This window comes from Astatotilapia calliptera, chromosome 9 (assembly GCF_900246225.1).
Source record: "Astatotilapia calliptera chromosome 9, fAstCal1.2, whole genome shotgun sequence".
NCBI classification, from domain to species: Eukaryota; Metazoa; Chordata; class Actinopteri; order Cichliformes; family Cichlidae; genus Astatotilapia; species Astatotilapia calliptera.
Window position 1 is genome coordinate 11,510,177 of NC_039310.1, and position 71,207 is coordinate 11,581,383.

General features: G+C 40.9%; 4 protein-coding genes and 1 long non-coding RNA gene across 8 annotated transcripts; 3 read left to right on the top strand and 2 right to left on the bottom strand.

The window, feature by feature from the left end:
• The first annotated feature begins 2,298 nt into the window (after positions 1 to 2,298).
• On the top strand, positions 2,299 to 19,858 carry tm9sf1 (transmembrane 9 superfamily member 1). Of its 2 annotated transcripts, none has more exons than XM_026179992.1 (9): positions 2,299 to 2,463; positions 13,244 to 13,452; positions 14,111 to 14,242; positions 15,343 to 15,465; positions 15,571 to 15,929; positions 16,801 to 16,955; positions 17,176 to 17,361; positions 18,061 to 18,334; positions 18,805 to 19,858. In XM_026179992.1, the coding sequence occupies exons 2-9, from the start codon at positions 13,249 to 13,251 to the stop codon at positions 19,196 to 19,198; spliced, it is 1,827 nt and encodes a 608-aa protein (XP_026035777.1). In that variant the 5' UTR covers positions 2,299 to 2,463; positions 13,244 to 13,248; the 3' UTR covers positions 19,199 to 19,858. The 2 variants fall into 2 exon arrangements, with proteins under 2 accessions (XP_026035777.1, XP_026035776.1); XM_026179991.1 differs by lacking the exon at positions 2,299 to 2,463 and adding an exon at positions 12,066 to 12,122.
• Positions 3,984 to 11,733, bottom strand: fen1 (flap structure-specific endonuclease 1). Of its 3 annotated transcripts, XM_026179994.1 has the most exons (13): positions 11,384 to 11,504; positions 11,113 to 11,244; positions 10,866 to 10,960; positions 10,611 to 10,713; positions 10,356 to 10,458; positions 10,134 to 10,197; positions 9,677 to 9,786; positions 9,208 to 9,344; positions 7,262 to 7,328; positions 6,882 to 7,013; positions 6,635 to 6,786; positions 4,471 to 4,585; positions 3,984 to 4,254 (listed from the first exon to the last, which is right to left on the bottom strand). In XM_026179994.1, the coding sequence occupies exons 3-13, from the start codon at positions 10,945 to 10,947 to the stop codon at positions 4,177 to 4,179; spliced, it is 1,143 nt and encodes a 380-aa protein (XP_026035779.1). In that variant the 5' UTR covers positions 10,948 to 10,960; positions 11,113 to 11,244; positions 11,384 to 11,504; the 3' UTR covers positions 3,984 to 4,176. The 3 variants fall into 3 exon arrangements, with proteins under 3 accessions (XP_026035779.1, XP_026035780.1, XP_026035778.1); XM_026179995.1 differs by lacking the exons at positions 11,113 to 11,244; positions 11,384 to 11,504 and adding an exon at positions 11,674 to 11,733; XM_026179993.1 differs by lacking the exon at positions 11,113 to 11,244.
• Positions 19,859 to 23,576: 3,718 nt separating the features above from the next.
• Positions 23,577 to 25,931, top strand: LOC113029259 (uncharacterized). Its single transcript, XR_003273375.1, has 2 exons — positions 23,577 to 23,933; positions 24,401 to 25,931. It is a non-coding gene; the product is annotated as an uncharacterized LOC113029259 (long non-coding RNA).
• An 11,033-nt stretch (positions 25,932 to 36,964) lies between these two features.
• LOC113029889 (homeobox protein NANOG-like) lies at positions 36,965 to 37,826 on the bottom strand (the record flags this gene model as incomplete). Its single annotated transcript, XM_026180910.1, has 3 exons — positions 36,965 to 37,288; positions 37,428 to 37,511; positions 37,602 to 37,826. Coding segments are annotated over 3 exons (633 nt in total), but the record flags the coding sequence as incomplete, so codon positions are not given.
• An 8,948-nt stretch (positions 37,827 to 46,774) lies between these two features.
• LOC113029890 (homeobox protein NANOG-like) lies at positions 46,775 to 49,035 on the top strand. The gene is made up of 5 exons (XM_026180911.1): positions 46,775 to 46,805; positions 47,296 to 47,654; positions 47,745 to 47,828; positions 48,227 to 48,440; positions 48,962 to 49,035. Exons 1-5 carry the CDS (start codon positions 46,775 to 46,777, stop codon positions 49,033 to 49,035), a joined length of 762 nt encoding a protein of 253 aa, XP_026036696.1.
• Positions 49,036 to 71,207: the final 22,172 nt, after the last annotated feature.

Sequence of the window (71,207 nt, forward strand, 5' to 3'; positions counted from 1 at the left end):
TCTAGGATACTAATACACACATGCCCTTTCTCTGTGGGCTGGAGAATAAAGGTGGATTTCTGTGCCTAGACTTCAAAATCAACTTGCAGCTGATCCCACAAATGTGGAGCAGTGACTGCATAAGCTCTGATATCTTTTAGTTTGAGGCGTGACCCCAGGACATGTAAAGAATGCAAATGAATGAGACTGGTGCTATGCAGATGGGTCCTGACCATCAAGAGCCTTAGAAACACTAAATACAATCTTAAACTGACTTCTAAAATGGAGAGCAGTGAGGCCAGGGCTGGAATGGTATTTATATTTTTTTGGAGTCAATTGACAGTGTTGCTGCTGAATTTCAAACTATCTCCAACGATGTCAAAAGAGATTGGAGGAGACTTGGGAGTTACAGTTATCCAGATGCAATAAAGTTTTGGACTTTTCCCTATCTTTAGCTATCTTCAACAACAGAACAGATTTGTCTGTCAAAGGAAAGTTTAGAGTCAAGAATAACACATGTGTGTCTTGAACAGCAGCTGTGGGTGCAAATTGTGTTGTTGCTGTAGTTATGCTGCTCAGGCAGTGTGCAGGCTGCAGCCTTGAACTTAACTTTGAGTTCACAATCAGTTCCTGTGTAAGACGGTAGTTATAAATTTAAGGAAGCTGATGTCAAAGACTGTTGGGAACTTGTGCAACACTTATTACTGCTAAGGAAATGAGAGCTTCTGACATCATGGGTACACTTTTCTTCACAGCATTGCAGCTTTTTATAGATTTATTGAATAAATGTTTTTGAAATCATATTTTCTTTTAAGCATTTTTCTATGTGTACCACCTTATTAATTAGTATTGTTTTGAAGATGATCAAATGTTTACTTGTCTGTGTGTCAAAAAAGTCAGTCGTGTTTGCAGAGTTTTCTTTTTTCATCGCAATAGCAAGCCATGAAATTTTGTCCATAATATTTAAGATGATAAAACTTCATTAACTGTAAAATTGAATCTGCTGCATGAAACGACATATTGGCAGTGTAGTATACAAGCTTCATCTCACTGTGGCTCAGATGGCCACAAAATGAAATCTCACTTTTTCATATCTGCAATTTCATCAAGCTCAAACAAACCATTAAACCCTGCAGGGTTAAGCACAAAGGAAGTGGTACTGTTTGACACACATTTTAGTTGTCATGCCATGACTGTGGGATTCTCAGGACGAACTTGCAGCACACGCATTGTGTGTTTCTTGCTGTAATGTTGTTCTCCTTTTAACATTCTGTTTGTTTTATGTGAATTTAACCTAATATATAAATATATAAGATTTCCTGTCAACACATGTGTGTGCAAGTGCAATCAACCCTTTTCTATTTAGAGCAGGAACCCAAATGCCCTGCAGAGAAATTGCACTCAGCATGGTGTGGATGCCCTGATATATAGTTTTTACACATGATAAGTATTTCAGCTGTAGGCATGAAGCAAGGCTTTATGCATATATGCATAGAAATAGAGTATATAAGGCAAAAACAGACTTTGTACAATTCTAAGGAGCTTGAAAGTCAATATTTGTTATGATCACTGTTAATCCTGAACTTAGGACTGTGTAATACTGCAAATTTCAATATTGATCTGATACCAAGCAGAGGTCCAGTATTGCCAATACCATTACTTTTAACTTATAAAGACATCTTATGTGTGCCATGATTTCTGAAATAAATCGTCATCAATTTTCAAAATTCTGGACACATTTTAATCACCACTAAATCACTGAGAACTCCATAATATTTCACAATAAAACTAACCTTTCTTGCTTTTTTAAGAGTCCTGGAATGTAAATATGCACTTTGGGCCAGCTGCAGTGGTTTTAAAGTGTTATATAACATAAATTGACCAGCCAAGCAACACAAAAAGCAGGGATGGCGCAGTAGGGTAGAGTGGTCGCCCCATAATCGGAAGGTCGGGGATTAGAAGCCACTGAACGGCTACCCTTGTTAGGGTGTCTGGGCCGTTGACCCAGTGTTTTGTCTTTTATTGGTTTTTTGATTTTGTTCATTTCATTATTCTAGCTTTGCCTTATGGGTTATAGGTTTAATCTTAGTTTAGGTTTTGTTAGTGTTCTGGTGTTCTGTTCTGTTCTATAGTCGCTGTATCCCTGTGTCAAGTCTGCGCCTCTGTGTTGTGTTTCCTGTTTTACTTTGAAGGGCCATGTTAATGTATCTGGTTTTGCTGATTTGCCCCAGCTGTGTTTCCCTCCTGTTACCCATTCCCTGATTGCTCCCTCTGTGTATTTAAGCCCTGTGTTTCTCTGTGTCTGTGCTGTGTGTTCTGTCTGTCTGCCTGAGTTTATTTTTGGATTCTCAGTTTTGTAACTTTTAGTTTAGCATTAAAGCTGTTTCGAGTTCACGTTTTGCCTCCGAGTGTCTGCACTTTGGGTCCACCATTCCTGCCTGCACACAGCCCTCACATGACAACCCTGAGGTATCCCTGAGCAAGGTACCGTCCCTACACATTGCTCCCTGGTGCGCCTGCTTAGTGGCTGCCCACTGCTTCACTGAGTGAATGGGTCAAATGCAGAGGACTAATGTCCCCATGGGGATCAGTATTATTATTAAGAAGTTCAGAAATTGTTCATGTTTGAGGAATGTTTTTTCATTTCCAATAAAACAAAGCTTTACAGCTCTTCTCAGTGCCTCCGAGTCACATAACTGCAGCACAACTAAACATAGCAGTGCAATATTGATATTTGGATCAATCGGCCCATCAGTACAGCAGCTTTCCTGACATTTCTTTAAGTAGTCTTTAGGAATAGTTCTCCAGGCTTCTTCAAGCACATTTGAAGCTCTTCTTTGGATGTTGGCTGCCTTTTGATTTTGTTCTCTGGCCAATTGATCCCACAGTTATGTTGAACTTCAGAGAGGCCAATTGAAGCAATTTGAGTTAAAAAAAGAAATCATGGAATATATTTCTCCATGACAACAACATCTTCCACTCCATGCAGGAGACTCTGAAGGCACTGAGCAGCTCCTTCAGGGGCAGGCTGCAGCACCCACGATGTGGGACAGAGCGATGCCACAGGACTTTCCTTCTAACTGCTGTCAGACTCCACAACAAAGACTTTGCAGATGACCACACACACGGACAAACACAATTCCAATACACTATGCCTTTGCTTAGTCTCTCTTATGTGCAATATTACTGAGTGCAATTTTCCTGATGCCATGCAATTTTTGGGTGAAGCTATTACTGCTTGGTCAGAATGTGCAAGTGTGTGTGTGTGTGTGTGTGTGTGTGTGTGTCTCTACAATGTTCTCGTTTTATTTACACATCCACTCTGTGTATATATACACACACATACGCTCGCTGTGTACATGTATACAACTTGGCCAAGTCTACATTTAGTCTTACTTTAAGTTTCCATACATACATTTATATTCTTAAAATACAGATGTCCATATTTATATTCCATTTTACATGGTACATTCTTTAGACTGTACATTTGAACATTTTATTTTCCACTGCCTGTGACAAAGTTTTTTTTTTTTTTTTTAATTTCATTTAAATTGATTTGATTTTTTGTTTTTTAATTTTTGCTGCTCTTAACTTTATACTGTCCACTTTCTGCCATGACCAAGTAAATTTCCTACTTTTGGAACTAATAAAGGTTTATCTTATGTTATCTATAAACCAAAATGTATTCTAAATATTAGACTCATCAAAGTAGATTTTCACCTAATAGCTTTTTGTATCATGGCCATAGAATAACAGTTTTTTGAAAATCACCTTGTTGAAAAGTTTGAAATTAGTTGTTTGTCATGTTGCCTGATGGTTGGATGCAAGTAGACTGAAAGTGAGAGGACCCAAAAAAAAAAAAAAAAAAAACTTTGCAAGACATTAGGGAAGTCTGGAGAACTATTGGCTAGCTCATTGGTAGCAAAATATAAAGATAAGAGGGGAAGTTTCAGACTTTTGCACAGTACTGTTAAAGGGCAACAAATGAGGATCTTTACAAAAAAAACTTTTATTTTTTTTTTATTTCCAACACTTGAAATAAAAATGTCCAACACTCATTAAAATACAGCTAGCTCAGGTTTCGTTAGGTGATCCAACAGAAAGTTACAAAAAAGTAACAGTAGCAGTTTCCTTTTGTCTTAACTCCAAACATCACTCATCACAATAACATCTCATTAATTTATGGATACATTCAGTCTATTTGGCTTTCTTAAATTTGCCTGGTGTGGCTCCAGTTTTCTGCTTTTTCTTTGCTGATCCTTTAATCTCAGGTTCCTGACAAAGAAAAAGAAAGCAGTATAGAAAGTGTCAGGACTAAGAAAAGAAATGAGTCTACACCAGCAGTTTCCTGTTTTTATAACGAGATCTAAATTAAATATGTCAGTCAAACACTTCTGCCTGCTTTTTATAGTTACAAGAGGAATAGAAAGACAAACAAACAAAACAAAAAAAAGGAACACACACTCAGTACCATAGTTTTCTGACATGTACCTTTCGCTTGGACGACAGAGACCCAGTGACAGTGAAGAAAGAGTCCAAACGTCCCTGCGTGCTGCCCTGTCTGCTCTTCACAATCTTCTTACAGCCGTTACGGATCCTGTCCTCACTGCACACACATACACAAAATAAATAAAAGCTACTTATCCTATGAGCATGTTCGTTCACATATTTAACAGGCAAAAAAAAAAAAAAAAAAAAAGTATAAACCTGCAAGATGAACACACTGTACATCAAATATCTTTTTCTAAAGAAGTGGAGGCGTCAGGCAGGAGGAAAAGAGAAGCACAGAGGAGGTTCATAGATGTACAAACCGGATTCCAAAAAGGTTGGGACACTAAACAAATTGTGAATAAGAACTGAATGCAATGATGTGGAGACGGCAAATGTCAATATTTTATTCAGAATAGGACATAAATAGGACATAAATAGGACATAAAGAACAAAAGTTTAAACTGAGAAAATTTATCATTTTAAAAGGAAAAAAATGTTGATTCAAAATTCCACGGTGTCAACAAATCCCAAAAAAAGTTGGGACAAGTAGCAATAAGAGGCTGGAAAAAGTAAATTTGAGCATAATGAAGAGCTGGAAGACCAATTAACACTAATTAGGTTAATTGGCAACATGATTGGTTATAAAAAGAGCTTCTCAGAGTGGCAGTGTCTCTCAGAAGCCAAGATGGGTAGAGGATCACCAATTCGCACAATGCTGCGCTGAAAGATAGTGGAGCAATATCAGAAAGGTGTTACCCAGCGAAAAATTGCAAAGACTTTGCAGTTATCGTCATCAACTGCATAACATCATCCGAAGATTCAGAGAATCTAGAACAATCTCTGTGCGTAAGGGTCAAGGGCGTAAACCCATACTGGATGCCCGTGATCTCCGGGCCCTTAAACGACACTGCACCACAAACAGCAATGCTACTGTAAAGGAAATCACAGAATGGGCTCAGGAATAGTTCCAGAAACCATTGTCAATGAACACAATCCACCGTGCCATCTGCCGTTGCCAGCTGAAACTCTACAGTGCAAAGAAGCCATTTCTAAGCAAGATCCACAAGCTCAGGCGTTTTCACTGGGCCAGGGATCATTTAAAATGGAGTGTGGCAAAATGGAAGACTGTTCTGTGGTCAGACGAGTCACAATTTGAAGTTCTTTTTGGAAATGTGGGACGCCATGTCATCCGGACCAAAGAGGACAAGGACAACCCAAGTTGTTATCAACGCTCAGTTCAGAAGCCTGCATCTCTGATGGTATGGGGTTGCATGGGTGCGTGTGGCATGGGCAGCTTGCATGTCTGGAAAGGCACCATCAATGCAGAAAAATATATTCAGGTTCTGGAACAACATGCTCCCATCCAGACGTCATCTCTTCCAGGGAAGACCCTGCATTTTTCAACAAGATAATGAGAGGCCACATTCTGCATCAGTCACAACATCATGGCTGCGTAGGAGAAGGATCCGGGTACTGAAATGGCCAGTCTGCAGTCCAGATCTTTCACCTATAGAGAACATTTGGCGCATCATAAAGAGGAAGGTGCGACAAAGAAGGCCCAAGACGATTGAACAGTTAGAGGCCTGTATTAGACAAGAATGGGAGAGCATTCCTATTTCTAAACTTGAGAAACTGGTGTCCTCGGTCCCCAGACGTCTGTTGAGTGTTGTAAGAAGAAGGGGAGATGCCACACAGTGGTGAGAATGGCCTTGTCCCAACTTTTTTGGGATTTGTTGACACCCTGACATTTTGAATCAGCATATTTTTCCCTTAAAATGATAAATTTTCTCAGTTTAAACTTTTGTTCCGTGGTTTATGTTCTATTCTGAATAAAATATTGACAGTTGCCATCTCCACATCATTGCATTCAGTTTTTATTCACAATTTGTTTGGTGTCCCAACTTTTTTGGAATCCGGTTTGTAGTAAAGGAGGACATACAGAAGGTTTGTGTGACAGGAGGACGATAGGATTGGATGGAGGCAGATGATCAACCATTGAACGCAAAAGATGCCAGAAACACTTCATGTACAGAGACAACAGTGCCACCTAGTGGTCAAACATTAAACAAAAAGTGTGTGTAGTCAAAGTCACAGCAACAACAGATCATCTCAGTCAAACTAAGTAAATAGGTAAAGCAGAAGAATGAGTCAATATTTAGTTCACCTGAACTGTTTCTCTTCGCACATGAATTGGATCAGTCCTTCTTCATCCGGCTCGTTCCACTTCAGCTCCACTGTAGAACAATCCACCACTTCTGGCTTCAAAAACAAACCCCTGGCTTCTTTGTACAGCCAGTCTTCTGGAGCAGGGTGCTTCTGCATAAAGACAAGCATTGCGCACAAACACAGAATCAGAACCAGCACCTCGCTCAGCTGACCCGCACTACAGACTACAGCAACCTTTAACTTACATTGGAATCAATGTTCTCTAGAATCTCTTCGATGCTGCCGTGCTGTTTGATGAGGTCGATTGCTCTCTTTGGGCCGATCCCCTTGATAGTTCCGCAGTAGTCACAGCCCAACAGAATACACAGGTCAATGAACTGGGATGGAGCACGGAAAGGAGGAAATGTCAAGAAAGACTGAGATTAATGTTGTGTTTAAAGCTCCACAGCACAAACATCTGATAGCCAGGAGAGTACCACCACATATCTTTGAACAAACAGCACAGGATGCTGACACGCACCAGGTGATAGTTGTGTCATCATGAGAGAAGCACGGGAAGTGCTTCAGATTTAAAGAGAAACTTATTTATATAAACCTTTGTAAAAGTCAGGAAAAAAAAATGTACCTGTTCATTGGTCAGGCCGATGTCCTGCAGGATGCGATTGAAGTGGAACTCTTGAATAGGAAGTTTCCTGAAACAATAATGAACAGCTTATAGTTAATGACTACTATTTATGCTGCTATAGTGGGTATCAAACTACCAAATCCTAAAACCTCGAAACTTGGTTCAAATTTATGAATTTTAAGCGTGAACTTATTCATTTAAACCATCTCATATACACATATACAGGGCTCTAGAGTGCGACCAATTTGGTTGCAAATGCGACCAAATTTTTCAGTGGTGCGACTAAAAATAAATATTTGGTCGCACAGGTGCGACCAACTGTTCCGGTAACAAAAAAAAAATCTCTGTAACTCTCCGTGTGGTCAACAACAGACACACATTATGCCCCTATCGTGGACTAAACCAATCAGAGATAGTCAGGGGCGGGACCTCTCTGATTGGCCGTGGTCCAGTTGAAAGTGCAGGTGGAAGAGAGAGGTGAGTAGCTTGAATAAAGCGATATCAATTCATTAACGGATTCCACACAAAGACCTAAACACGGAGCGGACCCAACACATCAGAATCAGCTTCGTCTTTCTCGGCTTTCTCACCCGACGGCCTGAACACGGACACGCTGTCGGAGCTTAGCGATTCTTCGGGTCCGCGCTGTGTTTACGTCTTTTTGCGCTGATTCTGAGCTGCAGGTTTTGCCTCTCTCCAACCAAAATTCACCGAGCCTGCAGCAAAAGAAGCAGCAAACTGCGCTTCACATTTGATCAATGTCGTCATGAATTCCCTCTGACTTTTGCTGTTTTGCTTCCACCACGATAAAAAAAAAAAAATCACACTTCCTGCACAGCTCTCTCTCTCTCTCTCTCTGTACTTCAGGAACAGTTTCCCGTCTCAAATCTGTTTTCTGCATTATTCATTCGCTTATTACCCACCAGTCTACCGTTGTTTACAGCGCTTTTTCTTTTTTCACTTAAATGACCTCGGACAAGAAAGCCTAATTTCTGCTGTTCAATACTGAAGAAATTTAAATTTCTTAAAATTATGCAAAATTGCAGAATATTTTTAAGGTTATCTGCTATAAAAAGCCAGACCAGGAAAATCTCCTTCATGTTTTCCCGTGTTTTATTCTCAGTTACTTTCACACAAAGGCATCTGCTGTGATTTTCACAATTCTGATGAAGTCTCATGTGTATCAGTACTGATAAATGATCAGAATTATAATATTTCTGACTGTCTGAGGCTAAATTGAATCAAATCAGGACTTTGAGAACCGGAATTGAATGGATTATAGAAATCAGTGATGATACTCAGCCCTAGTGAGCAGCGTAGGCCCGACAGAAGTGGATGTACTGTAGCTGTGGGTAATAAGAAAAGATGAAAAGAACTATTGATAACTTTTTTGTTAAGTTAAGGCCTGATCTGTCTGAAATTCAAAGCCAGTGCTCTGACACGGTGCCATCAATATTTGAATGCTGAAAAAGCACAGTGTATCCAGAAAACACATTATATGCTGCAGTAAATGCACTGCCCAAGTGTCCCCTCTCCCCACGGCCTTTCAGCAGCAGACAGCAGCAAACAGGTCGTCAGAGGAGGCCAAGATGATGATTAAGTTTTTAACATTTTCTACAATATTGACAAAGCACTTTAAGCACAAGTTTGTTAGTTAATAATTTAGAAATTAATATTGTCTGTATGGACTTCCCCCCCCAAAGAAAGTGCACATGTAAAACTGCGGTGTTAAGCGATGCGGTTGAAAAATTTGAGTGCGCCTAACTTTTGTGCCGGTACGCCTAAATTTTTAAAGTTAGGCGTACCGGTGCGCCCATGTCAAAAAGTTAGTCTAGAGCCCTGATATATTCATATGGTAAACATAAATCTGATGTAGAATTAAGGCAACAGCTTTAAGTCATTTCCACTCTGCTAATATCTCTGTCAAAGGCGATGCCGGTTCATACTTTGCTTCGCTGGCTGTGAGATGTCTGAGAAGGATGTTTGTCCCAAAGGTCAGCCCGTCCATATCCTCTGTTGCCGTGGCAAACACCTTCCCTCCTTTAACCAGAGCAGCACAGCTGGCCTCAGCTTCACATGGAGCCTTTAAGGAAATGAAAAATAAATAAAATTACATCTAACAGAATGATACACACAATCTGTCTTAATGCAACTACCTCAAACTGCACTGCAGAATCCCAATTCATGTATATTTTTAAGCTTTAGGCATAATTTCATTACATTTCTGTCTTTCTCTGTGATTGACCCCAGCTGGACTGTGTAACTGTAACTTAGTAAGGGTAAGAGGATAAGAAGCCTATTATATTGTAAAAACACTAAAACACAAATCATTCATGGGAGTGATGTCTCCAAACTGTGTAAGAAGTGTGGAAATATTCTCGATGCCACAAAAATGTGTAGAAATAGAAATCTCACCTCAATGTAAGGCACTCCCATCAGGGTCAGGAGCTTCTTACACTCATCATTATGCTGCTTGGTGACTTTAACCAGACGCTTAGTGAACTTGTCAATGTTCTCTTGCTCCCCTGGTTTGAGAGAGAATAAAATCCAATTACCGTATTTTCCGGACTACAAAGCGCACCTGAATATTAGCCGCACGAGCTAAAATCGGGGGAAAATCCTGTTTTGTACATACATTAGTAGCACCTGACTAAAAGCCGCAGGGTTCAAAGCTCGTGCAAAAAGTAGCGGCTTATAGTCCGACAATTACGGTAGACTTTCATGCCTAAAGGAAAACATGTTCACAGACTTTCCCACAATACTTGTGATATAGTCTGAGTTCAAGTTTGGTTTAAAAACTAGCAACTTCCAACAAACCATGCTGACTTTAAACTCTTTGACCAACAACCGCCCCCCCCCCAAAAGTCTTTACCAATTTCTTGGGCCTGGGCAAGCATCTTCTCAGCTTCGGCTCTCCTCTCCCCTCTTTTCTCAAGCTAGAAGATGAAGACACGATCAGAATGAGAGAGAGCTGTCAGTATGAAACAGAGCATGTAAGGAGTTGCTGACATAAATGAGTGACAGAAATCCACTGCACTGAAAACAAATGTTTCCATTTGCAGATGGGTGAGGACCAGAGGAAATCCTTACTCACCTCTGCTGACTTGAGCTGTGGGGGCTTGCCGTCAAACACATACACAGGTTTGATTCCATGTTCCAACATGCGGATGGTGCGGTAGAACATTCCCATTAGGTGGCTTGAAGAAAGGAGTAAAGGCAAAAATCATTCTTGTGTACTCAGACCTGAGCTACAAATCACTAAGTTTCAACAGAGGAACTACTGCATCTGCAAATGATCTACAATTAGGTCTTCTTATTCAATTTTAAATGTTTATTGTTGCAGCAGTACCTTGTTGTCTCTCCATCTTCATTCTGTAGAACGTTACCATCCTGTCGCACAGCAATCAGAAACTGGTAGATGCACATAGAGGCATCAATAGCAATTTTCCTGCCTACAGAAGGTGAAAAGAGGTGCTTGTTCAACAATGACATAAAGAGTTAGCATTCCATCATGCATCATACAGACTGTATGTTGCAACAAACTGAGGGTAGACCGACACTCATGCATCACTTATGTATAAGGAGTGTATTCTGGAACAGTTACCAAAGAAGTTCTTTATGTCTTGCTCTTTAATGGCACCAGGGGCCTGGTCAGCAATTAGCTTGGCAAGTCCGTGTATTCCCATTGTGTCAGAATATCTGAGAACAAGAGAGAGAGTGAAGCTCTTGGATTAACATGCTGTGTCATTTCCATCCCAACTGCATTTCACAAAGGCCCCATCACTGGTGCAGGTCTGCAGAAGCTTGAGAAAACAATGAGGTCACAGTACAAGTTATTTACAAATACGAACCTTTTTTTTTTTAACGGAGGCTTCGTATCAATTAAAAGACGAGCTCCACGTCATTTGTTATCTCTCAGCAATGTGTGTGCCAGGTTTGTGAATTTACAATGATCTTTAAATCGACGGGTTCATGTAAGCAAACTGGAGAGCAGAAATGTGTCCTGGCTTTGATCTACTAGTGTGTACCAGCTGACCTCAATGAAAATGCCACAGGATGTAGCCATCTATTATCAAAGCTAGCTTTCAGGTTATATAATGTTAACATTTACAACGGACTCACCAATTTAGTAAAACGCCTCAGCTCGTGCAGCTACTCCACGTCCTAGAGCGCGAGGAATTGTGACTGTTTCGCGGGAAATCAAATAGCAGGCATTTTCTATCGATCTATCGAGCGCCGCACTTCCAGGTACTCCTAAAACCCGTGCATCGATAGTGCAGGGTTTATTAATCAGGCCTGAGTTCCGACACGGAAGACCCGCGAAGGCACTGATTGGTTATTTACCGTTGAAGGAAATCCGGTTTATTGGAAAAAGGGGGAAAATAACACCGTCGAAAGCTGCGAACTCCTACCTTTTAGTTCATAATTTCCCGAGGCGTTAAAGACCGTAAATACTCCACGTTTATTTTACATTGCTTGTGAGTGAAATTTGTCACCGGCTGGGATTAACCGGTAACATTTCAGGTGTATTCTTGTTTCCCCGCCCAATCCGGAAAACTCAGCCGAGTCGTCGTTATTTTTATTTTGTAAGGTGACGTGGAGTCGGAGCTCTTCTTCTTCTTCCACACTGGCCCATGTGCGAATAAAAGTACTCAGTGTACCCGGATATGAAGGTAGTGATATTACGTTTACACAAAGTATCAAGAATTTCCAAGATGCTCGGCTGTAAGGCTGAATCTTCACACTGAGCTCCAGTGTAGCGGAGAAGAGAGCAGCCTACTGGGGCCTGAAGTCCAAGGAAGCCGGCGGACAGACAGATTTTGTTGGATCTGGAGCATCGGGACTGACGACGGAGAGAACGGTAGATCGACTGTGTTGATTTCGTTGTTGTAGTCTTTTTTTAGCGAGCATGTGCTTATTTGGAGTAAAACAGTGTTGATGTGGATGAATCGCTTGCTTTACTTAATTTAAGGAGGCCCCCTTTGATTATAAGCATACTGCTGTCCACAGAAACAGGACAGAGCTTGTAGTGTTGCGACCTTGCTCTTACTGCTTATTACAGTTCTTGTATATACTATTACTTATCTCGCTGTGTGAGGCATTTCTGCCTGTTTCTGCCTGTTTACTGCTATTATTCATTCAACTGATTTAACTCTTTTGGCTTGAGTCTTTCTAAATACTTTATGGGCTTCTTATGTAGTCCTGTAATTAGTAAAAAGTTCAGATGTGCATAGAGCTGTGACGCTACTCTTTAGTTCGTCACAGGGGACGATCAAAGTTGCAATGCCTTATGTCAAAGGCATTGCAACTTTACCACTCAGACCAAATTTGCATTGCTGTGAAATTCAACACTAATGCCACATCAGCAATAACTTTAGGTCGCCCTTCTGAAGTTCTCCTTCTATCATTTGCAAAAAAAATGTGAGGATTGTGGTTTTTCAGGAAATGTGGTTGATAGGGAACACATTTGTGTGCTTTGTAGAGTATGCAAATGAAAGGGGAGGTGTGGCATTGTATATAATGCGTCACCATTCCAACACAAACTTAATACATGTTCATATGAAAGTTAAGCATAACATGAACACTAATGTTTGTCTAATATACTTTGAAATTGAAAGCAACTCTGAAACTCTGCACCTGGATGAAAACTTAAGCTCTGAGCAATGTTACTTATTTTTTGCTCTTGTAAACTCCAACATACAGAAATTGACGGTGCTTATTTGATTCCAAACCCTCTTTTGGGCTGATGAAACTGATGAAATGCATTGCAATTCACTGTGGTTACACAGCATCTGTATTTGAGCCAGTTTCATCATTTTCTGCTGTGTTTGTTGAAGCATCGCAGGAATGACGTTGCATAAAATTGTGCAGTTCTACCTCTCTGCGTTAAGATAATTACGTGCCACATTTGAAGTGCACAAAAGTGAGAGACAGGCTAGCTTAAAATGAACCTGAACTGATAAGCTGTCGTGTTTTCAACAGGGGCCATGTGTCGTGGAACAGGACGCACGTCAGGTGGCTGTCAGAGGATGATGCTGCACTCTGTCTTGATCCTGTTCTTGTTCTTAGGCTGGGCCCTTGGTTACAAGATTGGAGACAATGTGACTCTTTATGTCAACAAAGTGGGCCCTTATCATAACCCCCAGGAGACATATCACTATTACACATTGCCTGTTTGCAGGCCGGAGAAGGTCAGTGTTAGTTCTGTGTCACTGCGTGGTGTTGGTCTGTTGTAACAAAACAGAGGAACTGGAGACATGTCGATGAGTAATGATAATATCTAAATCTCAGGGCTTACATCTCCAGTTCCTGTGAACATATTTTTATCTCAGAGTCCAAAGAAAAGACTTTACTATGTTATATTTTATCCCTTATCTGTTTGTTTCTACGTGAGGATGTGATATTGAGGTGAAGTGTTACTCCCAACCAAAAAATCTGAAAACACGTATTAATTCATGTTGAGTAAAGAAGTGTCTTTTTATAGAAAGATCATGGCATTTTCTTGTAAAAATGTGATTAAAAAATGACATCTTGAAACATAAGAGTAATAATAATAATAATTTTGTGTAACTGATTTGCTGTTAGGAATTCACACATTCCACCAAAACACAAGCTTTTCCTTTAAGTTGATAGTTTATTTAATGGCTCACAGGTTTAAGGGAAAAGTCATTATTGGAAGTTTGATTGTGTTGGTAGCAGTTTAGCCTGCATTTTCAAAGGCCGGAGTAACATTGTATTGATTTTTATTTAGCTGGCAGTTTTAAAATAACTGCTCTCATAATTATGATCAACTAATCTGGCACTTTTTTAAACATCCTGTATATTAAATGCTAATACTTCTTTCATCAGGTACATCATAAATCTCTGAGCCTGGGAGAAGTGCTGGATGGTGACAGAATGGCTGAGTCTTTATATAACATCCGCTTCAAAAAGAATGTGGAGAAAACAATTCTCTGCCAGCTCACTCTTTCAGAAAAACAGGTATTTACACGAGTAAATTTGTAATAGTTAACATGCTTAACATCAGAAAACTGGTTGGTTATAAACTGCAAACACTGAAAGCTTTGACCAGCACCGCTTACAAATGAAACAAAAATGCTATTCTACTCCTCAACTGGAGTTTCCCATACAGAAAACTGAAAAAGGTGACCTCTAGCGGCAACATGGGGTATTAACCCAAAAATGGCTCCTACAACCAAGGTATGCAAAAGAGCATCTTTGGACATATAAAATGACAGTAGAGTGGATGGGCTACAGCACCTGTCAGGACAGCAGAGGCTACAGTTCACACAGGCTCACCAAAGACTGGAGAAATGTTTCCTGGTCTGATGAGTCAGAACTGGCTGACCACCTCCGTATACCATCTTCTGCTTCAAGGAGGTTAACAAACCATGTCACAAAGCTTAAATAAACATCGCATTGACTGTGCTCAAAATCTCTGAGGAATGTTTCCTGGACCTTGTTTAATGGAAATCAAGGCCATTCTCAAAGTGGCCAGAAATTATGTGCAAACGGATTTCCTTTTTAGATCTGCTGTTCTGTAGCAGTTATTTTTTCTTTTCCTGGATAAGATAATAAAACTAAAACTTTTGGGGTTTTTTGCATTTTATGGAAGTCTTTCATCCTGTGTTACCTTGGATACATGTATCCGTATCAGGATCGAATCCCTCTTGATATTTGCTGTTACACCTGTACTTTGTTGTATGCTGAACCTTGGAGTCTGTAAAATAGCAGTTTCACATAATAAACATCTGTACAACTTTAGCACAGCTGTTTCATTATGTGAGGCCACAACCTTGTTCTAATAAAAAAAAAAAGAGGGACAATACATATTAATGAATATTTTAACAAATGTAAATGTGCCAGATTATAGCCCTTGGCTAATTTTCATCTGTAGACTCTAAGCCAGGTTGATGTTACATACAAGTTAATAGCAACATACAGAGACACTATTTCTAGACCATGTATATCGACAAGGACAAAAAACAGTGATCCCATCATATTAGAACAAATAATGACAACAACTACTGCTTAAAATATGTCATCTGTTAACTGTTGGTGCTTGTTTTTTTCCTTGGTAGGTGGACGAGCTTCGTGAGGCCATTGAGGAGCTGTACTACTTTGAATTTGTCCTGGACGATATTCCAATTTGGGGTTTTGTAGGATACATAGAGGAGAGTGGTTTCCTGCCTCACAGCCACAAGGTAGAAACTATAGAAATGTTTTATTGAAATGCTAAGCTTTTGGTAAACCAAACTAAGCTTCATTCCTCTTACTTCTAAACTCCTGCCTCTTTTCTGTTCTATTAGGTGGGTTTGTGGACTCACCTGGATTTCAACATTGAGTACAACGGCGACTATGTGATCTTTGCCAATGTCTCAGTAAAAGACGTTAAGCCTGTTCCATTAGAGGAGGGGGCAGGTGCAGCAGTGGGGGGTGTCGGAGTAGGAGGAGGCAGCCTGACGGTGACCCATACCTACAGCGTGCACTGGTTTGAATCATCTCTGCCCTATTCCCGGAGAGCCGAGCGTCTCAGAGACTACTCGTTCTTTCCCAAAACACTGGAGATCCACTGGCTGTCCATCATTAACTCACTGGTGCTGGTGGTGCTGCTTCTTGGCTTCGTCATCATCATTCTCATGAGAGTCCTTAAGAATGACTTTGCTAGGTGAGTAAGTGACGCAAAGACAGTGAATAATGCATTGCTTGAATATAAAAGACAAAACAAAATGTCAGGTCTCTTTGTGCCTTTAATGTGGTTTAATAATGGGTTGGCTGAGCACAGAAGGTTGGAGGTGCAATTCCCAGCTGCTTCAGTCTGCCTGCCAAAGAACCCTTGGGCACAATACTGTAGGAGGCCAAAGTGGACCAAGAAAGTCTCTCCCACAGCATCACACCACCACTACCAGCCTGATTTGTTGATATAAGGCATGCTTTCACGTTGTTAACACCAAAATCAAAAGGCCAGACAGTTTTTCTACTCATATCTGACTTTGGTAAGCTGATTGAGATTGTAGCCCCAGTTTCCTGTTCTTGGCTGACAGGAGTAGCACAAGTGAGTTCTGCTGCTTTACGCCCATCTGCTTCAAGGTTGGACATGTTTTTTATTCAGATGCTCTTCTACGTTGGTTGTGACGAGTGGTTATTTGAGATACTGTTGCCTTCCTGCCAGCTCAAAGCAAAGCAATGAGCAGCTTACTGGATATTCTCTTTTTCAGACCATTTTCTGTAAAACCAGGAGATGTGTGTGCAGGAAAATCTGAGATTTTCCTTTCCTTTATTTTATATCCTTTTATCTGTTGAACACTTTAAGGGCTTTTGTTGTTTTTTCTGTCTCCAAGCTCTCATTTTACTATGTTTAAATAAAAGCTTTAATTTGAAGTTTAGTCCTTAATGTAGTTTCTTTTTGGCCTAAATGTGCAAAATTGTATGCAATTCCTGGACCTGTATTACCTGCAAGACCTGTAAATATAGCAGAGACTTTTCTTGCTCTCATTTTGGTTCTCCCAGTCATAAAAATACTTTGCTTTCACCTTCAGGTACAATGTGGAAGAGGAGGGTGGCTGCGATGATCTGGACCAAGGAGACAATGGTTGGAAAATCATCCATACTGATGTATTTAGGTTTCCTCCTTTCAAAAGCTTGCTGTGTGCTGTGCTGGGAGTTGGGGCTCAGTTCCTTACCCTTGCCACAGGTGAGTATTGACTCTTATATTCACAAACACAATGAAACACTGGCCTGTTAAATCCCAGTGAGGTGTCTTGTTTTTTTATTCCCTTTGAAATGGAGCATTCTGGTTTTCTGAGCACCTCTATCCCATAACAACAGTCTTTGTCCCAAGCATTAGAGCAAAAGGGAAAACCTGAAACTTGTATATACATAAAGGGCCTAAATATGTCCTTTGTTTGCTTTAGCGATAATCCTCATGGCATTGCTGGGAATGTTCAATGTGCACCGCCATGGCGCCATCAATTCAGCATCCATCGTCCTGTATGCTCTGACCAGCTGTGTGTCAGGCTACGTCTCGTGCAGTTTCTACACACAGATCAACGGCCAGCGCTGGGTGTGGAACATCATCCTCACATCATCTCTCTTCTCCGGTAAGTGAAAATGGAAGCGACCCGGCATTTAAAAGCACATGTTCACGTGTCAGTTTCTCATCAAAGGCTGTGCGGTTGGTGTGCGTGTTTTTCGGCCTCCTAGCAACACTTTTGAAATGCGAAACAGTTATCTGCCGCACTCAAACCTCGTGTTGACCATTTACAAAGGAGCTGGCAGGTTAAAGATTAAAGACTTAATGTCTGATTTAGTTAGATAATGAGATATTTCCATTCTCATATCTGCACTTGGATGTGGTCAGTTTTCATGTGCTTTTTTTTTAAACTTTTTCAAAATTGTTTTGAACAATCAATATAATTGATTTTGATAGTATTTTGCGGGATGACTTGATGGTGAAGGTATACACCATGTGGGCACAGATGGTCTCTCCAGCTGATCTCTGGTTTGTTTCCCAGTTGGGCTTTGTGCTGAATGCCATTAACCTACTCTTTGTCACAGTTTTTCATAACTATGTTATTAAATATAAGCTTAAAAACCCTCAAAGTAAATGAAAGGAACTTAGTTGTAATATTTGAATGTACAATCCACCTAGTAAATTATTTACTCATGAATCTGTGTTCACTTTGCAGTATTTTGTTCACGTTCCTTATGACATAATGCTATCTAGCAACCCTCAAAGGAAACATTACATGGATTATTAGATGCTTCTCTTTTATTAACTTGATTATTCATCCCTCCAGCTCCACTGTTCTTCACGTGGAGTGTAGTGAACTCTGTCCACTGGTGGAGCGGCTCTACTCAGGCTCTGCCGGCCACCACCGTGCTCCTGCTGCTGGGCGCTTGGTTGCTGGTGGGCTTCCCGCTAACAATCATTGGTGGCATTGTGGGAAAGAACCGAGCTGGCAGCTTCCAGGCACCGTGCCGCACCCGTAATATCCCCAGACAGATCCCGACTCAGCCCTGGTACAAACATACGATTGTGCACATGGCCATCGGTGGCTTCCTTCCCTTCAGGTGAGCTGACCTCAGGTGTTTAGTCAAGGGGAGATTTGTAGAAGTGTACTCATAGATCAGAGATTAGTAAAGGTGACAATAAAACACTTTATGGTTTTAATCACAAGTAATTAACATTAGACTTGTGAACTATTAAAGGGAAACCCATCATCCAGAGCCCTAGGAAGATAATAGGCAGTTATTGCAAAAGTGATTTTTTTTTTTTTTTTGTCATCTCATTTGCATTCACATGTTTTATAGATCACTGCTCACTATTCACTAATGTTTCCTGTAATTAAAACTAAACAGGAAAATATCCAGGAACTGCTGCACTTCATTTCTTTTTCTTTCTTTTTTTTTAATGCACCATTTACATAAGTATACATCGAAGCTGAATTTAGATTGACTGACTTCCGTAAAATAAACTATTAGAATTACTCCCTCTCATTTTTGGATTTTTAACTCTGTTTTCCATCCAATCTTTCCCTAAGTGCCATCTCAGTGGAGCTGTACTACATCTTTGCCACTGTTTGGGGAAGAGAGCACTACACGCTGTATGGTATCCTGCTGTGTGTCTTCGCCATTCTCCTGTCTGTGGGCGCCTGCATCTCTGTGGCACTGACCTACTTCCTGCTGTCTGGCGAAGACTACCAATGGTGGTGGAGGAGTGTGCTGAGCACGGGATCCACCGGCATCTTCATCTTTGTCTACTCTGTTTTCTACTATAGGAACCGGTCCTCTATGAGCGGCCTGGTGCAAAGCACTGAGTTCTTTGGGTACTCCCTGCTCACAGCGATGGTCTTCTCCCTGATGCTGGGCAGCGTGTCCTTCTGGTCCTCATTGGCATTTATTCGCTACATCTATCGTAGCCTCAAGATGGACTAGAAATTCAATTTGAAACACGCAACTTAAAACAGACATTTCCACTTAGCACACAAAGACAATCTTCATTCTCCTCTTTTGCTTTTTCACTCATACACACCTGTTGCATTAAAGTGAGGAGAAACAGGGGCCTTTTCCTTGATTTAAAAGGGGTTAATAGTTAAACTTGGACAGCGTGCTGGATTGGTGAAAGCTCAGATGAGTATGGGGCTGGAATCGCATAGATTTATGATAAAAGGGGATATTTCAACACAAAGGGATGATTGCTTCCCATCAGGGATAAATGGGTAAATTGTTGGATTTGCTACGTGAGTGAATGGATTTTTTCAGACTGTGCAGCATCTGATTCCCGCTTCATGGTCCATCAGTTATGCTGGAGCTATATGTCCTAAATTTCCCACAATATACTTTACCTACTGAGACCAGCAGAATGGTACTGTAGTTTTGGCTTATTGTGCAAGAGCTATTAATAAACGCATTGTTTTGCACTGGCCTGTTTGAGCTCCACATGGCCTTGCAGCGGATAAAAAGAATGATGCCTTTTAGATTGAAGTTGGTGGGGAATGGGGCAATATTGTAACTGTATTCTGTGGTCTCCATTGACTGTGATTTTGGTTCTGATGTAAATATAGTCTTTACAGTAAAACTCTTTTTAATACAATACTGCCAGTGTTCTGGATTTTTCCCTCTTCAGTCTTGTTTTGTCACAACTGTTGAGTAGAACTTTCTTCATACTCACACCAGATCCTAAAGAAATGCTATATAACCTCAAAATCTATAGTGCTATGCAAAAGTCTCATGCAATCTAATTTCTTTTTAGAAAAATGTGAAATGGTTGCAGCAATGTTTTGAAAAGTGCAAACGTACATGGAACTGAGCCATCTTCTAATTTCTTTAAGAAGTCTTCAGGAATAGTTCTCCAGGCTTCTCGAACGACATTCAAAGCTCTTTCTTGGATTTTGGTTGCCTTGTGTTCAGTTTTCTGTCAAGATGATGCTACACTCCTTCATGTTGGGGTCTGTACTCTGGAGAGGCCAATCCATAACTCATAATTCCATTTTATCACAACTGTTTCCTCAAGACTTTTTGTACTGTAAGAGGCCTACATTAAAAGAGAAAAACCCAAATAATCAGACAAGCACCTATGAGCAAGTACTTGGTGACTGCAGGAAGAGCAAAACTATTCTTTAAGAGGTCGAAATGTTTGGCAGAACTAGATTCAGAGAGGGGTAACCATCTGCCGTAAGTGGTTTAGCTTAGAGGAGGATGACGGGACAGAAGACACATGGTGAGTGAAGAAGAAACACTCATCACAAGAAGCTAGGTTAATTGCAGGATCAATCCTACCTTAGGATTGAGGCCTGATTATCATTATCACCTGATTTAGCCCTAACTATATGCTTTATCAAAAAGGAACATGTTTAGCCCCATATTAAGAGTGGAGAGAGTGTCTGTCTCTCAAACACAACTGGGAGCTGGTTACAGAGAAGAGGGGTATGCAAGTCTGAAGACTGCCTCCCATTCTACTTTTAAATTTCCTAGTAAGTACACAAGTAAGCCAGGAGTCTGAGAGCGAAGTGCTCTAATAGGGTGAGATGGTACTAGTTTAAGATAAGACTGGGCCTGAATAATCAAGGTTTCTGTTTCTAAGCTTTCTAGGGCCAAGTACAAAAACCTAAGATTTATCTGAATTTAGAAGCAGGAAATTACAGGTAATCCAGGTCTTTAAGACTCAAAGGTTAACTAAGGGGAGTGTATCAGCTAGCTTTTTGCTTTGTCTAACTCAAAGCAAAAAGCTAGCTGAAAATAACACTGAAAATAAAGCATTTCTCTGCAGATGATAGCCGTTATACAACTGGGGCGGCTTTACTGTGACTGTGTCGTTTACTAAAATAAGCTAGCATTAATTATAGCCTTACTACAGTTAATGTATTTATATATAATATAAGTTTTAAAACTGAATATATTGCATACTCTTTACCCGCCAAAGACAAACACACAGAACATTGAAACCTCTTTTTTATAGAGTTAGAAGTATATTTTAATGGAGAACATTTGTACTTTTAGTTCAGTAAACATTTATTTTTACAGAAAGTACACACACTGTAGTGTTAATTCTTTTAAGATGAATTTTTTATTCATTGTCAGCACAAAGCAAAAACAAACAGAATGACAAACATTTAAAAATAATTACACACATTTGCAATCACAGATATGGGAAGGACAGAGAGAGAAAAAAGACAAATATTTACCATCTATTAAACCACAGATTTAAAAAAGAAGAGACAGAAGTGAACTCATTTGTGCTCAGGCATCATAAAGACAACCGGCCCCTCTCAGTTGGGACAAATCATCTGGCAAATAAATAAGCAAGGGAGATCAAACATTGAGGAACAAATTCTCATTTCCTGCTAAGATAGCAGCAACTCTGTCATGAGGAATAACTCTAAACAATTCACTGTACCACAAAGTAACAGTAGGTGGTTTATCCTTAACAGGTTTATCCTTAATAAGAATACATTTACAGCAACAATAGTTTATCACATAGTTTACGTTGTGGATAAGTTGATGTTGTTTCTTTTGAGGCTAAACCAAAAAGAAAATATCCAGGGTCCCATTGGATCTGATTCTTAAAAATATTGCTCAATTCTTGAGATATGGAACTCCAAAACCTTTTAATTAGTTTACATTCCCAGAAGTAATGAAAAAAGATAACATTTTCTTTTTGACATTTGATACATAAAGGGGAAACAAGAGGTGCAATCTTATGCAAAACATTAGGAGCTTTATATAGGCGGTGCAAAAGTTTGTATTGGGTTTCTCGCAAGCGGTAGAAGTAGACCTAACTATGCTAATGGCTCCTTTCCAATCATCCTTGATGTATTGATTATTAAGATCTCCCTCCTATTTTTGAATGGGATACAAATTAAAACAAGAACCCTGAGATAAGTACCTGCTAAAACGCCTTAAAACCCAAGCAGGATGGTGCAATGAATCCCAAGCCCGACTTATAGCACAAGTCTATATGATCCGCCTGGGTCAGCATGGTCACTAATATGTGTTTGCATGAGAGATTTTAGAACAGAAAATTAAACCAAAAATAGTAGCCTGACAAGCCTTAAACAGAACAGTTTCCTGCTCCTACAAACTGTTTGCATTTTAGGTTGACTGCATTCTTAATATTTGCTACCAGATGTCACCACCTTAAAATTGAATTTTACCAAAGTGGCAGGATATCTGGACCACCTTTTAAAACCCAAAGGAACCTGAAGTGGAGAGAGAAAATAACAGCTAACATCATGGCCTTACAACACAGGACTTTCGAGTTGTCTTAGAGGTTAGCTAACTCTATTAATATTAGCTCATAAGCAACAATGCAAGTACATACTTAGAGTGATTTGCATCCCCAAGCTCCCATCTTTGAAATCAGTTTCTCTGCTGAAACAGCTTAAAACAAAGCAGGATGGTGCTATATGTCCTAAGACTGACCTAGAGCAATGCTCCCAAGTGGGTTTTTTAAGGCAGGAATGTGGAGGGCTAAGCTTCTTTTGCGACCCAATTCATAAAGCAGTCAGCCTCTTCCATAATTTGGCATTATTATTATGTGTGTTTCAGTTAAATTTAACAAGCTTCCCAAATATTTAAGAAATTACAGGATTTCAGCAACAACAACAACAACAAAAAAAAAAACATGCATCAGCATTTGCAGTGCTTTTTTCAGGAAATGCATTCCATAGTTTTTTTTTTTTGTTTTTTTTTTATCCAAACAGTTTTGATACTGGGTCACAAATCTGTCCAGACAGAAAATATACGAGGTGGGTTTGGAGTGTGGTGTATTAGTAGACTAGACTAGAGTGCAATCAAATACACCTGCCTTCAATGAACCCAGCCCAATCACAGCAACTGGCTCACAGCAGTTGTGAAACAAACCCACTCACACATAAGTGGCCATTTCCCACAGTAAATGTGGAGGTGAGTTAATATGCAGGTGATACTAGTATATTATCTTACACAGCTGATTACAAATCTTGCAGCCAACATTTTGATATCACTGGTATAAAGAAACAGAAAATTATGACCCCAAATACTACAAACTGGTCATTATCTGTGAGATTACACTTCTGTCCTTGCTGTCCTTTCTTGACATAGAAATTCTACACATCCAGAGATTAACATCCAGAAAAGTTTAAGATGGAAAGATTTAATAAAGTCCATTTACATGTCTACTTTCTAAGTTCATTTTCTGGGTTGTTTTTTGTTGGAGGGGGGAGGGGGGTTCCCATCAAACCTGAAAAAAAATCTGCTTGATTGAAAGGAAGAATGAGGGACCAATTAGAAAACGATGTCTTTCCCCACGCCCTCTGAACGCCTCAAAAGCTACTCCTTAAGTCCAATTTAGCAGACAGAGCTTCCTGCAGCTTGATCACAAGCAGATAAATTGAAGCCAGTTTTCATACACGGCTGCAAAGCTGGTGGACTGGAAGACGCTGATGATGTCCAGCTTTTCCTTTTATCCTGCTTAATGCTACCTGCATCACATCTTTCCAGAGGAGAACCACGGGAGCTCAGGAGACAGGAACCCAAGTACTACAATGCTGCTGCTACTGCCAGAACCAAGGAAGAGCTCCCATCTCACAGCTCTGAGCAGCAAACCATGGACGGCCAGTTTCACTACCAGGACTCAGCCAGTGTATACAAAGGAAAGCCAGGCCAAGCTGTCTGCCAGTGGCTCATCATAGTATGTATGCATGTTCATTTTTTATTTATACAGCGCCAAATCACAATAACAGTCACTTCACGGTGCTTTATATTATAAGGAAGACTTTTCTTTTTCTTTGGTAATATGAACTAATATTAGCAGAGTTAGCTAACCTATTACCTGCTACAAAAATACCCTCTGTGTTGTAAGGCCATGTTTCAGTAGTTCTCCCAGAAGTACTTTCCAGACTAGAAACGGGGGTCTATCCCTCTTTCCAATTATACCACCACTGTTTTGGTTTTGTTTTGTTTTTTTTCCCCCAAATGGCGACACTTGGTGGCAAAGTCTTAAAGCGTGCCACCAGAATAAAACCTTAAAGCTCTGAGGTTTACTTTTGTATTTTCTGATCTAAAATCACTCATGCCAACACACATCAGTAACCATGCTGACCCATGTGGACCATATAGACTTGTGCTTACTTGGCCTGTGTCTTCCTATCCTCACAGACTTGTGGAGTTCTGGCAGCAGCCTTGAAGGTAGTCTCCCCCTGGCATACCTCACTATGTGGGCTGAGAGAGCTCTTGATTAGGAGATGAGGAACAACATCTTTGAGACTGCTGAAGTGTTTCCAGCTCTGTGCGAAGGAAGGAGGACCACAGCAAAAATGCCACTTTGCATGGTGTACAGAGGACTAGCGCTATGGAAAGCCATTGCAAAGGTTTTCCAGTTACAAAGGCACACAGACTCTGTACTGACAAGCCAGAGGTGTGGTAAATTAATATAAAATGCATTAAATTACCTGAGAATATCGAAATGTTAACCCTGCGACAGACTGGCGACCTGTCCAGGGTGTACCCCGCCTCTCGCCCTATGACAGCTGGGATAGGCTACATCACACATGGCACTAATGATCACAGATGGTATCGAAACTTGACTGTGCGCTGAGGTGGCAACCCCTAACCCTACGCAAGTAAATTAAAGTAAATCTATTTGGAAAAATGTACTTCTAAAAGTCGTTTTAATGCACCATGTTCATTTACTCATGAGCTGCTGTAACATGAATCAAACCTTAGTCAGATAATTTCAAATTCAAAGGTTGTGCGTTTGCTGATGTCTGAGCTGACAATGCTTTTGTGTCGTTTGTCACACAGTGTGTTGAAAGCGGAGGTCCAGCTGTTATGTTACAGATTTAAAGGTAGATTTGAAGTGCTCAGTGACGCTTGATAAACTGCAAATTTAAAGCTTAAATATGATGTCAGTTTTAATCACATATTGGGTCTACGTTCAGGAGTTGCACTTCAGTTCCATCCTGCAGTACATCGGCCTTCACTTGCTGGAGCTGAAGTGAAGGCCGATGGGATGACGCCCTGATCCAGTTCATGTGTGATGAGAAACAGCTCAAGTGAACTAAGTGAAGCATTGACTTTTTTTCCTGTTCTTTTCCTCATTTTATCTGCCCACTGAGTTTTCATGCCATGAGGACGAAGATGATCTGTTGTTGCTGTGACTTCAACTACACACACTTCTTGTTTAATGTTTGACCACTAGGCTGGACTGTTGAGTATGTACATGAAGTGTTTCTGGAACCTTTTGAATTCAATGGTTAATCATCTGTCACACAAAACCTCTGCATGTCCTCCTTCACTACATCCATGAACCTCCTCTCTGGTTTTCATTCTTTCTGTCCTGGCTGGCAGTCCCACTCTTTTAAAAAAAATAAAAAACATAAAATTTGTATAAACCTGCAAGAAGAACACACTGTACATCAAATATTTTTTTATTTTATTTTGCTTGTTAAATGTGAGAATGAGGATGCTAATTGTTCAAGTGTAGCTTTGATTTTGTGTGTGTGTATGTGTGTGTGTGCAGTGAGGACATTGCTGCAACTTTGACCACACACACTTGTTATATAATGTTGGACCAGTAGGTGTCACTGTTGTCCATGTACATGGAGTGTTTCTGGCGTCTGGAGAAAATCAGAAAGATTAATGAACTTTTTAACACTTTATTAAAAAATATTATTGATTTTCACATAGACACATGAAGTAGTATTTCATTCTACCAAAGTCCTCATTTTTTTGGAAGTAAAATCATTGGTGATTCATGCATGTCTGACTTCAAAACAGGCGTGCATGTGTGATTGTGTCATCTGGGGCAGGGATAGCTCAGTAGGTAAAGTGGTTGCCCCATAATTCACTTGGTGAGTAATTGGCCTACGGGGATCAATAAAGTATACATTATTGTTATTACTACACAATGCCTCTAATTAGTCCACCCTTTTTCCTCCTCAAGTTTGCCTCTATCATGCGCTGGTTGTAGAATTTCTTCGAGTGGGGGCTGGCTCTCACTTGTATTCTAGAAACATAAAAATAAAAACACTGTTTGGATAGTACTGCCATCTTTACCACCTCTTTCATTTTCGATGGGTCATGGTAAATCACCTTATCAAGAGCATTCTCAGCCCATGTAGTAAGGTCTACCAGGGGACAACTCCCTTTAAGGCTGCTGCCAGAATTCAAAGACTAAAAGGCAAAATTGGTTTAAGTATTTCTGCTGGAGCAGGTAGTTTGTTGCAGAGGCTGCAGAGATTCTGTTTAAACTATAATGTTTTGCAACATAACCAACCATGCTGATGTCAGCTCAGTGTGAGTGGAAGACATAGGCATGATAATCAGTGATGTATTCATAAACTGCAAAAGGATGTACCTGTTCCAATTCACTTCCTTGTAAACCTCCCTGTTACAGCCCTAGCTGGGCCTCCTGAAACTGCCCTTGTGTGGGCGTGGTGTCTTTCTCCACCTCCTCCTCTCTTGCCACTCCTACCCCCTCTGTTTCTCTCACTCTCCTCTCTCCCCAGGACACAGCTGCTCTTGGTTAGCCTTGTTTGCCACCTGAATCCAGTCAGCAATCACCTCTGAGGCTATTTAAGCTGGGGATGAGCTCTGAGCAAGGGAGTTTTCTCTGATGTCTCTGCTTTGTGTGCTAGTTGTGTGAAGTCCTGCCTATAGTGTGTAAGCAGTATGCCTGCTTTACGTGAGTAGTGTGGGCTTGTGGGCCTTGGTGGCAGTAAAGCTAGCTGCTGGCTAGTGACAGGGTGAGCTTGTGGGCCCCTGGAAGTGCCTCCTCGTGGTGTGGAGTTTTTGTTTGGTTGTTGTGTTCTGTGTTGTTGCAACCTTTTTCCCTTTTTCCAAGTGTTATTGGTAAAAAGGCCTTGCCAGCTCTTTATGTTAAGATTATCTATAATAAAGACTATTTTATTTACTAAAAACACCTGTCTGTTTTCCTTTCATTCTGTTCTGGACTCATGTTACTGGTCCCCTCACTCGTATGCCTAGACCTCTTCGGGGGGGACGTAACAATGTGGGGGCTCGTCCGGAATATGAATGGAAGGAACAGCAATTGAGTATTAGTGAGTTGTTTGCCGGTGCCCTGTTTAGTTGTATGGTATCTGCTACGCTCTCTCTCCAGTGAGCAAAGGGGAGTGTCTAGCTGAGCGTAAGCTCCTCCTTCAGGCACTCATTTTTTATTTTGCCTTTTTTATTTTCGGAGTAATCCCAGGTGGGGATTAGTTCCCTGTCGGGGGCAGGCTTGTCGGTGCTTTGTGCACTTGATGCTTATCCTTTAAAGTTGCCTCGAGCCTGGTACACTCCAGAAGCTAACTAGGCTAAGATTTTAGTAGGTAGGTCTGGGGAGAGGGTCAGTGGTATTTTTATTTATTGGTTAACCTGTGGCCAAACATTTCCCACCTGTTTTTCATTTGTGTATTGGAGGTGGTGCTTCTTTGTTGTTACTGTTAGCCTCAGGTAGTTTTAGTTTCAGTTTTAATGGCTACCTTTGAAATTGCTGTGTTTAAGGAAAACCCTTCGCTTGTCCAACTGGACGCCTGTAGGAAGATGGATTTGCATGAGGTCGCATCATTTTATGGCATTTCTGTCTCCACGGCTCTACGTAAGGCTGAGCTGAAAGCTGCTCTTGTGTCTGGCTTGGTGGAGAAAGGGATAGTGGCCCTGCCAGTGTCTGCCAGTCCACTTGAGCATGGTGTAGCGTCTCAGCCTGTTCCGCAGGTGCCAGCTCAAGCTGTAGCTCCATCAGTGTCTACACCTGTTGCTCAGTGGCTGCCTGAGGACAAGCCAATGACACTGCCTCACTTTGAACCACTCTCCATAGAGTCATCCGTAGGTTCAAAGCACGATGCTATGCTGCATGTCCGCCTGGCTCGTCTTCAGTTGGAAAAGGAGGCTCATGAGAGGCAGTTCCAGCTAAAGGAGTTGGAGCTTAAGCTTTTAGACGCAGAGCTTGCCAGAGCCAAGGAGGTTGAATTGAAAAAGGTGGACACAGCTGTTAAGTTGCAACAGTTGGAACTCCAGAAGGCTTCCCTTCCTCCGACTGCCTCCATTTGGCAGGCAGACACACCATTTGATGTGGGGGAAAAACATTTGTCTGGTTCCAGTGTTTCACGACATCGAGGTTGACAGTTATTTTGAGTCCTTTGAGCATATAGCTGCAGCCTTGCACTGGCCACGGGATTCTTGGGCTATTTTGCTACGATGTAAGCTGGTAGGTAAGGCTCAGGAAGTTTGTTCCTCATTGTCAGCTCAGGACAGTCTGAATTATGACAAGCTGAAAAGTGCCATCCTGCTATCTTATGAGCTAGTCTCAGAAGCTTATAGCCAGCATTTCCGGGGATTAAAAAGGGGACAGGATCAATCCTACCGAGATTTTGCAAGGAAGAAAAGTGTGCTTTTTGATCGGTGGTGTGTGTCCAGCAAAGCTACTGACCTGGCGTTGATGCGTGAATTAATGTTGGTGGAGGAATTTAAGAACCGTATCTCTAAGCAGATTGCAGTATACCTCAGTGAACAGGTTTCCTCATTACAGCAGGCTGCAACACTGGCTGATGAGTTTGCCCTCACCCATAAAAGTAGTGTTATTGAGCACGACCGACGCGATGCCTCAGTGAAGGTTAGCAATGTGCCAGCTGTGCAGTACCCAAGGAGCGAGGTACCTGTGTCCCGTCCCAAGGCAAAACCAAAGTGTTTTTCTGTTTCAAGTAGCAAATTGTAAGACCTACAAACAGAAACAGTCAGTCTAAAGGGCTAGGAGTGTACGAGCTAGCAAAGCTGATACAGGTGTGGTTTCAAGAGCCAAAACACAGCTCTGTTTCTTCTGCCACAAACCTGGCCACCTGGTTGCTAACTGTTTGAATGCCCACTCAAAGCAAAAAGGCTCTGCTTTGAAAGGAGTCAATCGTGGTTCACAAACGGACAAAGTTGCCAGTCCGAGACGACAATTGGAGCATAATTGCTCGGTGGTGTCATTTGGTCCCTGTCAGAAATCGACTAATTGTGATCCGCCACCTGTTGACCGTCTTTCAGGTCCGGATGACCTACAGTGTGACAAATTGGGTGTGACACAACCATTCCAACCTGCACCTCTGGCTAACCAGCATTCCTGTCGCCATGACCTAGCGAAGAAGCGTCTGAAAAGTGTTTCAGTAAGGCCTTCTAGCTATCCGCTGGGTTCTCCATATGTGATGGCTCAAAACATCTGGCTGTCACTTGGGACACTATGTTGAGGAGTTCTGGACTGTTCTGGACTAATTTGTTACTGGTCCCCTCACTCGCATGCCTAGACCCCTTTGGGGGGGACGTAACACTCCCTCACCCCAACTCTCTGCTCTGATCTAAATCCAGTGGTCATAGAGCACTTTTGGTGAGGTGAGGACATGCTTCTCCTTATGAGGTGCTAACAAACAGCATCAGCCGTGGAAGCAGTGTCTGGTGGGAAAGCCCACACCAGAAATGTATATGCTGGGTGGAATAGTGAAATGCCCGGCTAAGTCAGGACAGACAAAGCAGAGCCACAGGGGAAAATTTTTAACCATATCCATTTATTAATCCTGAGAAAACAGATCTAAAGAAAACTAGGTGCTAACTTTAACCAACATTGCAATCAAAGCAGATTAAAGGAAACAAAAAAAAAACATGTTGGGTTAAGCACAAACAGGCCCACCAGTCAGGCTGAGGTGCTGATTAACAATACATATCAGAGCAACAATCAGGATATCAAAATCTTGTTTCTGCTCTGAGACTGAGATGGAAACAGCCTCAGAGGTATCAGTAGTTTTGTTGGTCATCTCCATTTGTAGAGCACTCTCTGCCCATATAGCGAGTTCTTCCAAGGGAAGACTCCCTTCAACCCCGCTGTCATAACTCCACGAGTCTGTGAGGGTAAAGACACAAGAGAAGTAATCACAAGTCTATATGGTCCACATTGGTCAGTTGCTGATATGTTTTGGCACAACTGACTTTGTAACAGAAAAATTAACAAAGGTTATATTGATGAGTCTTAAACACAACAGTTTGACACAACCTTGGGGGGGAAAAAAGTGGTCGGATATTTGTAGATTCTTTAAAACCAAAAAGGATTTAAAGTGGACTCTGTTCAACTGTGGAGGGAGAAATGGTTATTTCTGCAATCAGGACTTACAACACAGAGTGAAAGAACATTTTTGCAAGTTGTCTTAGAGGTTAGTCAACTCTGTTCATATTAGCTCACCAGGCAACAATGCTCAGTACATACCTGGAGAAAAGTGCATCCCATAATCTTCCATGTTTGAAATCCCAGTGATTAAAACAGGAAAGCTGGAGAAAGTATCTCTGCTGAAAGAGCTCCAAACCAAGCAGGATAGGAACTTAAGACTGACGGAGTTAAGAGCAATTGTCCTGGGCTTTTAAGGAGGTTTGTGGGTGTGGGCAGGAATGTGGAGGTTTGCGCTTCTTCTTTTGTTGGTCACTTTGCAAGCCGTCAGGCAGTCTCTACCAACTGGCATCATTTACATTTCTTTAAAATGCTGTTTCTCAGGGGTCCGTTCTTCGTACCTCGCTAAGTAAGTTAGCTGGATTTGATTGTTGACGATTTCGCGTGATCTTGGATCGTTCGGTTCCCCGAAGCTCATCCGGGATTTGCTGTCATAGCAACAGATCCGTGAGCGTAAACCTGCTCGGGAGCAGGTTTACTTTACGTAAACAGGATTAGATCGCGGCCACGCAGGTATGTCCGCTTCATTTATATGAAAGCAACAGCGATATTTTACCACTGTTTTACCATAAATAAATATTATCAATGTAACTAAAGTTAATGCAGTACTTGATCCTTTTATTGATTCCATACAGATACATACAGGTCATTTCCTAAAAAAAAGGGAAATGTACTATTAATCATTCTATTTCATGTATTTGATTATTTCAGATGTAATTCATATTTTAGAGTAGTAATAGTAAATTACTTCGTGTAATCAAGATGAGAGACCACGGCTATAAAAGCGAAGGTGGATTTGGGAAGTCTGTCGCAGCCATGTCCTGTCCGTATACGCGAGCCACCCATTGCGGAAGGTGCAAGATTGATAAGGAGAGTCCTCAAAATCCAGCGTATATTGCGGGACAGACAGGATCCTTTAGCTCAGTGCGACAGTGTGCTCATTGAGAGATATCGATTTTCCCGTGAGGGTATTATTTACTTAACCAACTTGTTGACGAGGGGGTGCAGGACCACCACCTGTCTTTTTTTGCTCTGCCCTTTTCTTGGTTGCTGTTATAAACAAACAAACAGATTATTTCAGGGTCTCTTTCCAAGAGACGAAAAGCAATATAAGTGATAAATATTACCATTCTGTAGAATATTCTTATATTTCACTTTTACTTGTTCCCATGTTCTAGTGGGTCCTTTCGTGGCTCTAATGTGAAAGAGGATATAATGTAATATACTATAATATAATATACTATACTATAATATAATATAGTGTAATATAATAAATTTACCCTACCGCCTACTGGTGTTGGCCAGAGGGGCCGATGGCGCGATATGGCAGCCTGGCTTCTGTCAGTCTGCCCCAGGGCAGCTGTGGCTACAACCGTAGCTGCCTCCACCAGTGTGTGAATGTGAGAGTGACTGAATAGTGGTATTGTAAAGCGCTTTGGGTGCCTTGAAAAGCGCTATATAAATCCAATCCATTATTATTATTACATTACTTACGAGTTTAAATTGTCAGCAACTTTCTGCCAGCCCTCTCTCCTTGCTTTTGCAGCCTTTGCAGTGTTCCCTTGCGTTTTAATTAAACTCTGAAACTCCTGAAATCCCTCAATCAAGAGTTCTTGCTCTGCTGCCGAAAAATACCGAACGCGCTCCTTCGACATTTTCGCCGACCAATCAAAGGGTTGCCGATCAATGTTTCTACTATCGATGCGTAGCCCCTGTTAAGCCACCCAGTGATCTCACATTACTTCATCCAGCTGTACTAATCGTCAACAACAGGTGTGTTCGGAGAACCGGATTAGCGAGCTCAAAGTTAGCGCGATGATTTGATCTTGGATGTAGTAAGCGAGGTACGAAGAACGGACCCCAGGTCTGAAAAAAGAAAGTACAGCTAGAAAGCAGCCATACAAATGAGCTTTACCAAATCCTTTCAGCTAACACTTTATAAAATATGAAACACTTAATACACTTAATCCGCTTAGATCAATTAAATAAACACATCTTTACTCATGTGTTTGAAATACATGATGGACTATATGTGGGGAGTGTGTGTGGGGAGTGAGATGGAGGGTGGGGTGGGCTGCTTTTAACTATGTAAAGCACTTTGTGCTACATTTTTTCTGTATGAAAAGTGCTTTATAAATAAAGATTGATTGATATATGATGTGAAAAATTCTCATTTTGTAAAGAAAGCCAAACCTGTTGAGTTGCTGACTGTGAGCTGCAGCTGGTGTAAATCATGATCTTTATGGATATTTCTCACTGGTGAGTTAGAACATTTTAACTTGTTCTGCTTTCATGTCAACTAGATCTGTGTTAGATGATTTTGATTTAAATTCCTGCTCTGGTTGTTTCAGACAAGCAGCCAGTTTGATCTTTGCACCGATGTTTAATTTACTTTCTATTATCAGAAGATTTGTGCACATAGTTTATCATTTCAAATGTTTCAGAGCAAATACAGCTGCTCTTTAAATATATTTTTGCATACGTTCTGCATTATTTCAGTGAGCATTGAAACCTGATGTTTAAAATGTTTTAAAATAAGCCAAATTATACCAATATTACATACAAATAATGAATTGAACCTCTAATTTAGATATTTTTGATCATATGGAGGTCATTTGGAGTTTATAAGATAGCACATGGTAGCTTTCACCTTCTTTGAAATGCACCTCTACATTGTAAAAGTCTCTGACACTAAAACACCCACATAAGTCAATGTCAACAATACCAAGGCTAACGATCCACATCAACGCTTGTCATAAACCCACAGACACATGCATCTGGCCTCCTCTGGCTCATTCAGAATTAGAGACGCACCCAGTTCAGCCAGTGACCACTAAACATACGCTAATGTGTCGTTTAGAGTTCCTGTATCACACCCTACTACCTCTGATTAATTATCAAGTCAATGCAGACAGTTGGCACCAGGGCCATGAGAGATAAGTGAGGGTAAAGGTATTTGTGTTGACATGTCTTAATTTGAAGTAACTGCAAAGACACGGAAGTCATATTGTTTGCAGATGATACAAAGTTCTATAATGAACTGGATACGAGCAAAACAAAACTCTGCTATTTGGGAGATGTACAAATTCTATCATTGATAAACTGATGATAAATAACAGACTTAGGATCATAAATAAAACCACTTCAACAGAACCACCAAACCCACTTTTTATTAAATACTCTTAAATTTAAAGACTTGGTTGACCTCAGAACTCTACACAGAAATTATAAAGCAACAAACAAATCTTTGACCTACAACATTTAGGACTTGATCAGGGCTTGTGTGGAACCTTCTTTAAATCTCAGTGATTCACCGAGATAGAAAACAACTTGAAAGAGTGAGTGGTGAATCAAAGAGAAGAAATTAAATAAACTTAATGCAAACTGCACAACAGAGTGTAAAACTCAGCGATACATCCAGTGAGCAGCACTTCTCTGGATGAAACAAGCTTCTTGATGTCAGAGGTCAGAGCAACAAGACCAGACCAGTTCATGCTGATAGGAAAGCAGGAGTGACTAAACATAACCACTCATTAAAAGCAAACTATACAGAAGACCATTACTGAGAGCACAACATGTCAGAATTTGAAGCACATGGGCTAGAAGCAGCAGAAGACCACACTGGCTACAACAGCTGTCAGCTAAGAACAGCAAACTGAGGAAACAGACTCACAAATATTAGACAACAAGAGATTGGAGAAATGTTTCCTGGTCTGACGAGTCTGCATTTCTGCTGTGACATTCTGGGTCAGAGGCTAAACACAAGATTTCACGACTTGTAAAGTGTAACATGCATGCACTTTTTAACATCCTATCAAATATTGTAGATTATGATGTTAGAGCCAGTATTTAATCCTAGAAATGTCGTCATTTGTTGGAAGAAAATGAATGGCACTGACTGAAACATTTCCAACATATATAAAGTTGACTTTATCAGTCTCCTGCATGAGCCTTGATCTACTGCACCAACTCTGAGGAAAAAAGCAAAAACTGACGTATATTACATGTTAATTCTTTCTTTCTTTTTTTTACTTTAACTGAGATTCACTGAGTCTTGTCAAAACAGCCTATGTTTTATATTTAAATGGCAAGAAAATAAAATCTACAAGAAATAAACCTGTAAAACAGGATAAAACATGTGTGTAGCTTCCATGTTGAAAACTGCAGATGACATGGAAGTCTTTTAAATCTTTGTGAAAACCACCAGCATGTGGTTTGGCAAGACCAAGGTGGAAGAAATCTTCTTCTGAAGCTTTGCTGAACATAACGATTTCTCTCAGGTCATCATGATTTGGTCTTTATCCTAATCAAGTCCTAAATGTTGTTGATTTGTTTGTTGCTTTATAAATCATGTGTAGAGTTCTGAGGTCAACCAAGTCTTTAAATTTAAGAGTATTTAATAAAAGGTTGATTTGGTGGTTCTGTTGATGTGGTTTTATTTATGATCCCTATTACACTTTGTGTGTGTTTTACAGGTTATCGATATATTCATAATGACCATGATGGTTTGTGATTTATTATCACCGGAAGAAGTTTGTTCTTTCAGATAATTTATTTTAATTCTATGTTATTTATCATCAGACTCCTGAATAGTATGAGTTTTGTTTGCTCAGATTCAGTGTTAATTGATTATAGAAAAACCAAGTCTTCAATTTCTTAGTTTTTTGGTAGTTCATTTAGAAGTTGTTCCAAGTTACTTCCACAATAACTTTGTGTCATCTGCAAACAATATGACTTCTGTGTCTTTGAAATTACTTAGCTGAATGTACAATATCAATCCACATTCACTCAGTTAATGATGTATTCATTAATCTGTATGCCTCTTGTATTTCATTGCTCAAATTCAGGACATTGAAAAACACCTTATGTCATAATGCTTTTCAGAAACTCTCAAAGACAACATTACATGGATTATTAGACTCAGTGCTGCTCATTTATTGACTTGATTTTTCATTCCTGCAGCTTAGCTGTTCTGACAGCTCCACTCAGGCTCTGCTGGACACCACTGTGCTCCTGCTGCAAGGCGCCTGGTTTCTGGTACGCTTCCCAGTCATGATCATGGTGGCACTGTGAGCAAGAACCTGGCAACCTCCAGCCACCATGCCCCATCGTAACATTCCTTGACAGATCCCAACACAGCCCTGGTACAAACATACATGGCCATCAGGAGCATCCTACACTTTAAATGAGCTGACTTCAGGTGTTCAGTAAGGGGAAGATTTAATAACATTGCACATTTCATTTCAAGACTCTGTAGTCACAGAGCAGAGAGTAGAAAAGGTGACAATAAAATGTTTTTGGAGCTTTACCAAGTAATCAGCATCAGACTTGTTAACAATTAAAATAAAACCCAACGTTTAGAGTCTTAGGAAGATAATCACAGAGGCAAAAACTTTCCACTGTATCGTCTCAGGTTTCTTAAAATGAAGTCTGAGGTAGGGTTGTTATTTGAGGTATTCCTGGAAAAATCTTTTTGTCCATTTGAAAGCTCCAGATTCTTTAGATTATCTGTCTCATACTTTGATTGTGAATATAGAGGATTGTAGCTCAAGTTAACATGGAAAGATAGAGGTTTAAAGTCTCTAAAACATTTGGACCCATGTGGAAAAGATATATATAAATCTTATAAAGTTTGGATCTGTCTTGTGTGAAACTTGTATGAAAAGCATATAAGAGTGAAAACAGATATAAGATCCCTTGAAAAATTAGATAATGAAACTTGTATGTTTTGGATACTTACTAAAACAATATATGAAAGTAATGAGAAAGTGGCCACTTTCATGAGTAAATCACATATAAGTTTTTACTATTTCTTTTCCATATGGGGATGTTCAGTCTCTGACAGAAGGTTTGGAGACATGTAGAAAGTTCAGTTTGAATGGGTGAAACTAATATTTTATTTACAGTTTCTCACACACAAGGAAGAGAATTTTCTTCATGTACAATATTTTTTACAACAAATACAACAAAATGAAACAAAACGCATTTTGATGAATTCATCTCTTAATCTTATATGCAGAATTTCTGATGGTGTTTTCTCTGATATCCCAGTATGTATTTTGGCTATTTTGACTATTTACAGTAGCCGGAGCCTACTGAATTCTAATATTTCTAAAATCCATTGGATATTGAATACCCCCCTCCCCCTTTACTGAAAGCGATCAAATCTGAGACTATGTTGAGCTACATGAAGACAATAAAAATAATTTTTAAAAAAGTCCTGTGTTGTTTATATTCCATTCAGTGCTGAACTGGTGTTCAAATCAAATTTTATTAGTCAAATACACAGTCATACAAAGTACAACATGCAATGAAATTCCTGTGTCCTGGGGCTGCGGATGTAGCCGCACCAGGAAGAAACCAAAAAGACAGTAAAAATTCGTACATCAGGGACAAGAGGAAAAAAAGGACCTCTAAAACAGTAACAGTAAAAAAAAGGTCTTGATGGGCTTTCCAGGGACATCGGTATGCAGGGGAGAGACGATGTTTGGGTTTGGTGCCTCCAATTTCACAGACAGTCTAAATGTCTGTCACTCGTCACCAGGTCTGTCAATTTCTTGTTGAAGAGCCGTGAGCTTCTCCAAGATCTTATCCATGTTGCGTTCAATGAGAACAGTCATAGTGGACATTTTTGCTGGGTTTTGAACAGCTGTGTCGTATTCGTGATGCCCGTTGCCTGGTGGCATTGACCAGCCAAACATCTGAGGGGAGTCGGGGAGGGTCCATTGAGGTCCAGCCGCAGAATTGCCCACAGCATGAGAATAGTGGGCCTGATTATCTGCACCCATTCTCATTGAATTTACCTGGTGCTGGGTGTACCGCTCCCTGAACGGGGGCTGTCTCTCTCCCTGAAACTGAAGGGGACAAGGGGACTGTCAGTAAAACGAGAATAGTTGTTTTAAATTATTGGCATTACACTTTTTTAAATACAGTCAATTCCCCAGATAATGACAGAATCAGAAACAATTCTGTTTAATAATAGGAGATACTTACATGAAGTGGGACATCCTGATTCACATACTGAGAATGTGAACTCCTCCTAAACTTACTCCGTTTGTTTTGAAACCAAGTTTTTACCTAAAGACGGAAGAAAACAGAAAACATTTAATGAGTACAATGGACCCAAAATTCAATTTCTTATGTTGTAGTAAGTTGAAAAACACTCACCTGTTTGTAGGTCAGACCTGTCATCTCTGCCAACTGTTTCATCTCCCTTGGCTCATAGTAATGTTTCGCATTAAAGTGATGGACAAGAATATTCAACTGTCTCTCTGTGAACACCACCCGGGCCTTTCCTTTAGGTTTCTCTGGAGCAGTGCTGGGATGGTGCAGAGTGGCAGTGATGTTGCCATCCTGGCTTCTTGGGACAGCAAAATCTTGTTTCTCTTCTGAGACAGCAGGAAAAAAAAGTTTTTAAAAAGTAAATTGCTGAGTCTGAAACACAAAAGTTTCCCAGAAAAAAAGTGGGATATTTATACATTATTCAGAACCAAGAGTGACTTCTGCCATCAGGACTTACAACACAGAGTGAAAGAGTATTTTTGCAAGTTGTCTTAGAGGTTAGCCAACTCTGTTCATGTAGCTCACCAGGCAACAATGCTGAGTACATACCTGGAGAAAAGTGCATCCCATGTTCCATCTTTGAAGTCCCAGTGATTAAAGCAGGAAAGCTGGAAAAAGTATCTCTGATGAAAGGGCTCCAAACCAAGCAGGATAGTGCTGTGTATCCTAAGGCTGATTTAAGAGCAATTCTGGGCTTTTAAGGAGGTTTGTGGGTGTGGGCAGGATTGTGGGGAGTTGAGCTTCTTCCTTTGTGAGTCGCTTTACCCTACCAAGTTTCAACCAACTGGCATCATTTAAATTTCTTTAAAATGCTGTTTCTGAGGTCTGAAAACAGAAAGTACAGTTAGAAAGCAGCCGTACAAATGAGCTTTACCAAATCCTTCCAACTCACACTTTATAAAATCTCAAAAATGTAATGCCTAAAATTACTGTTTTACTTTCAATTTAACCTCTTACCCATTACTTTAGTGTCCGTTTTAACTGCTCTTAAATTAGCAAAAAAAAAAAATTCAACACCAAATTCAGTTCGGTGGGTCGTTCAATGGGTCGTTCAATGGGTCATTCAATGGGTCGTTCAGTGCGTTGTTCAGTAGGTTGTTCAGTGGGTTGTTCAGTGGGTCTTTCATTTGGTTGTTCTTTGGGTTGTTCAGTCAGTGGGTGAGTGAAAGCAAGATTAAGTGGAAAGTGTCTATGTGAGTGGAAAGTTCTTTCCACTCACATAGACACTTGCAAAAATGATCTATGTGAGTGGAAAGTTCTTTCCACTCACATAGATCATTTTTCAAATGCATCCTCACACTAATTTGATCTCCAGGCGTTCAGTTGCACCTTTGTGTAAACCCCCAAAGCAGCTTTTTAAGGTCAAAACAAGTTTTTCAAACTCTGACAAACCATTAAAAAATCTGACACTGAATATCACGATGACCACTGACCACTCGTTTTGTCTTCATTAACTTTGAAGCAGTTTAAAAGTGGCAACTGAAATTACACCAATTGAACTCAGCATCTTTGAAAATGTTTTAAAATAAGCAAAATTATACCAATATTACATACAACTAATGACTTACATAATTAAGATATTTTTGACCATGTGGAGAACATTACTGAGTTTATAAGGTAGCACATGGTAGCTTTCACCTTTGAAATGCACCTCTACATTGTAAAAGTCTCTGACACTAAAACACCCACATAAGTCGATGTAAACAATAGCAAGGCTAACGATCCACAACAACACTCGTCATAAACCCACGGACACATGGATATGGCCTCCTCTGGCTCATTCAGAATTAGAGACGCACCCAGTTCACCCAGTGACCACTAAACATACGCTAATGTGTCTTTTAGAGTTCCTGTATCACACCCTGCTACCTCTGATTAATTATCAGGTCAATGCAGACAGATGGCACCAGGGCCATGAGAGATAAATAAAGGTTTCTGTGTTAACATGTCTTGATTTGAAGTAATTTCAAAGACACAGAAGGCATATTATGTGCAAATGACACAAAGTTATTGTGGAAGTAACTTGGAACAACTTCTGAATGAACTAGAAAATCAATTTAACTGAGTTCTCGGTTATTTCTATAATCAGTTAACACTGAGTCTGAGCAAAACAAAACTCATACTATTCAGGAGTCTGATAAATAACAAAGAATTATAAAAGTAATTATGTTGAGGTTCATTAAAAGTAACTCGTTAAATGTACATATGTTTTGAAATCTCATGCTGTTATCTGGCTGTGCCATTACCATGGTGACGTGGATGCCATGGCAGGAAATACTTGGTGGACGCTTCTCCTTATATGTTCACTTTAAAAAAAAAAAAAAAAATTGCAGCTCGACGCTCCTATTAAAATAGAGGACGTTTTTGGCTCAATCAAGTGTATGCGAGCGGTAAGGCCCCAGGCTCCGACAGATTTCCAGCTGAGTTGTTAAAAAAATTTAAAGACAAGCTAGCCCCTCTCCTTCTTGATCTATATAATGAATCACTGAGAAAAGGCTGGCTGCCCCCCACTTTAACGAAGGCATCTATTTCAGTTTTACTGAAGAAAGGCAAAGAGCATACGGCCTGTGAGTCCTACAGGCCCCTTCTCTATTTGCAAATTAGACTGTGTCTCATCACTGTTTCCAAATTCCCCAATTCTCCCTGCTGATCCATCATGGGTTGACCTTCTGGCTGTTACGCCTAATCAAAAATCACCTCTATCAAATATATATTGTATGCTTATGGTGACCGAATCTAATCCATCAGGTAAAATCAGAACCGCCTGGGAGCATGAATTAGGTGTTGAACTGTTTGAATCATGGTGGGATAAGGTGAATCTCATCATGCGTTCAAGTACACCATGTGCTAGGCTACAGCTTATACAGTTTAAAGTTTCCTTCAATTATAGACCAATGTGACAGATGTCACACCTCCCCTTGCGACCGTGGCTCAGGGGGTTTGGGAAGCATATCTGTAACCGGAAGGTCACCGGTTCGATCCCCGGGCTCTCTGTCCTGGTCGTTGTGTCCTTGGGCAAGACACTTTACCCTACCGCCTACTGGTGTTGGCCAGAGGGGCCGATGGCGCGATATGGCAGCCTCGCTTCTGTCAGTCTGCCCCAGGGCAGTTGTGGCTACAACCGTAGCTGCCTCCACCAGTGAGTGAATGAATAGTGGCATTGTAAAGCGCTTTGGGTGCCTTGAAAAGCGCTATATAAATCCAATCTATTATTATATGTTTTTCTTCTGCCCAAGTTTGAACCAATTTTGGACTGATTTCTTTTCTGTACTGTCAGGGGTTCTTGGAAGTCAGATCTGAGAAGAGCCTTTAATTGCCATATTTGGAGTTCCAAAGATCCCTCTTAATGTAACTCCCCAGCAAACTGAGATCTTAGCTTTTTGTTCCCTTCTTGCTAGATGCTGTATTTTACTTCCATCTGCATTGCAATGGCTTAATACTGTCCGGACATTCTTGTGGAATATCTCAAATCTTTTCATTAGAACAATGCAATTTACCCACCCTCCGACTAGATTGAAAAAAATTTGAAATGTACTTTTTTTTTTTTTTTAAGGTAGGCATAGGATTTACCCCCCCCCCCCTCTTCTATTCTTTTTTAATTTAATTTAATTTTTTAAATTGTATTTATATAGTGTTTAATTTTAATTTTTTACATTTAATTTAATTTAATTTATTTATTTAATATTTTTTCTAATTTACTCACTTTTTTCTTCTTTTTTTCTTTTCTGAATTTTCTCTTCTTGTGTTGGTATGATGTTTTTTTAGTATTTTAATTTGTCTTTTGTTTAACAAGAAAACGTTAAAATGATTGGGAAAGAAATGTTTGATAAAATATGTCACGTAAGATGTATACAATACAACGTATATAAGTTTGTATAATCTCTTAATAAACAAATTTTTTAAAAAGTTGCTGTCCATACAAACAATACTGATTTGTAGAGTTGTAATTGTTTAACAAACAATCTTGTCAACACAAAGTTCCAATCCAATTTTATTTATGAAGCACTTTAAAATACCCAGCACAGGAACAAAGTGCTGTACAGAAAATAAGTTAAAAACAATAGAATAACAGAAAACAGCAAAAATATAGAAATAAAACACATAATGCATAAAATTAAAACAGCCCTATATATATATATATATATATATATATATATATATATATATATATATATATATATATATATATATATATATATATTAGTTTTATTCATCTTTCTTAATCATTTATGGTTGTGGTGTGATCTTCTCCTGGTTCCTTGTTTCCCCGTGTGTGTTGCTGTGTCAGTTGTGCTGCCCCACTGTGCAATTTATTATTTTTAAACAATCGTATGAATTTTTGTATTGATGTACTTTTGTTAATTTCATACGTACAGGTGTTCCACACACTAACTCCTTTGATTGTAATGCTGTGATATTTTACATTAGTCTTTACCATTGGCTTGGTTCATCTACTCCCGCTGAGTTTGCTACAGTAATAGTTAATGTTTTATTTTTAGAAGGGTGTCCAGTTTTTACAATTTCTTTAGGTAACCCAGGACCAGCATTAAGAAAAAAAGTCATTAAAACCATTTGCAAATTGTTTTATGTCACTGATCAGTGTATTTTGTGTTTGAAAGTTATTGGGATATTCCAATCTTTTAGTTCCTTTATTTACAATATCATTTAGTACTGTCCACGCTTTTCATATTTTTTTTATCTAAAAGTTTACTGTAGTAATTTATTTTACTCGTTCTCATAATTATTATGAATTTATCTTATACCTTTTATAGGTTTGTTCTTGTATAACAGATTCTTTTTCTTACATGCGTTTGTTAGCCATGTTTTCAGTTTTCTTTGCTTTATTCACCAGGGGATAGCGTTTATTGTAAAGAGTTAATATTATAGATAAGAAGTTTACATATGCCACGTCAACATCTTGAGCACAGATCTTTCTCTAGTCTTGGTTGTTACACTGTTCTTTAAGGTAGCCGATTTCTTAAGCCTAAATTATAGTATTTACACAATTTTCATTTCATTTACTCCCTGCTGCTCTCCACCTCTTCTCCCTCTCTTGTCTCTTTCTTCCTGCAAGTCTCTCCATTCCCTCAATCTGGTCCACATCTCATCACTCACTATACTTTTTCTACTCCCTCTCTATCACTTCCTCCATTCCCTTTATCTCTCACTCACAAACGCATGCATCCACACATGCAAGAAAACATAATTTATTAGCTCACCCGGATAAGACCCATGCAAAACAAACTGAAGGTTTTTGTCCGGAAACCCACCATCAAAGTACCCATTGTCTCTGATGTCTGCAAATAAGAATAACCAGAACTCCAGACACTGGCTGTGAAGAAAATGCCACCAGTATTCAATTCTTTCATTGGAAGTACTTCCTCCCTCCAGGTAACTGTCAAAGGTGTCGTAAGGAGCCACGGGCACAAGGAAACACTGAAAGCCTATAACATGGCCATTTTCAGTTCCAAGATCACCTCTGGCAACTCTACACCGCTGCACCGCTTCTACGTAACACCCCCCGATCACTTTCAGATTACTATTTGTTGTGTATGCATTAAGACAGATTATTTTTCTCGACAAACCATCAACACTCTCATTGATTGAGATGCCATATGGTTTAAGTTTGCCGTAGGAGTACAGGTGCCAGATGAAGTTCAGCCCTTTTGAAAAATAGTTCGCCTTCGCCTGAGACGTCTTGTGTGCCTCAATGCCACCCCTCAGGGATCCAGCTCAGTCAACACCAAGTGCACATCCTCTTTCCTCACGCGTAGTCAATGTTCTCTGCATTTAGCATATATCCATCAGTACGCGTGAAGCTACCAGAGTACTGCAACTGGTTGTCAATGAATTCAACCAAGACTTCCAGGTCAGAGTACGCTTTTGTGACGAGTGTGTCCCCTAAGAACTCTCTTCAGATGTCTCTCACTTTTATAAAACTTGTGTGTACTGCCAAGCACTGTTTTAATATATTTATATATTAAAACAGTGCTTGGCAGTACACACAAGTTTTATAAAAGTGAGAGTCCAATCTCAAAATTAAAATCGACTTACTTTTTAGCCTTTTTATTAAATACTCTTAAATTTAAAGACTTTGTTGACCTCAAAACTCTACACATAATTTATAAAGCAACAAACAAATCTTTGGCCAAAACATTTAGAACTTGATCAGGATAAAGGCCGAATCGTGATGACCGGAGAGAAATCCTTATGTTCAGCAAAGCTTCAGATGAAGATTTTTTCCATCGTGAGTGATCGTGGCTCAAGAGTTGGGTGTTCGTCTTGTAATCGGAAGGTTGCCGGCTCGGACAGTCTCGGTTGTTGTGTCCTTGGGCAACACACTTCACCTACCGCCTACTGGTGATGGACAGAGGGGCCGATGGCGCGATATGGCAGCCATGGCTACAACTGTAGTGAATGAATAGTGGTATTGTAAAGAGCTTTGAGGGGTCCTGAAAAGCACATTATAAATGTAATCCATTATTATTATTCAATCTTGGTCTTGCCAAACCACATGCTGGTGGTTTTCACAAAGATTTAAAAGACTTAAAACTCATCTGCAGTTTTTCAACATGGAAGCTACACACATGTTTTATCCTGTTTAACTGTTTTATTTCTTGTAGATTTTATCTTCTTTCCATTTAAATATAAAACAGAGGCTGTTTTGATAAGACTCAGTGAATCTCAGTTAAAATAAAACAATAAGAAAAACATTAACATGTAATGTACATCTTTTTTCCCTTCTTTTCCCCAGAGTTGGTGGGGCAGATAAAGGCTCGAGTAGGAAACTGATAAAGTCAACTTTTTATATTTATTGTAAATGTTGCAGTCAGTGCCATCCATTTTCTTCCAACAAGTGATGACTTTTCTATGATTAAATACTGTCTGCATTTTTGTTTTGCTTTCATTGAGTCTCCAACATCATAATTTACAATATTTGATAGGATGTTAAAAAGTGCATGCATGTTACACTTTACAAGTAGTAAAATCTTGTGTTTAACCTCTGACCCAGAATGTCACAGCAGAAATGGAGACTCATCAGACCAGGAAACATTTCTCCAATCTCTTATTGTCTAATATTTGTGAGTCTGTTTCCTCAGTTTGCTGTTCTTAGCTGACAGCTGTTGTAGCCAGTGTGGTCTTCTGCTGCTTCTAGCCCATGTGCTTCAAATTCTGACATGTTGTGTTCTCAGAGATGGTCTTCTGTATAGTTTGCTTTAAATGAGTGGTTATTTTTAGTCTCTGCTGCCTTCCTATCAGCATGAAGTCATCTGGTCTTTCTCCTTTGACCTCTGACATCAAGAAGCTCGTTTCGCTCAGAGAAGTGCTGCTCACTGGATGTATCGCTGAGTTTTACATTCTTTTGTGCAGTTTGCATTAAGTTTATTTAATTTCTTCTCTTTGATTCACCACTCACTCTTTCAAATTGTTTTCTATCTCGGTGAATCACTGAGATTTAAAGAAGGTTCCACACAAGCCCTGATCAAGTCCTAAATGTCGTGGGTCAAAGATTTGTTTGTTGCTTTATAAATTATGTGTAGAGTTCTGAGGTCAGTCAAGCCTTTAAATGTAAGAGTATTTAATAAAAAGGCTAAAAAGTGGGTTTGGTTTATTATCCTAATTCTATGTTATTTATCATCAGTTTATTAATGATATAATTTGCTTGACTCCCAAATAGTATGAGATTTGTTTTGCTCAGATTCAGTGTTAAATCATTATAGAAAAACCAAGTCCTAAATTGATTTTCTAGTTCATTCAGAAGTTGTTCCAAGTTACTTCCACAATAACTTTGTATCATCTGCAAACAATATGACTTCTGTGTCTTTGCAGTTACTTCAAATCAAGACATGTTAACACAAACACCTTTACCCTCATTTATCTCTCATGGCCCTGGTGCCATCTGTCTGCATTGACTTGATAATTAATCAGAGGTAGCAGGGTGTGATACAGGAACTCTAAAAGACACATTAGCGTATGTTTAGTGGTCACTGGGTGAACTGGGTGCGTCTCGAATTCGTCTCGAATTCTGAATGAGCCAGAGGAGGCCAGATGTGTTGATGTGGATCGTTAGCCTTGCTTTTGTTGACCTTGGCTTATGTGGGTGTTTTAATTTCACTTTTCACACATTTAGAGGTGCTTATCAAAGAAGGGGGAAACTACCTTTTGCTATCTTATAAACTCAGTAATGTTCTCCACATGATTACAAAGATCTAAATTAGAGGTGTAAGTCATTATTTGTATGTAATATTGGTACAATTTGGCTTATTTTAAAACATTTAATAAATATCAGGTTTCAATACTAATAATACACATTTTGTTTAAAATATATTTAAAGAGCAGCTGTATTTGCTCTGATACATTTGAAATTATAAACTATTTGCACAAATCTTCTGATAATAGAAAGTAAATTAATCATTGGTGCAAAGATCAAACTGGTTTCTTGTCTGAAACAACCAGAGCAGGAAGTTAAAGCAAAATCATTTAACACAGATCTAGTTGACATGAAAGCAGAACAATCTAAACTCATTAGATTTATTTGTTTGTTTTATTAAATAAATTCTTCACATTATATAGACCACCTTGTTTCGTTTTAAACACATGATTAACTATGCAGACCTTGATAAATTGACTTAATTTCACTTGCCACTTTCAGACTCATTTATTAAAGTTAATAAAGACAAAATGAGTGGTCAGCGGTCATTGTGATATTCTGTGCCACATTTGTGAATGGTTTGCATGAGTACAAAAACCATTTTTGCCTCAAAAAGCTGCTGTGGGGGTTTACACAGAGGTGTAACTGAACGGCTGCAGGTCAAATTAACGTGAAGATGTTTTTGCAAAAATGTTCTATGTGAGTGGAAAGTTCTTTGGGTGATCTAATACTGCGTTAATTGATGCAAACATGCAGTGAGTTCATTTCAGTAATTAGCTGCTAATTTTAGCTGCTAATTTTAGGCATTAAGTGTTTCATATTTTATAAAGTGTGAGGTGGAAAGATTTGGTAAAGCTCATTTTGCACTGCAGCTTTCTAACTGTACTTTTTTTTTTCAGACCTGAGAATCAGCATTTTAAAGAAATGTAAATGATGCCAGTTGGTAGAAACTGCCTGACTGGTTGTAAAGTGAAGAAGAAGCTCAACCCCCCCACATTCCTGCCCACACCCACAAACCTCTTTAAAAGCCCAGGAGAATTGCTCTTAAGTCACCTTCCTGCTTGGTTTGGAGCTCTTTCATCAGAGATACTTTCTCCAGTTTTCCTCTTTTAATCACTGGGATTTCATGGAAGATTATGGGATGCACTTTTCTCCAGGTATGTACTCAGCATTGTTGACTGGTGAGCTAATATGAACAGAGTTGGCTAACCTCTAAGTCAACTTGTAAAAATACTCTTTTACTCTGTGTTGTAAGTCCTGATGGCAGAAGTGACCATTTCTCCCTCCACAGTTGAACAGAGTCCACTTTAAATTCTTTTTGGTTTTAAAGAATCTACAAATATCCGACTTATTTTTTTATACTTTGTGGGAAACTTTTGTGTTTAAGATTCATTGTGTTGATGCTCAGTCATCAGGTAAGTAAATCCCTGAAGGTTGATTCAGTTCACCTGGATGTAATGTTTTCAATGGGAGAAATGTTTTGTGACTTCTTCAGTCTGAGACCTTTTGGGATTTAAGACTCATCAATTTAATCTTTGTTAAGTTTTTCTGTTAGAAAGTCAGTCGTGCCAAAACATATCAGCAACTGACCCATGTGGACCATATAGACTTGTGCTTACTTGTCCTCTTGTCTCTTTACCCTCACAGACTCGTGGAGTTCAGGCAGCGGCCCTGAAGGGAGTCTTTCCCTGGAAGAACTCGCTACATGGGCAGAGACTGCTCTAAAAATGGAGATGAGCAAAAAAACCGCTGATACCTCTGAGGCTGTTTCCAGTTCAGTCTCAGAGCAGAAACAAGATTTTGCTCTCCCAAGAAGCCAGGATGGCAACATCACTGCCACTCTGCACCTTCCCAGCACTGCTCCAGAGAAACCTAAAGGAAAGGCCCGGGTGGTGTTCACGGAGAGGCAGTTGAATATTCTTGTCCATCACTTTAATTTGAAACGTTACTATGAGCCAAGGGAGATGAAACAGTTGGCAGAGATGACAGGTCTGACCTACAGACAGGTGAGTGTTTTTCAATTCAATAGATTATAAGAAATTGAATTTTGGGTCCATTGTACTGATTAAATGTTTTCTGTTTTCTTCCGTCTTTAGGTAAAAAATTGGTTTCAAAACAGACGGAGTAAGTTTAGGAGGAGGTCACATCCTCAGCATGTGAATCAGGGCGTCCCACTTCATGTAAGTATCTCCTATTATTGAACAGAATTGTTTACGATTTGATTTTATGGTATTTTTAATTTGGTTGTTGTTTTGATCTGTGTTGTTTAGCACTTTGGTCTGCCTGGTGTGTTCTTAAAGTGCTATACAAATAAACGATGATGATGATGATGATTCTGTCATTATCTGGGGAATTGACTGTATTTAAAAAAGTGTAATTCCAATAATTTAAAACAACTATTCTCGTTTTACTGACAGTCCCCTTGTCCCCTTCAGTTTCAGGGAGAGAGACATCTCCTATTAGAGTATCTCCTATTATTAAAAAGCACTGTTTCTGATTCTGTCATTATCTGGGGAATTGATTGAAGTATTCTTGAAGTATTCTTATTTTACTGACAGTCCACCTGTCTGTGTTTCAGTTTCAGGGAGAGGGACAGCCCCCATTCAGGCAGCAGTACACCGAGCACCAGGAGGTAAACCCAATCCCAAATGGTGGAAACCATCAGGGCCCCTATCATCATGCTGTGGACAGTTTTGCTCCTGGACCTCAGTGGACCTTCCCCAACTCGCCCCAGACATTTGGCTGGTCGATGCCACCAGACAACGGCCAGTATGAATTTAACCCTGCTGCTGGTATGAATGTACATGAAGAATACTATATGCCTTTTGTATGAGAAACTGTAAATAAAATATTTACACCCATTCAAAACTGAACTTTCTCAGCCCCTCCCCCTCTTTATTTATAGAGTTTTTACATGTAAGTTGACATATCAGGCCCAATAAAGAGGGTACCACAGACACAAAGATATATCTCAATACAGATTAGGCCATTAAAGTTAAATAAATAAATAAATAAATAAAATTAAATTAAAATAAAGGAAAAAGTGGGAAAAACACACAGAGAGAGAACAAAACAAAAGAAAAAGCAAAGAAAAAAAGAACAAACAAAAACAAACAAACAAACAAAAAAAACACTCCCCCCAGAACCAGAACAAAAGAAAACCCCATGGTACTAAAGTTTAGTCTGTTGGAAGTGTTTTCAATGAACTGAAGTAAATAATAAAAGGCTGCCACATCTGTGAGAACTTATTAACATTTCCTCTGAGTCTGAATTTTATTTTCTCCATTTTTAAAAAGAACATAACATCTTCCAGCCAACGTGATCGGGCTGGAAGGTGATGAGCTTTCCAAGACAGCAAAATTCTACGTCGTGCCAGCAGTGAAGTGAACATAACATCCAGCTGTTTATGACTAAGGTTTAGGGTGGCATCTTCAGAAACACCAAACTAGTGGGCATGGTTGGAGTGTAACGCTCAAAACATGAGAGAGCACTTCAAAATAAAAAGTCCAGTATAACTTAAGTGTCGGGAAGGCAAAAAACAGGCGTTGCATCTGTTGCACAGGTCAGGAATGCTGGGGTATATTTTAGATAATCTAGATGTGTAATCTGTATACCGTCTTAAACTGAATAAGGGAGAGTCTTGCACATGAGGCTGAAGAATGAATTCTGTCAACTATTTTGTCCCAGTAACCTTCCCCAAACGTAAGACCCAGTTCCTTTTCCCAATTCAAAGCAATTATTTGGTTGAGTAATTGCTCGATGCCATAATTAAAGTATATACTTGTGATATTAGAGCCTTACTGTGAGGCTTCAACTGGAATAAGTCTTCCCACCAAGGCTTGAGAAGCTGACTTGGAAACTCTGGCAAGATAGAAGATGCACAGTGTCTTATTTGAAAGTAGCAGAACAAATGATACGAGGGCAAATCATACAAAGAACAAAGGTCACTAAAGCTGAGAAAATGTTATCTTTACAAAAGTCATAAGAACATTTGATACCTTTTCTTGCGCATATGCAAAAGGAGGAGTCCACCAGCGATGGGGGGAAGAGGTAGTTGTTGCAGATTAGGGTCAGAGCAGAAGCAGAGACTGAATTGAAGTGACGCCGGAATTGATACCATATTTTTAGAGAGCCAATTAGAAAGGGGTTGTCTGTGAATCGTAACAGGGAAACAGGAAGGGATGAAAATAATAGTGCCAAGAAGTGATACAGGAAGGTTTACCCTTCTTTGAAAAGACAACTTTACATAGGTCAGCAAAGGGTTAAATTTTATTGCTTGCAAAGCTTTAAATGAACTGGTAATATGCACTTTAAAGCCTGAAGAAGCTAGTTGGAAATCAAAATCGGTTTGTCTAAGCTCTTGTGCAGCTGGGTTTATGGGAAAACATTCACTTTTTTATATATTAATCTTGTACCCAGAGAAAGAGCCAAAATGTAGAAGTATTTTCATTATAGAGGATAAATGAATTGTTGGATTTGTAACATATAATAATAAGTCACCTGCATATAAAGCAACCCTATGTTCCGTACCACCACGAATAACCCCTTGAAACAGAGGCGAGGTTCTAAGAGCCACAGAGAAAGGCTCTATTGCTAAAGTGAAAAGTAAAGGTGAGAGTAAAATACTCCGAAATCAGTGTTAGTACAAACAGATGCCAGTGGCGTAGTATATAAAAGATGAATCCAAGATATAAAATTGTTACCAAAACCAAATTTCCTCAAGACTGCAAAAAGATACCCCAATTCCACTCAATCGAATGCTTTTCCTTAAAGGCCGCATTTTAAGGCCGATTACGTCACAGCGACGCGACGAAGGCTGTCCCAATTCAAAGGCTGCTCGAAATGCAGCCCTCAGATGCGTCCTTCATTTCCCTGAATTTTAAGGACATGGCGGTGTAGACTTCCTGGCCCAACATATCCCAGAATGCATAGCACGGCGGTGGGTGTGGATAATTTTGCCGAAAAAAAAAAAAGGCAGATGAGGGGCACCCGAAGAGTAAACTTTAAGTACTGAATATTATGTCACTTATTTATGTGCAAATGTTTAATAATGAAGAACATTAAAACATTACTGTTGGCCACACAAAGTTATGTGACATTAGTGACGTTTGTACTAACTTGGTTTTAACGCCTTTACTTTAAAATATACGCCGTTCAATAGCTGAGCTTAATCTTACAGAGAATGATCAAAGCTCACGTAGAAACAAACAAACGAACAAAAGATTTTCTCCTTCATTTCTGTCGAACAAAGCTGTATGAAATGTTTCCAGCTGTTAGTATCATGGTTGCTGGGCAACCTGGGCAGCGCAACGGAGGCTAGACCGTCCCATTTCACAAGGCTCGCACTTCCGGCCTTAGCGGTCTTTAAGTACGCGGCCCTTGTGGACCGTTAAGGCTGCGTACTTTAAGGCTGCAGACCCTGAATTGGGATACAGCCAATGACTCAATTGTTTATAAGGAAGTGAATCACTGGTGGGATTTGTGGCGTTTTACCACGAAGAGATTTTTGGGCAAGAGATAAGTGCGCAACATATTGACAGATATGGAGTCAGCAAGGAGGAGAGGAGTTGCCCCTAGTGGACCTCATCACAGCCACAGAAACCACCATACGAATTAACAAATTGTCACAGACACAAGCAGAGCAAATCAGGATGAAAGTTTCATCCACCCTCTCCAGTGCCAAAGTCTCTCCGTCTAACCTCACAATACAAGAAAAGAAGGCCATCGCTTCCCTGAGCAAAGACCACAACATCAATATATATTACCAGCTGACAAGGGAAGGTGCACTGTGGTCCTAAACACTACGGATTACCACACAAAGATCACTACTCTCCTCAATGACAACAATACCTACGAAGCCTGAAAGCGAGACCCCACAAGCAGCTACAAAAAGTTATAGCTTGCTTCAAGACATTGAAAAAGGACAAAACCATTGACCGCTTTACATATCACCACCTTTACCCAGGGGATGTCATACCCTGCATCTACGGACTTCCTCAAAGCAGGTGTCCCGCTCAGACCCATTGTCAGTAGCATAAACTCAGCTACTTACATTTCGAAACACCTTGCTACCATCCTAGCACCACTTGTGGGGAACACACACACATCACATCAATAACGCCACCGACAAGGTCCAGAAACTTACCCTGGAATCAGATGAAACCATGGTGTCCTTGTATGTAGTCTCTCTCTTCACTTGCATACCTACCACGGAAGCAGTGGAGACGTAGTGATAACCCATGTAAAACATGGCTGTGCTATGGGCTCCCCCGTGTCACCTATTACAGCCAACCTTTACATGGAAGAAGTGGAAAGAAAAGCTCTTCGCTCTTTTAAAGGGAGAGTACCCAGCCACTGGTACAGATATGTAGACGACACCTGGGTCAAAATCAAAACACAATAAGTTTAATCCTTCACTGTGCATGTAAGGACAAGAAAGACATTGTGGACAAAACAGGACACCCCCCATAATCTTTAGTTAAATGGTCTGATTGTTCAAATATGTATTTTCTTTGATTGTGGTAATATAATGTGTGCCCCAGTCTCCAAAAATGACATAGTGCAGGATAGTTATTCCTCCGTTACACCACAAGAGCGAGTATCCCCTAAAATGAGCAGCTCTAGCGGGAGTAAATAAGCCCAGCCACTACCCATAAGGAAGTGCGCCTATAAGAGTTGTGTGAGACTGCAAAAGTGTGTAACGTTGTGCTATGTCCATGTATATATTTGAGAGTAAGCAGATACAAGATGGTAAATAACTTAAAATGTATCTACAGATCAGTCCACGGGGTTGCAGAGAATGTGGGAAAGTTGTGTCATTAGTGTATAAGTTATTGGTAGCGATGTGAATTAGCCGTGACGCTAACGATTAGCAGCTAGATCTAATTCATTAGTTTGTGCGGAAACCTCGTGGCACTTTTGTGGATTTATACCTGTACCGGGCTGTAATCACAGCAGATATAGACTGGTGGATCACACTATCTTTTGTTTGTGTTTATTTCATTGTTACACTGTAAGAAATATTAGTGATTTGAGTTTAAAGACTACCCATAAGGCAGTGCGCCTATAAGAGTTGTGTGAGACTGCAAAAGTGTGTAACGTTGTGCTATGTCCATGTATATATTTGCAGATGCAGTAAAGGCGAACTCACAAAGCCACACTGGTTTCAATTCATTTTAATCCAAGTGTGCAACAAAATTTGGTGGCAGCGGTGGGATCAGCGGTGCTACTGAGAAGCAGTGTGAGATTACAGAATCGTCACACACATTATGGAGTTGGAGCAACTGCAAGACCAGCTAAGTGAGAGCTTGCTGCAGTTAAGGTCAGACCAACTACAAGAAGTGTGTTTACAAGCTAAAATCTCAATTGGGAAACAGACAAAGAAGCACACGCTGATCAGAACAATAAGTGAAGCAGTTGAAACAATTATTGAAGTGGAGGAAGAGGAAGTAGCACACACATTCCTGGACAGATTAATTAAAACTGTTAAAGAACTAAAGGAAAGAGATGACCCTGCACAGGAACGTGAAGAGAGTATCGGTAGGGATGCAGTTGCATTGGCCAGTCTACAAGAACAATATGCAGCATTGCGACTAAGTTTTCAAACCTCAACAAAAAGGTTAGAGGAAGAAATGGCAAGACTGACAGACAGAATGGCCTCCCAAGAAACTGCACAGTTACCTACTCATCCATCACCATTACCTGCTTCACCAGCAACGCAGCCCCCTGAAGTGACTATACGCAGGGAATTTAGAATCAGTGGCCAAATTGGGGAACGGGGTCAGAAAGACAAACTGTCATACTCCAACCTGATTCATCAAATCAAAATGAGACTTAAAAAGAATCACAGCGAAGCTGAAATTATTGAAGCTGTTGTTAGGGCCATAAGCCCAGGCCTAAGTCTCCGTGATATGTTAGAGATTAAAACAGACCTCACCCTCATGCAGCTTCGTACCATACTGAGGGGACACTACAAGGAGGATAGCTCTACTGACCTCTATCATCGTCTGATAAATATCACTCAAGGAAGTAATGAGTCCCCACAGAACTTTCTATTTAGGGCAATCGAGCTGAAAGAAAGAATCCTAGCATCATCAAGGGAGCCAGGAACAGATGAACAATACAGTGTCGAACTGATTCAGAAAAAGTTTCTGCGAGCCGTTGGCACAGGTCTGATTAGCGACAATGTGAAATACCAGATCAAACCCTACCTGGATGATCCAGCAGTCACTGACGATGTGCTGATTGCAAAGACAAATGAAGCGGCCAGCCTTGAGTGGGAGAGGCAACAAAAATTCAGAAAGACCACCCGAGAAATGAAAGTAAGAGAGATAAAAGCAGAGGCACAGTCAGTGCAGGAGGCAGCGGTTGGTGCAGTGAGTGGGCAAGACCAGCCATTCTCCACCTCGACAAAAGGTAAAGCTGCTAAAGCACCAGCAACAGTGACACGCAAGGAAACTGAGCTGTTTGATATCATCAATCAACTAAAAGGGGAAATAGCTGAAATAAAAGGAGTTATTCGTGAGTCGCGCCGACCTTCTCCCTCACACCGCCCAAGTCTCAAACGTGGCTGCAGGGATTGTCAGGACAGCAATAGAGGAGAAAACTGCGACCACTGCTTCAAATGTGGACAAAGTGGGCATTTGTCAAGGGGATGCCACACCCGGAGAAAACTTCCAGACAGGGCAGAGCAGATTGGTATGTCAGCTAGCACGGTGAACCCACGCCCGTCACCCTCTTTTCAGCTACTAAACCAAGGTGAGCAACAACAAGATGTTCACAAACTCTTAACGGACAGTATAAAACATTTGGAGACAAAAGTAGCAGCCGCCACACAAGATAAGAGGAATGAAGTGGTCTCCGTCAGCCTCCTCTCCCCAAAGCGAAGAGCCCAGCTCCTCAATCTTATTGGGAAGACGCACGTGATCACCTGCCTGCTTGAGGGAGTAAAAACCACAGCGTTGTGGGACACAGGATCACAGGTTTGTCTCATAAATGAAAAATGGAGACAACAGAACATCCCACACCTCAAAGTTAGGAGTTTAACTGAAATCATTGGGCCTGGTATATTAGATGGAAGGGCAGTAAACCAGACACTTATCCCATTTTCCGGGTGCGTTGAAATCAAATTCAGGTTGCCTACAGAAGAGGCTGCGCAGTTAGAGCTTCTTGTGCCAGTACTAGTAGTAGCTCAGGAAGATGGGGTGGCGGAGGAGCCAATAATTGGCTTCAACATGATTGAATACATGCTAGAGAGGGGAATAGAGCCACCTCGTGCTGTAACAGAAGCTGTTAGCACAGCATTCTCCATTGACTGTAAGAAAGCTGAGGTCTTTATAAAGGTGATGAAGAGTGGAGACGATGGGCTAGGTGAGGGCAGAGTGAAAACTGGGAGAGAATTAATGAGTATCCCACCTGGTCAGACAAGAGTGGTCAAGTGTAGTGTGAGAGCAGGCCCACTCCCAGCAGGATGTCCTGTTCGAGCCCAGCCCCTACCCTCAGATGCCAGAGGGATTGGAGGTGCAAGAGTGCGTTGCCCATTTACAGCAAGGCAGCTGGTCCCGTATTAGCTTCCCAGTCACTAATACCAAAGCTTATGAGATCATAATGCCTCCGAGAACTGTTTTGGGACAAACTCAGAGGGTCCGAACTATTTACCCAGCTAACACAGTGGCAGTGGAAATAGAACAGTTGGGAACAACAAGACCTACTGTACAAGCAACAGCTGCACCTCCAGCTAGCCAAATTGGGGAACAGGAAAACAGAACAAGAAGCAACAGTGAAGGTGTATGGGACCCCCCAGTTCCCCTCGACCATCTCTCTCCGGCACAGCAGCTGAAGATCAGGCAGCTATTAAGGGAGGAGAGTAATGCCTTTGCTCGTGATGAACAGGATGTTGGCAATATCCCCTCACTGCAGCTTAAGCAGCGACCCCACACCTGTTCGCCGAACATATACATCAGTGCCTAAGCCACTTCATAAAGAAGTAAAAGAATATCTGGAAAACTTGCTGAATAGAGGGTGGATAAAGAAATCAAAATCCTCCTACTCCACCCCCATCGTATGTGTGCGAAAAAAAGATGGCAGCCTCCGCTTGTGCTGTGACTATAGGGAGCTAAATATGAAGTCAATCCCTGACCGCCATCCCATACCACGCATACAGGATATGCTCAACACATTGAAAGGAAGCTCCTGGTTCTTGGCCTTAGACCAAGGGAAGACTTATCACCAGGGCTTCCTGGAAGAGTCAAGTTGCCCTCTCACAGCATTCATCACACCCTGGGGATTGTATGAATGGGTAAGAATCCCTTTTGGGCTGTCGTCTGCACCGGCAGAGTTTCAGAGGTCGATGGAAGAATGCCTTGCAGGGCTGCGGGACGACACATGTCTGCCTTACTTGGATGACAACCTTGTTCATTCAAAAACATTTGAGGACCACTTAAATGATCTAAAGCAGGTCCTGCAGCGTTATCAGAGCCATGGAGTGAAATCAACACCCAGGAAATGTGAACTGTTCAAAAATCAGGTGAGATTCCTGGGGAGGTTGGTAACTCAAGATGGTCACACCATGGACCCCGCTGACATTGCGCCTGTCCAAGCCTTAAAACAAAGGAACCCCACCACCATTGGGGAAGTGAGGAAGCTGTTGGGATTCATCTCATACTATCGCAACTATATTCCTAACTTTTCGTGCATTGCAAAGCCACTCTATGACCTGCTCTCCTCAGAAAAGCCAGGGGAAGGGAGAGACAGGAAGTCAAAACACAACAAAAAGACAAAGAATCAAGGGGGTCAGCTACCATCCTCTCACCCAGTGGCATGGTCAGCTGAGCATCATCAGGTGGTCTGTCAGCTCGTCAACTTCCTCATTCAGCCCCCCGTTTTAGGTTATCCTGACTTCGAGCAACCATTCATCTTACACTGTGATGCATCACAGGAGGGACTTGGAGCTGTGCTTTACCAAAGACAAAATGGGAAGCTAGTGGTTATTGCATATGGGTCTAGGACCCTTACTGCCCCAGAGAAGAACTACCACCTCCATTCAGGGAAGCTGGAATTTCTTGCCCTGAAGTGGGCCATATGTGAGAGGTTTAGAGATTATCTCTACTATCCACCACCCTTTATTGTCTACACTGACAATAACCCCCTCACATATGTGCTGACAAAGGCAAAACTGAATGCAACCACACACAGATGGGTGGCTGAACTCGCTGACTTCCAGTTCTCCATCAAGTATCGACCTGGTAGAGCTAACAGGGATGCAGATGGTCTCTCACGAATGCCCTTGGATATGGAACACTACATACAAACGTGTACAGAAGCAGTGACACCTGAGGTCCTAAACAGCGTGACTCAGGCTCTGGCTGTTCAGCTGCAGGGAAGTGAACCCTGGCTCTGCCCGTTAAACATCTCAACTGTGGTAGCAGAGCAAAGTGAGGAGGTAGGGATGTCAGGTCTGGAAATCCCTAAGGCAAACTTAAGAGATGCACAAAAAGAGGATCCTGTGATCGGGGAAGTCCTGAAGTATGTCATCTCTAATCGGTGGCCAAAAGGCAGAAAACAGGCAGGCAACAAGGAGATCGTGCCCTGGCAAGGGAAAAACAGAAACTGCACCTTGATAAGGATGGTTTACTGTACAGGAAAACACTCAGCCGAACACAGCTACTCCTGCCTAAGAAGTTCCATTCGCTCATTTATAAAGAACTACATGAAGTCATGGGTCACTTGGGGGTGGAGAGAGTTTTGGCCCTCATTCGGGATCGCTTTTACTGGCCTCACATGCAGAAGGACGTGGAGCACTACATAACACAGGTGTGTAGCTGTCTAAAAAACAAGCGTCCCCACAAGCCCACCAGAGCCCCACTGATCAATATCACTACAACGTACCCGTTTGAGCTGGTCTCCATTGATTTTCTACATTTGGAGAAATGTAAGGGAGGGTATGAGTATATCCTCGTGGTCATGGACCACTTTACACGATTTGCTCAGGCTTATCCCTGCAGAGATAAAAGTGCCAAAACAGCGGCAGAAAAAATATTTGGAGACTTGTTGTGTTGAAGTTTGGTTTTCCCACACGGCTCCATCATGACCAGGGAAGAGAGTTCGAAAACAAACTCTTTGCCAAGCTGGAGGGATACAGTGGAGTCAAGGGATCCAGAACCACACCATACCACTCCCAAGGAAATGGTCAGGTAGAAAGGTTCAATAAGACACTGCTGGCCATGCTTCGGAACCTTCCAGAGGGAGCAAAAGCAGACTGGAAGGCATCCCTGACAAAGGTGGTCCATGCGTACAACTGTACGCGCAGTGAGGCTACTGGATATGCACCTTATTTCCTCTTGTTTGGGAGAAACCTCAGACTCCCCATTGATATGATTTTTGCTCTCACAGCTAATGACCAAAGCCCTTCTCATCAAGACTATGCTGAGAAGTGGAAGATTCGCATGCAGGACGCTTACAAACTGGCCTCAGCGACAGCCTGTAAGGAGAGTCGACGGGGGAAAGTGCTCTATGACAGAAAAACACATGGCGCAGAGCTGTACCCAGGGTGCAGAGTACTGGTCCGGAATTTTGGTGAGAAGGGAGGACCAGGGAAACTGAGATCCTTCTGGGAGGACCAGGTGTTTCAGGTGACACAAAGGAAACATAAGGGGAGCCCAGTATATGAAATTAAGCCAGAGAATGGCAAGGGACGTGTCAGAGTCGTCCACAGGAACCTCCTGCTGCCGTGTGACTTCTTGCCAGTCGAAAAAGTCAAGTCACATGCAGAACTGGGAAAGCAAAAACAGAAAAACAACAAGGACAGACATGAGTGGCATGAGCAAGAGCACAGTTCGGAGGATGAAGATGAATGGAGAGCAATCAGAGGACTGTCAACAGAACAAGGGGAACGTGGTAGACAGTCCTGGTGGACAGAAGCATCAGAGTTCAATGCAGAGACTGGAGCAGTCAGTAGGGAGGATCTCTGTGATGACAATGACATGGAACACCAGGAGGACTGCAAAGAACAGAATCCGGGCGTGGACAATATAGAACACCAACACGACCAGCATGACGAGGATACAGAGGCACAAGAGAACAATAAAGACAAAGAGCAGACGCACCAGCTTGAGATGGAGTGCAGTGACCAAGAGGACACTGACCAGTCACCTGTCAGTGTGAAAAAGTATCCTTTCAGAATGAGAAAACAAAAGCTAATGTTTACTTACCACAAGTTAGGACAACCAACATTAGCACTTGAATAAGTACCTCAGACACAGTCATATGTTACATATTGCAGTAAAGCAGTTATAACAGTTACATTTTCAGGCTTTCATTAATGCTTTATTAGAAGAATAGAAATGTTAATTCTGCTTTATAAGCCATAAAGAAGAGTTAGTGTAATGACTTGTTATGAGAATGGCACCCATGTTATGTAGCGAGGTTATGTCCAGGTGAGAGCACCTTACTCAGTAAAGATGCAGATACCCGTGATATGGAAGGAAAAGCAGTGGACTGTTATCGTGCACAATAACACCTGCTGCGACATATGACATGAAGGGGAGATACATGTCATGTGTTTCACTGTGGCTAGCAGTGATGCTGAACTCTGACTCCTAAAGGGATGTAGCCTCCTACAAGCAATGTATAGTTGCCACATAAGGACTGATATTGGTAGAATGTCGGGACGCCATTAACTTTTTGAGGGGAGAGTGTAAGGACAAGAAAGACATTGTGGACAAAACAGGACACCCCCCCATAATCTTAACACCGTGGATAAAAATATCAAGTTCACCAGGAAAGACACAAAGGATAACTGTTTGCCTTTCCCGGACTGCGCTGTGCACATTGAAGTTAATGGAAACCTCAACAATTAAGTTTACCAGAAGCCCACACACACGGACCAGTACCTCCACTTTGTCTCCCATCACCCTCTGGAACACAAACTTTGAGTACCGTATTTTCCCGACCAAAAGACGCACATAAAAGTCTTAGATTTTCTTCAAAAAGTGCAGCGCGCCCTATAGTGCAGTGCGCCCTGTGTGTGTTGTTGTAAAGAGGACGTAGTAGAGAACACCATGAGAACGCTAAAGGGGGAAGTGTGGTCGTTGACTGTATATAAAAGAACAGGTAAGTGCGTTATGCAGAACATCGTTGTTTTAACAACTCTGAAAATAGAAAAGAGACACGCTTATGAAGCACAGTTCAAACTGAAGGCCATCAGCTACGCAGAGGAACATGGAAATCGAGCAGCCGCGAGAGAATTTAAGATTAATGAATCGATGGTTTGCAAGTGGAGGAAGCTGGAAAACGAGCTCCGACAGGTCAAGAAGACGCAGCTGAGTTTCAGGCGAGGTGGCCCGAGTTGGAGGAAAGACTCGAGCAGTGTATCATCGAGCAAAGAACGAGTGGGAGAAGCGTTTCGACGGTCACCATTCGACTAAAAGCAGTAGCGCTAGCAGAAGAAATGAAAATTGAACATTTCCAAGGAGGTCCGCCTTGGTGCTTTCGTTTCATGAAACTGCTATTTTTCCATCCGGACCAGGACTACGGTAGCGCAGCAACTTCCAGCGGATTATAATGAAAAGCTGGCCATCTTCCGCTCCTACTGCAGCAAACACATCGGCGACAAAAACATCCAGCCCAGCCACATCACTAACATGGACGAGGTGCTGGTCACTTTCGACATCCCAGTGAGTCACACTGTGGAGAAGAAGGGGACCAGCATGGTAGCGATACGCACAACGGGGCACGAAAAGTCTTCTTTTACTGTTGTGCTTGGCTGCCATGCTAATGGACAGAAACTGCCGCTTATGGTGATTTTTAAGAGAAAGACTTTGCCTAAAGACAAGTTTCCAGAAGAAGTCATCATTAACGCAAATGAAAAGGGCTGGATGGATGAGGAAACGATGAAAGAGTGGCTGAGGGAGGTGTATGTAAGGAGACCAGGTGGTTTTTTCCACGCATTACCATCACTGTTGATCTGTGACTCTGCGTGCCCATCTCACAACCGATGTGAAAAAACAAGTGAAGCAAATGAACTGTGAGCTTGCTGTCATTCCGGGAGGCCTGACAAAGGAACTCCAACCGCTGGACATCGGTGTGAATCGGCCGTTCAAAGTAAGGCTGCGAGTGGCGTGAGAGCGATGGATGACCGGTGGAGACCACAGTTTCACTAAGAGTGGAAGGCAGTGCCGGGTGAGTTACGCCACAATTTGCGAAAGGATTGTAGATGCTTGGGCTAACATGTTTGCTGGCACTGTTGTTGGAGCTTTCGCAAAAGCCAGCATCATTTCCGAGGAACTGCACGGCACGGAAAGTGACTCTGACAGTGAAGAAAGTTAACCTGGCATGTTTGATGGAGATTTAGCGCAGCTGTTCCATTCAGAAACAGAGGATGAGGACTTCGATTTTTTTGATTGATGACGATTACTGGTAAACTGTGAATACCAAACTCAGTTTTGCTCTTGCTCCATTTTTAAATATGCATATGCGCCCTATAATCAGGTGCGCCTTATGTGAGTGTTAAATACAGTAATGGCACACATAACTGAGACTGCGCCTTCTAGTCTTATGGTTGTGAAAATACAGTAATTAGGAGCCTACACCACCAGGCAGAACATGTTCCCTCTAAGCCTAAAGGGAAGAAGGAGGACACACATGTAAAGGAAGCACTCAAAATATGCGGTTATCCTAATTGGGCGTTTATAAAGTCAGCTAAGAAGCACATAAAAGAAGATCAGACACCGGCTAGGATAAGAAAGGCAAACGCAACAACATTGTCATCCCCTATGTATCAGAGAAACTCAGGAGAGTCTTCTCCACCCACGACATCCCAGTGTACTTCAGACCCAGCAACACACAGACAAAAACTGGTTCACCCTAAAGACAAAACTCCAAAACACAAACTTAAAAATGTGGTGTATGCTGTACAGTGCAGAGAGGAATGCCCAGACCTCTACATTGGAGAGACCAAACAGCCACTTCACAAGCGCATGGCACAACATAGAAGAGCCACCTCCACAGGACAAGACTCAGCAGTCCATCTGCATCTAAAGGACAAAGGACACTCTTTCAAGGATGCCAATGTTCACATTTTGGACAGAGAAGACAGATGGTTTGAAAGAGGAGTGAAATAAGCCATCTCTGTCCACTGTGAGCGACCATCTTTGAACAGAGGCAGTGGTTTACGACACCAACTGTCTGCCATCTATAATCCAGTTTTGAGATCCCTTCCCAGACGCCTCTTAACGCCCACTCGCATCCTGGGCCATCTGACCTCAGGAAATCACATGATAGGGTGGGGCCAGGTTTCACAATGAGCTCACCCGAAACCCTGGCTGATTGTGACCCACACCCGCTTTCACACCTTGACTCGTGTGATTAGGTAGGATCATTAGGGGGTCCTTTGTCCCTTTTTGGGGGGACAATCCTAAGTGATTAAAATCTGGAACTCTCCACCATTTTACCCTAGAACTGAAGAAGCTTCTCGGATAAGAGGTGAAACGTCTTCAAGCAACCTAAAGAGGTCCAGACACTTTTTTTCCAAAGGTCCTTAGACAGCAGTACTTGTAGTCTGGAGTACAAGTAGACTAGACTAGAGTGCAATCAAATACACCTGCCTTCAATGAAACCAGCCCAATCACAGCCACTGGCTCACAGCAGTTGTGAAACAAACCCACTCACACATCAGTGGCCATTTCCCACAGTAAATGTGGAGGTGAGTTAATATGCAGGTGATACCAGTCCACCATCTCACACAGCTGATTACAAATGTATAAATGACCTCTTGCAGCCCTCACTTTGATATCACTGGTATAAAGAAATGGAGAACCTGCCACCCAATCCTACAGACAGGTCATTATCTGGGAGATTACACTTTCTGTTCTTGAGACATCGGTGGTTAAAAAGATAAATTTGTTACCAGATGTTCTAAATGATGCTTTCTAATAACGATGATTGTGATGATAGTATCAGGTTCTAGCCTAGACAGCATAAAGTTGGTTGTAGCTACTGTTACAGCCCCCATTTATTGGTCAATTGTCATTCTGGAGCCTCAAGATGAGGATTTTTGCCATACTGGTTTCAAAAACAACATGGCAGAAATATGATGCGTGGAGGTCTGATTGTGAAACCACATGCTGGTGGTTTTCAGAGAAATTTAAAGGACTTCTGCGTCAACTGTATTTTTCTAACATGGAAACTAGCTGGCACTGGCAGCATATCAGGTTTAATGTAAATTTTATCTGACGGCCAATTTAAATGTTCCTTTCATGTTTCTTGACCAGTGTTGGGTAAGTTACTTTAAATTATTAACTTAGTTACATTACTAGTTACTTCTATCAAAAGTAACTCAGTTACTTCAAGTTACTCGTTACTTTCAAAGTAACTAGTTACTAGGAAAAGTAATTTTTGGTTTTACTCAGAATTCTCTTGTTAATGTGTTGCTTCCGTAACTGGATACCAAGCAAGATTGGCAGTCTTCTAGCTTGCTTACTTGCCACAAGTGCACCGTGCCACCTACCAATAGAAAGGATAAAAATAATCTGTATATTTACACGAGAGAAATCCCACGCCTGGACCGCCGTTGACCGCTGCCATGATTCTAGCCTATGTCACAGTGTCATGTGCGCTTTTTACATCCAACACGAAAACTGCAGTTATGGTGCTTTGAATTGTACTCAGAACTCGAAAATTCTGCCTTCCGAATAGGAAGATGTAGGTAACACCAGACTGCAGATGAACTGCATACGCGGCTGGACTGGGACAAAAAAATTAATAAAATAAAATAAATAAATAAATAAATCGACCAGCCCACCATTATAGGAAAAAAAAAATCATAAAGCCTTTGAATGAAAACAAACGCTGTTGTGACAGTGATGTGCACTTTTCTGATGTATATATGCATCAATCCATCAATCGTTTGTTGTAAGATTCAGATAATTATTTTTTTTTAAAAGCTAGACATTTTAAATGAGAATAAGTATTTCTTTGTGCCCCCCTTTCCCTGTTAATGCCTTACCTGGCCCCCCTCGCAAAACTTTGCTAGACCCGCCCCTGCACAGTTACCAGCTGGTGTTATTTGTCTCTCAGAAACAGTTCAGAACTTCTGTTCAACTCATTCATGTAACCTAAAAGGTAAACCTGTTTCTCCATCACCTGTTCAGCTCTGGTGATTCAGTAAGGACATCTCCTGGTTTCATCTTCATGTTTCCCTCTCACCGGCTAACCAAACCGATATCATGACCAGCAGCTTTTACAGCTGTGGCTCCAGCAAACATCAGATGATACTAGAAATCAATATTAAATACATTCTAACAACAGCTGAAGTCAGTCGAAAGTATTGTTGAAATGCATAAATTTGTTAAAACTCAGAAATCTGGTGCAGTGTCTACACCTGCCAACTACAAAGAAGCATGAAGCCTGTCATGAAGTCAAGCTTCTTGTTCAAAGCCTTTACGTGCTTCCTCCAGGACACTGATATGGTTAGCAGATGTAGTTCAGAGGAAAGAAAAGAATTCCTACAAGGTCAGTAGATCTGTAACACAGTCTGGATTTCTTTAGGATGGAAACATTACTTTTCAGAGACACAGAGCTCAGAGAAAACTACAAAAGTGGGTTGTCCATACCAAAATAATCTAGATGGATAAACTGCACCAAACAATAGTAGAAAATATTGACACAGTACTGTGCAATATTTAACTTCTACAGCTTCAGCTACACCAACACAAGGGAGGAAGTGGCCTTCACCATCACTGACAAAGGTGTTCAGGTAAGACAGGACCTGCTCCTGTCGAGCCACAGTGCTGAAATTTATCTGCATCATGTGCTGGTTTTTCTAAACTTCCTCCTTCAGTTCTGACAACAAGTCTTCAACTGAAAAAAGGAATGATTATATCTATATGGTCCACATGGGCCAGCATATTTACTGTTATGCTTTGGCACAAGTCACTTTAGAACAGAAAATTATACCAAAACAGTAATTAAATAATGGCTAAATTGCTCACTCTTATACAGAATAGCATCACACAAACACTCTGCACGTTGGCTGCATTCCTACAATTTGCCACCAGATTTCACTTGAACATTGCTCACTGGGCAACGATGCTGAGTACATACCTGTTGAGATTCTGAGAGATTCAAATTGATGAAAGCCATCAGAGTCTTTCAGTCTGCCATTTTTGCAGCTTCACAGACTGGAACGCAAAACTGGTTTAAGCATCTCTGCTGGAGTAGGTGGTTTGTCGCTGAGGATTCGAAGCATCTGTTTAAACCATCCTGTTTTGCACCATCAACAACCACACTGATGTCAGGCTCAGTGAGAGTTGAAGACATGATAACCAGTCATGTGTTCATAAACTGCATTAGGATGTACCTGTTCAACTTCACCCACTGAACCCAGGAGAGTAGGCACTGGAAAATCTCTTCTCCTGACCAGAGTCTGTGACTGTAGAGCAGCTCTTGATGTGGGTGTGTGCCTTACTTGTGAGATGCTGTGGACTGAAAGAAAGAAATTGACAAAGAAAGTAGGCTTTAAGAAAACAACCCCCCCCAAAAAACCAATGTGAATATAGACTGCTCAAAAATAAAATAAAATAAAATAAATAACAAAAATGAAGGGAACACAAAAAGATGACATCCCAAATGTAAATTATTAAAATATTCTTAATACTTTGTTCTTCACATAGTTAGATGTGCTAACAACAAAAATCACAAAAAAAAAATCATCAATGGAAAGAGACATCAGTGTAATGCTTTAAGAATTTCTACCAGGTCCTTGCAGGGAGAGCTGAAGCTCTCTTTTAAAGACCTGTTGGTCAATCTCAACACATTCTTGACCAAACCAGTGACTGCTGAGGGCCTTTTTAACTGAGGTCAGAGTGAGTGCAATGTGCAAGATCTTCATGTGGCCTGATCCATACCAGACTGATGTTGAAATGTGCCAAAAAGATTTGAACAGATGCTCTACACCCAACCATCTGCTTCATGCTTCCTAATAGCTTAAACCTGTCATGGTCCTGCGACCATGACTCAGTGACTTTATGTTTATGTTCTTTATTGTTATTACTTTCATTTTTATTCATGGCTGTTTTGGGATGGTTTGTGTTTGGGATTTTAGACACTGGGTTCTGGGTTTGTGCTCCCTCTGTTGGTCCCTGGTGTTAGTGTTCCCCTGTCTCGTCAGGTTAATCAGGTCCAGCTGTTTCCCCCACCTGTGTGTGATTTCCCAGTGTCTCTTTGTGTACTTATAGTGTGATTTCCTCTGCTCCTCGTCGCATCGTCTGTGTTCATACCTGGTGTAATCCCCTGCGTGCTCTCCCTGCTGTTCTCCCTTCATGCTCAGGTTTGCTATTTCTTTGTGTAGTTTCTCCCAGTTAGTTCATCCTTAGTTCTGTTTTACCATCCCCACTTTATATTTGATATTATCAATAAATCACCCTCACACCTGAATAAGTGCTGCGTTTTGAGTCCTCCTTCCACTCTCCACACGGCCGCTGCCCCGGACCGTGACAAAACCAGTTTCTTCAAACTGGACTCCCTGTTCAACTGTGGTGGGAGGAAGCAGTGTCAAGATTTCAGTACAACCACGCACATTCAACTCTCAGCAATCAGCAGCAAAGAATCCTCATGCAGACAAACAGCCCCAAACAGGCCATGCATACCAAATCCTTTCAGTTAACAACAGGGCAGCTTATTGTGCATATCCACCAGTAAATGAAGCTTCTAATGTCATTTCAATCATTTAACAGTAAGGGCCTACCTCCGTGTCTGGATCCATGTCTGCTGACTTTAATCCTCTCCATCCTTGATGCCATGCTCCATGTAGAGATTCTTCCATAGATGGATTTTTTTGGCAAATTTCAGCAACTTCAGAATGTGTTAGTGGAAAATGATTCTATGTTTCTTTACCTTCTTTTAAATGTACAAAGATGCCTTTTCTCTGCCCTTTGTCTATGGTTAGATTAGTTTAGAATTATCCTTTTAGACTTTCCCAGCGAAGACATATTGTTTTGGGACATATTGTTTTAGATTGTTTTATCTCTCACAGCTTTCTCCCAGCTCTCTGCTGACGAGACTAGCGCCACATATGGAGTTGTTTATTTTATCTGTTTATTATTTTCTTATCCTGTTCTCATTGTCTTTCCTATAAAAAGTGCCAAGCCTCTGTTCACGATGTGAGTTGTTCTCAGCAGCTCACCCGTGTACACGTTTAGCAAAGAAAGTAACTTTGTCTCATTGTGTCTTTATTTCTCCTGGGTTTTTTACAGAGTTTTCTCCCAACATTTCTTGGTCCTTCGAGCCGGAGCACCTCCATCGTGTCCCATCTCCGTGACCAGTCCACGTTGAATGACTGTCGACAGCTCACACACTAGGTGTGTGATAAAAGTCCAGGAACGTCTTAGAAAGTGACCCACGGTGGTGGGGCCCGATCGAGGTGGACCAGATCCGGCGACACTGACCAGGTAGATACAGACACACTGACACAATCTTGCGTAAAAACGTATTTTAAATTCAGGGAATTTAAAATAGCGGAAGTAGCTCGTCGACTGGTAGCTTTGGAAGCTCGTCGATTGGTAGCATAGCTCGTCGACTGGTAGCTCTGGGAGCTCGTCGACTGGTAGCTTTGGAGCTCTGGGTAGCTCCCCCAGCTGGGTCTAGACTGGGTCTAGGGAGTAAGTAGCTCTGGTAGCTCCCCTTATCATAAGGGTTCCGGTCACGCGCGTCGAAGCTGTGAATGTGAATGTGTGTGTATATTGTTTTAATTTACGGAGCAAGCTGAATTTTCACGGTCCAATAAGAGACTGAGCTGCTCCTACTGTGTTTTTCTTTTACTGCTATTCACTGACGTGCTGGTGAGTTGAGAGAACGGTCGAGTTCCGTCTCGTAAAGTTCACACCGCTTTTGGAAATAGTCCGAAAGTCGAAGGGCGTGTGAGCAACCACTCTCGTCTCTAATACCAGCGAAGGTGATAGCAGCTGTATCGCGTATACATTACTTAAACAAAAATAAGTAAATACACAAATAAGATGGGTAATCAAGCAAGTGAGAGAAGAAAAGTCCAGGCGCCGGACAAAACAATGTCTGTAAATTGAGAAATTTAAGAAAACAAAATATAAACAGTCAGAAGAATAGAACTCAACTGCCAGTTTAGTAAAACCAGAAGACGAGACACTGTGCAGTGCCCACAATCCTTTTAGTAAACCAACACTCATTCCTGCAGCCGCATCTGCAGCAACACCCATATCAGGAAGAACATAATAATCCCTTATTAAGTGAAAACTAGAGATCACAGTAGTTTGAGGTAGTTTAAAAGGGTTGAAAACAGACCCCACTGATTAGATATAAATATAAAAAGTACGAAATAAAGATAAACAAAGGGAAAATTACAGTAGAAATTATCTTTAGAGTATTTGAAATTAATAATAGCAAGGATAACAACCTGTAAAGTGATATTAACAATGAAACACAGTTGGCATGATGACCATGCCCACAATGTATAAAATGGATATAAAGCAAATAATTCACACGAAAATATTTTAATAACATAAATAAGGTATATTAAGGCTGTGTCACTGTTCAGCCAAGGACAGTGTGTGAAAAGGTAACTGTCTCCACCTTGGGAAAAGGATGATACTGCAGATCATCTGAAGCCCTTGATGGATACAAAATAAAATATAAATAATATAATAGAACTGCCTGGTCCGCCATGCAACAGAGAGAACAAATGTGACCGCAGATTGGATGAATTCTAAATTATCTGTTTGCTGAATAAGATGATCCTAACTAACAAATTGGCTCAGTAGTAGTATAATGGTACACACTAATAAAACATTATAATATGCTATTGCTGTTATATAAGACAAAGAGGATAATATTAACAATGACATAATATTAATATGAAGAGGCACCTTAGTCGGTTATGATGTGAGGTGGATAATTGTTAAACAGTAGTCTGCATCAAGCTTAAGGTCTGCTGAAACTCAGTGTAATGACATATGAGATGAAGACAATACAGAGAATAACTAAACTAATGAAGTGCATAGAGGCACTTGACCAGCTTGAAACCTATCATCCTAGAATGACACATTGCTGAGATATAGAGCACACCTATAATAACAACCAATAAGCAAAACCCTGTAGACAACAGCTAAAACTACAGGATTGAGAAGCTGAATTAAATATGTAGACACTGCTAAGCTGATGAGCATGTTACACATTTTCTTTTATTTTTATTTATTTGTTTCTTTTAGAGCAGAAGCTGCATGCTATTAAAAGCCAACATGTGCAGACTTCTGCCTTGTTCGGGTGGCAGCATTTTTTTCTTTTTTTCTTTTGTGTCCTGACACGTGTATGTTTTTTGTTTTTGTTTGATTATTTTGTTGGTTTTGGAAACGAATTTAAACGAACTTGTGACAATACTTGAGAATCACAATGACACATAGTGATTAGGCATATGATTGAAAAATGCCTAGGTTTAGAGCTGTGAGCTATGAGCTGTGAGCAATGCAAAGTTTAAATATATATATGTGTATAAATGGGAAACAACCCTAACTTCAAAGTTTGAAATGTGTGAGATGCATGAATTGTTTGAAAAACTAGAAATTATCTAAAAATTCTATAACTTAAAAATAAGGCTGACGTGTTGACAATAGACTAAGAGACTCATTTGCAGGTGGCTAGCAGGAACAGAGAGGCAAGCAAGGTCACAGACACCAAGGCTGTAGACAGCCACGCAGAGACAGCAGATAAAATAGAGACAATGCCTGCTAGAACCGTGGAGAGGAAAGTCACTTCACACGAGATTGTAGGAGTAGGCCACAGAGAAATAATGCAAAACAGTTTTGAGGCAGCCACTTACGAACTTACAGTTTTCAAAGGACAAATTAGTTGTACAGTCAGCTGCAGGCCACACAACTGTACACCAATTAACTGCTGAGTGCATGCTAAATGACACCCCACCAGAGCTAAAAGCACTACACGATGTGGCCCATCAACACACACCCGCCACATCCACTTTCCAGAAACCAACCGAGTATCACAACATTCTGAGATTTAAACAAACTCCAGGCCCAGATCCACCTTATGATCAGCAAGTGTGGAAGCTAGGAGAACAGCATTTGACCTTACAGCACAGGCCGAAATTGTGTAGGTTACGCAGTAACCACAGATAGTAGGATAATAGAAGCAAAACCACTTTCTTCTTCATATTCTGCACAGAGCGCTGAGCTGATAGCTGTGATACGCGCATGTGAAATATACAAAGACAAACTAATAAACATACATACAGACAGCCAGTATGTTTTCTCTGCTGTGCATCATTTTGCAAAAAAAAAATTGGCAAAACAGAGGAATGATTACATCAACCGGAAAACCGGTTCAGCATGCCAACCTCTTACAACGCCTACTGACTCATTACTACAGGCAACAACTTTGCTGACAGAGCAGCAAAACAGGCGGAACACATGACAAACATCACATTGATGGCAGTAAACACACATCAGATTCCACTGGATGTGTTGCAAAATGAACAAAAAGCAGCAAGCACAGCCGAACAGACAAAATGGCTAAAACACGGTGCAGTTCTGACAAACGACTTAATGATGTGTTATGGCAAGCCAGTGTTGCCAAAATCTCTCCACAAGATGGCGGCATTAGTGACTCATGGCTGTACGCATTTGTCATCGGGGGGAATGACCTGTATTGTCAACTCTCATTTCTACACTGTAAATTTTGAAACGTCAGCAAAACAATTTGTCAGAACGTGCATGATGTGTCAAAAACCTCACCCTTTTCACACAATTCATATGGATTTTATTGAGCTAAGCGAATGTCAAGGGTCGAAATACGCCCTAGTGGTTATAGATGTGTTCTCAAAATGGCCGGAAAACTATCCAGTGAAAAAGGCAGATGCAATTTCAGTAGCAAAGTGCCTGTGCAATCACTTCATACCCACATATGGCATCCTAGCTTTGATACGATCAGACAACGGCAATCATTTTGTAAATGATGTCATCACTAAGGTCTCTGAAGCACTCGGTTTCAGCATAAAACACCATTGTGCGTATCACCCTCAGAGCGCAGGCCTTGTAGAGAGAACTAACGGCGCTATAAAACAAAGGCTCAGTAAATGCATCGCAGAAACAGGAAGGCCGTGGCCTGAATGTTTGGGTTTAGTGAAAATGTGGATGCGCTTAACGCAAGGCTCCCATAAACTAACTCCATTTGAAATCATTCATGGTAGGCCGTTCCCACTGCCCATCACCAGTCAACCAATAGACAAATCAATCAGAGAAAACACATTAGCAGAATGGATTTCTAAACTGTTAGAAAACAAGGAGATCATTGTACATAATCAACAACCTGATGATGTTTCTCCAGTGTCTTGCAGATTACAGCCCGGTGACTGGGTTCTGATAAAGGTGCTCCAAAGGAAAAACTGGAGCGCACCCAGGTGGGAGGGACCACATCAGGTTCTCCTCACCACGCCCACCACTTGCAAAATTGCGGAACGACCATCCTGGATCCATCAGAGTCACTGCAGGCGAGTAAGTGAAGCCATCTAAACTCAGCCGACACAG

What these genes read in the sequence shown, in the direction of transcription:
- fen1 (XM_026179995.1), bottom strand. Translation starts at nt 10,947, where the DNA reads ATGGGAATACACGGACTTGCCAAGCTAATTGCTGACCAGGCCCCTGGT. An exon ending in TGGGAGTGCCTTACATTGAG is followed by an intron (nt 9,345 to 9,676) that starts GTGAGATTTCTA and finishes ATTTCCTTAAAG; the next exon opens with GCTCCATGTGAAGCTGAGGC. An exon ending in TAGAGAACATTGATTCCAAT is followed by an intron (nt 6,787 to 6,881) that starts GTAAGTTAAAGG and finishes GTCTTTATGCAG; the next exon opens with AAGCACCCTGCTCCAGAAGA.
- tm9sf1 (XM_026179992.1), top strand. Translation starts at nt 13,249, where the DNA reads ATGTGTCGTGGAACAGGACGCACGTCAGGTGGCTGTCAGAGGATGATG. An exon ending in TCCTGCCTCACAGCCACAAG is followed by an intron (nt 15,466 to 15,570) that starts GTAGAAACTATA and finishes CTGTTCTATTAG; the next exon opens with GTGGGTTTGTGGACTCACCT. An exon ending in GTTCCTTACCCTTGCCACAG is followed by an intron (nt 16,956 to 17,175) that starts GTGAGTATTGAC and finishes TGTTTGCTTTAG; the next exon opens with CGATAATCCTCATGGCATTG.
- LOC113029890 (XM_026180911.1), top strand. Translation starts at nt 46,775, where the DNA reads ATGGAAGATTATGGGATGCACTTTTCTCCAG. An exon ending in CAGGTCTGACCTACAGACAG is followed by an intron (nt 47,655 to 47,744) that starts GTGAGTGTTTTT and finishes TTCCGTCTTTAG; the next exon opens with GTAAAAAATTGGTTTCAAAA. An exon ending in TGAATTTAACCCTGCTGCTG is followed by an intron (nt 48,441 to 48,961) that starts GTATGAATGTAC and finishes AACATCTTCCAG; the next exon opens with CCAACGTGATCGGGCTGGAA.